At 38.2% G+C, this 72,089-nt stretch overlaps 1 protein-coding gene across 2 annotated transcripts; it reads left to right on the top strand.

The window, feature by feature from the left end:
* Positions 1 to 21,730: 21,730 nt before the first annotated feature.
* On the top strand, positions 21,731 to 70,990 carry LOC106822184 (lipase member K). Of its 2 annotated transcripts, XM_044754758.2 has the most exons (10): positions 21,731 to 21,945; positions 39,075 to 39,190; positions 41,259 to 41,376; positions 44,340 to 44,538; positions 45,792 to 45,901; positions 47,551 to 47,687; positions 60,971 to 61,117; positions 63,217 to 63,288; positions 65,924 to 65,995; positions 70,173 to 70,990. In XM_044754758.2, the coding sequence occupies exons 2-10, from the start codon at positions 39,086 to 39,088 to the stop codon at positions 70,410 to 70,412; spliced, it is 1,200 nt and encodes a 399-aa protein (XP_044610693.1). In that variant the 5' UTR covers positions 21,731 to 21,945; positions 39,075 to 39,085; the 3' UTR covers positions 70,413 to 70,990. The 2 variants fall into 2 exon arrangements, with proteins under 2 accessions (XP_044610693.1, XP_070343558.1); XM_070487457.1 differs by lacking the exon at positions 60,971 to 61,117 and having other exon boundaries at positions 21,810 to 21,945; positions 70,173 to 70,983.
* The last annotated feature ends 1,099 nt before the right edge of the window (positions 70,991 to 72,089 follow it).

The raw sequence follows: 72,089 nt of genomic DNA, 5'->3' as shown, positions 1-72,089 counted from the left end.
TTATATTAAACAGGGTGATCAGAAAAGGCCCCCTTTAGAAGTGATACTTGTGCAGAGAAGTGACTAAAGTGAGAGAGATCCAATTTATTTGAGTGTTCTGGTGCAGTAGCTCTAAACTTTCATAGGTGTGCGTAGTCTTTCAAGCCAGCAAGCTAGCCTGCCACAATTTCCCGGATGCCGGAAACACAGGAAACTCCCAGGTCAGAGACAAAGGACTCTATTAGTCACAGCGCAGCACACTTCATGGCCTTCACATCCCCCTTGTTCCCCAACTTCCACAGGGAGGATGTGAAAGTGGACCCAGGTGGACGTCACACATACAGTGAGTCTATGTCACAGTGAGGAGCCCCAAGCTTAGGAAACCCTCAATTTATAAACAGAGCTGCTAGCAAATCTGTCCACTCTCTGCTCCAGAGAGAGACATTTTCTTTATTCTACCAATCAGGGACAAACCTGCCCTCTATCCAGGAAAGAGACACTATCTCTGTCTTCCAAAGCTGTTTGCCATGCAAACATCCTTGAAAAGATAATATGGAACAAAAACTGATCTGAGAAGTACAGAAATATCCTATAGAATAGTCTCCCAACATCAACCTGTGGCATGCATCAGAGTCACCTAAAAGACTTGTTCAAACACAAATTGCCAGGACTAATCCTCAATGTTCTTGATTCAGTAGAATGAGGTGAGTCTAAGAATTTGCATTTCAAATAAGTTCCCACGTGTCCTGATACTCTTGGTTAGGAATCGCTACTTTGGAAATCACTGTTTTAAGTCTACTAAAAAGGCAATATTTCTTTGAGCTGTTGTCGATTTACTTTCGTTGGGCTATGCTTTATAATCAGAAACTCACAATTCTTTTTGTTTGTTTTGGTTTTGTTTTAGTTTTTATTGTCGTAACATTGGTTTATAACATTATATACATTTCAGGTATATATCACAATATATTTTGAACTCTGTGTAGATTACATCATGTTCGCCACCCAAGGACTAATTACCATCCATCACCACACACGTGTGTCTAATCACCCCTTCTGCCCTCCTCACTCCCCCCTTCCCCTCTAACAACCACCAATCCAACCTCTGTTGCTATGTATTTGAGAAACTCACAATTCTAAATTACTTATACCTATTGTGGTCTTTTATTTCATTAAATCTCGTAAATAAGGTATCTCTTAGAGACAATTATCATATCTTATAATGTGATTCAGTTTAGTGACATTTATACGTCCATTCCAGACAAACCTTAGCTACCAACTTCAGTCTATACAGATATGAAACAAAGGAGACAGCTGAAATAGTAAAGAAAAAAATTCTACTTCTATCTTCTCTTGATAATCTTAATGATAACCTTGTGCCTAATGTTGATATTAATGAGATAACAGTCTATAGCCGCAAGGTGCCCTGGTTGAAGCATAGATTTGTGCACTGTTTAATGAGTGCTGATAATTTTCTATCTACTATAACATACTCTTGGTTACTTCCACTATTAAAAGATTGTGAAGTCAAAATTGAGCTTTGAATGACCTAATAGTATTAGATATTTCAGATGACACACAGGCTTAGAAATCTATGCCTTCAATATGGAAATAAGCTTTGTGGCTGTATCCAAATTGTGGCAAACCTAGCAGTGTTTTGTTTTCGTAGACCTAAAATTTAACTGGTCTGTGAAACTAATTCCATGAGTGGCCAAACAGGGAGATGCAGCTTATCCTTACGAGAAAAATACTTACTGTTATTTTAAATAATATTTTCATATTCACAATCTATTTTAACAAAGAAATTGTATGGGAACTATGCAGTTACCCAAATTTGCCACTAGAGGGTAGATTTGGTGATTTGCTTGTGTTTTTCCTCTTAATCCAGGCAGGGCATTTACTCTATTTAATCAACAGGTGGTGCTTGTGCTCATTTTACTTAGAATGTTAAGACTCTGTGTTGAAAACTTTGGAAAATTTATCTAAAAAATAAAAAAGAACTTAAGTCTTAGAGAAGTTCACAAACAAAAGGTATGGAAAATCAGCATTCTGTTAAGTACTTTATATATGTCTTCATAATTCCCACAAAAATACTACAAGATTGGTAATATGCCAATTTTGCAAAGTAAGGGTGCTGAGGATATATAATGTGTGCAAAATCTCATGGCAAATAGTGGAACCAGGATTTGAACTCAGGTCTTCCTAACTCCATAACAAAAGTTTGTCCAATATTCCACACCAACAAATCGAGTCCTCAGAGAAATAAATCTTTCACATGATCTCATGCTACCTCGTACACTTTTAGCTTTGTTACCACTCTTACCTCTTTGTTTCATACAGAAGGTATATATGATGTGTTTTTATCACTGCTTCTAGACTTGTAAACTTGGTAAATTCGGGGAACCTATGTTGCTTCTCATTATGTCTTCTCTACTGCATGGCACAGGCAGACACATAGGAGCTCTTGTTCAATCACAGTCGTGAAACTCTTAACGATGGGGATACACTCTGAGAAATATGCCCCCAGGCAATTTTGTCGTTGTGTGATCACAAAGCTTACTTATACAAACCTGGAGGGTACAGCCCACTACACATCTGGGCTGTATGGTACTAATCTTATAGGATCACGATCATAAAAGTGGTCTGTCATCCACGAAAATGTCGTTATACCGTGCATGACTATATTGAAGCTGATAACTATGTGCCTCTTTAATTAATGGCCTTACTAATTTTTTAACAAATAATTTAATAATTATTTTTCTCCATGTGGCTAATCTGATGACTTCTTTAATGTGCCAGATTCTCTTAAAATCACATATAAATAGCAAACACACTTGGGATTCGCTTAATCATTCCAAAACATATTAAAAAACTTAATATACAATTTATAATTCCCTGAGTTTGATTTACTTCATCTTATTAATTTCTTTTTAAAACTTTTATTTTTGAAATTATTAGACACAAAAATTGAGAAAATAGTATAGCCCTAAAATACCTGTCTTCCAGGTGAATAGTTATTAGTATATGGCCAATTTTGTTTCATCTATACCCTACCACAACCATCAATACCAGTTATTCCTTCTTCTTTTCTTATTTCCTTTCTGCTTATTTATTGATGATGTAGAAGAAAAAACTTTTTTCTCCACGCTTCTAGGTTTTTCTGGCTTGTCTGAATATCATATTGACATGAAGCTGATTAACAGGAGAAAAACCAATTTTATTAGACATGTACAAGGGCCTCACAAAGACAATGAGAACCAAGGACAAGTTGGGCAGTGGAGGCTTATATGCAATTCTGAGTTAAGGAATGGGATAGGGGCCTGGGGTTTCAAAACTGAAGGAAGGTAATTCACAGGAAAAGAAAAAGAGCAGAAGTTTGGTGATTAGACATTTGTCCTGCCATCCAGGTAGGTCATTCAAATAAAAAGTTATCTCTTGGTAATAGCTCTCTTTCTGGGCCAGGCTCCCTATTTAAATTCTTCAGATACTTAAGGAAGAGATAATAGTTTGCTGGGGTTTTTTTCTTGAGTCAGCTAGGTCTTGATTGCTTTCAGCTCAAAATAGGCTGCATGCTGAAGTGGCATTTTGGGGGTGGCAAATTTTGTTGCCCTGCAATGATATTCCCCAATCCCAATAATGTAGTCCAAACTCGAGAATACTTTATATTGATGCTTTTTTTGCCAAGTGCAATTCATTTCCTCTAAGACCATATCATCTATGCAATTTATATCCCCATTTTAGTTTTTAATGTTTATCTTTTTTCCCAAAATGGCCACATTAACCTCAATCTATGCAAGTACTATATTCCTAATAAAATTCCACTCCCCAGTCCCTTCCCCCCATCATTTCCTCCCATATAACATCGATAAGTTAGGGCTCCCATTCTCAACCTCCCATTAGAGCCGGAATATCTAAGACTTAATTTTATGATTCCATCTCTCCTAATCGAGTTCAACATAAGGAGCCTCTCACAATTTCTAGCTTTTGATTTAACTAACAGAGAGCTTAATTCCTAAATCAGAATCAAGTTTATTTCTGTTTCTCTTGAAAAAATCTTTCTCCAACATGATATGACAGACTTGTAGCATTAGTAACATCCTCACGTATTTAAGAAGATGTTGCCATTCCCTGAATTTACACCCTGCTATCGAAATACCATGGTATGCCTTCAAGATTAATTAGTATCTGATGGGGCAGTTTTTCTTCCTGAACTTGTTTGGTTACTCTTTTGTCTGTGTCAGGATTTGATTTCATTTACACCACCTCCAAATGAGCTAAATATCTTCATTAACAATTAAAAAATCTTTCTGGAATCTCTATTATAACCTATGAATAAACAGCTTGGTGGAATCAGAAAGACAAATCCATCCAGAGGAGTTCGGATCATCAAGGAAGTAGTAAGGTGGTTGCTTAGAAGTGTGATACCTGCCACTTCTTTTGCAGAAAAACACCAGCACAAAGTTACTTGTATGTGTTCCCAAATTATTATGATAAATGTCCTCATTCAAAAGTGTTTCCTGGACCCTATCTGCAAATGGTGCAAGATATAGCTCCTCCTATATTTGAAAGCTGACCTCAATACACAGCACACTTAGGGAATTCATTTAGGCTGATCATTGAGCACTTACTTTAGACAACAGCACTCTCAGCCTGAAGGGATTGAGACAGTTAAAAATAAGAAACCCCAACTCCACAGCCAAAAATTTGAGCTCTTAATAAAACGTTCTTGACCATTAAAATAGTTTAAAATACTTATTGATCTTAGTGTCCAGTTTAGTTTATATAGAAGACATACAGATGAGCTGACGAGAAGATTTTTTTCCCCACTGTTTATTCCTTATCCTTTTTTTCTTTATTGCAAGGCAGAATAGTAGAACATAAGCTTTCCAGCTGGGTCTGAATCCAGATTCCAATTCATGACTAATAGTATTGAAGGGGAGCAGAGTTTGTCACCCCAAAATATGCCTAAAATTGGAATAAAAATTGTTTTCGTCTGATTATTGTGAGGGAACAGCAGATACAGAAAAAACTCTGAAAACTGAGTGGAAGTTCCCTTTTTGTGGGAGACATTTACGTTTATAAGTAAACTCTCTGTTTGTAAGAGTATCATCCTCTCCGTACCAGGAAGGGAAGGATGGCTCTAAATCTCGAGAAACACTTATCAATGGAGAAGACAACTGAAATCTGCATGAAAACCTTACCCCGTTTACTATACTTTTCCTGGTCACCTCCCATAACTGCCCACCCTCCAACAGTTCTTTTGTCTTTAGCTGGAGACAGAATTTAAGATGGTGGCTTGAGCCATTTCAGGGAGTTACTCTGTTTTCCTGGGCTTCTCCCATGTACACAGGAAGTATACATGTTATTAAACTTCTGTTTGTTTTTCTCCTGTTAATCTGCCTGTTATTACAGAGGTGTCTCAGCCAAGAACCTAGAAGGTAGAGGGAAAATTATTTGTCCTCCCCTCAGTGTCAATTTTGGATAGGATTTCTATCATCTCAAAACCTGATTCGTTCTTGCTGTGGCATCACAAGACCCACAGCAAGCTATTTGTTTTCTAAAATAAAAATCAAACATTTCCTTGAAGAGGAAAGGAAAATTGCCTCTATTAATCAAACAGCAGTGAACCTAATATACGAAGAAAACCATGCTAAATGCTTTAGAAACACAAAGACCTGAAAACCTGAACTCGGTCTTTGGTCAGTCAAGTTTGGGTAGGAAGTAGCACTTGATAGTCAGGTTAACTGAGCTAAGCTGTAAACAGCGAAACAAAAGAAATAAGAATGTGTATTTTCATTAACCTGATTAACAGCCTGTCCTTCTGAATATAGGCATCATGTAAGTGAAAGTGTGATTGCTGAGGTAGAGTGTTGAGGCAGGAATAAACCTAAGTTCTGAAAAAAGCAGTCAAACTCGAGCATTTCTGCACATCTGTAGCTTTTTCTGTCCTCACAAATCAAGTGAACATGGAAACTTTATAATGACCAGGGACATACAGATAAATCAGTCTTGAGGTTGGGAGAGGCAGAGAGAGAGGCTTTATTATCTGATCTGCTCCTTGGAGACGACGTCAATAGTCGTCTACCTAAAATAAAGGGGGTTGTCTCTTCTCATTTTCATAAAGCCAGTAGTGCCTACACTTAATAATGGGTTGTCCCTGAATGCTAATTTCTAAATTGTTCATTTGGAACTTGCAACATATTTTCCTATGAAAATGATGCTTTACAGCGCAGCTTCTCAGCCTTCAGTCTATATCACAGTCTCCAGGAGAACTTGGTAAAACACAGAGACCCAATTCTAGAGATGCTGATTCAGTGCGTCTGGAGTGGGACCCAAGGAAATTGCATTTTTAACAAGATTCCAAGGATGCTGGTGCTCCTTGGACCATAGGAGCATTGTCAGTTATGATAACACCCAACAAATACAAACACACATGCTCAGACTCTGCCCTATGGAGCCTCATCTCTCCTCTCCTCCACACAGCTGCAGATAATCATCAAGGGAGGTGGCAGAAACCCTGACGGTGGTGGTGCTGCTAATCAGACAAAAAAAAGGGTTTTGACAATGGGAGAGAATTAAAAAATGCAGATTGGACTCAGCCATAAAAAAAGACAACATGGATGGAACTTGAGGGTATGATGTTAAGCAAAATAAGCCAGACAGAGAAAGACAAACACCATATGATTTCACTCATATGTGAAAGATAAACAAACACATGGATAAAGAGAACATTTTAGTGGTTACCAGAAAGGAGGGGGATGAGGGTATGCAAAAGGGGTAAAAGGGCACCCTATGTATGGTGACAGATAAAATTTAGACGATTGATGGTGAGCACGATGCAGTCTATACAAAAACTGATATGCAATAATGCACACCTGAAACTACACAATGTTATAAATGAATATGATCTCAATAAAATAATTGAAGAAAAAGAAAAGAAATGCAGATTGGGTGGAGGAGGTATCAGCAGTTGCCTTACTGGAGGACTAGGTAGGAGAGGGGGAGCCTGTGGGATTGGGCTCCTTTTGATGACTATTCTCATCAGGTCCCATGGGAACAGGATCGTGAGGAAATATGTCCACCAATCACAATAACTTCTGGGCAAATGGAGTGGATCTAGTGGGAATGAAAAATATGGGATTTAAGAACATTGGCTTCCCACAATGCCCTTTCTCTCAATTCTTGTCAACTCATGATGATGTCATCTTTTCCGACCATAGGTAAACATGTAATCCACGCCCTTCCTAAAGAGGAAAAGAGACTGACATTTATTTAACACCTACTAAACGTCAAGCACAATCCTAGGCACATTGCATGCATCATCTCATTTGCACGTACTTTTTGTTCTCATTTTACAAATGAGAGCCAGCTGAGCAAAGAGCAGGAGCACAGGTCCCACCCTGCCTGAGTGAGTGTCTTTAAATAAAGTACTTAACCTCTCTAAGCACAGTTTTTTTCATCTGTAAATCAGAGCAATCATTCATACTTTGCAGAATTATGCTGATGATCAAAATATACAAGTCAGGGGCTGGCCGCATCTCCCTGTAGCTAAGTTCTAGTGTTCCGCTTTGGTGGCCTGGGGTTCACCAGTTCAGATCCTGGGCACAGACATACACACCACTCATCAAGTCAGGCTGTGGCAGCATCCCACATAGAAGAACTATAATGACCTATGATAGGATATACAACTATGTGCTGGGGCTTTGGGGAGAGGAAAAAAGAGGAAGATAGGCAACAGATGTTAGCTCAGGGCCAATTTTCCTCACCAAAAAAAGTAAAAACAAAAAATATATACATATACAAATCAGAAACTTAGCTTAGTGCCTGGCTGACAGTTGATGCTTAATAAATGGTAGCTATATCATCATAATTGTCTTCATTATTAAAATCAAACAAACAAACAAATGCCAGAGGGGCTTGCTAATGCCACAGAGTCAAAATTCAAATCTAGGCATTTTTCCAAACCTCATTGCTTCCACCCTAGCCTTGCTACTCAAAGTCTCAACCAAGTTCTAGTAGCATTTTGGTATCATTTAGGTCTACAGTACTTGTGCTTTTATTTACTTGTCTGGTAAAGCCTTATGCTGAGTTAAATTGATGTTGAAAATTAGCCATGTGCCCACTGCCTATGTCTAGAATGTCAGTTCAACAGGGGTAAGGATTTTTATCTGTTCATGATTGGACACTCCACCACCTGGGAAAGCACCAAATATGTAGGGGGAGTTCAGGAAATATCTATTCAGTGAATAAGCCTAAGGCAAAATTTGGGGTGAGGGTATCTTTTAGAAATGTTTTAAATACTGGAGCAGAAGGAAGCACTGTTTCATGGGCATAATTCTTTGCCAACCAACATCTGGATAAAACAGCATTCCCCATTCTATTTGCCACAAATACTGGAGGAGGAGAGAAGGAAAGAACTGGTTATTCTTGCTGCCCTTGCATGTCACCTTTGTGCAGACTAATCTGCACATAACCTCAGAACCCCAGAGCTGTGAGCACACTGCTGTGTTCAGAACATTCTTTTCAGAGCACTTGGTTTCCATGATTGACATCCAGCATGTCTATTGAGAGAGAAGTTCTTGAAGCTCCAACTCTGTAATTGCTTTTCAAATGAAAACCTTAGTCATGAAGATGCCTAAATTTAAATAATACAATTAATGGATCTCCAGTATTCACTAGATGACTCTCTGCCTCAAAGGGTGGTTTTTCATTATCAAATGGACCCAGTGTTTTTAATGGATTCCTTTCCATTGAGCAACCATAGCACTTACCTGAACCAAAAAAACAGTGACTTTTTGCACTGTTAAACTTATTTCTTTGCATTTTGAACTTCTGCCACTAAAATATGTCTCTAAATGAGTAAATCCCTTTTTAAAATATTGTTTTCATGTAATATTTGATATATTCAAAATACATGCAACATATGCGAGTTATAAAACATAACAAATTGTGACACTCTAAATCCAGATCCAACATGAGAAGAAGAGAGAATCAATTCTATTTCATCTACCTGTGCTTGTTGTTGGCTGGGCAAAGAAATAGTCCCTCAAAGATATATTCTCTCATAATCTTTAGAATCTGTGAATATTCTATGAATAATGTATGTGTATTTGTGTGCACACAGGCAATTATATGTACATGTACATGTAGCTGCCCATGATGCAGGAAGGGTTAATAATCACTGGGAAAGGCTTGCCAACAAACTGTGACCCAGAGGTGAGAAGGCCGGTCAGCCAATGACGGGTAAGACCTCCAGGGGGAGGCAACCTAAGCCAGGCACAGTCGCCTGGGGGCACAGAGGGAGACACGATATGGATATCAGGAGCAGGAGGGGCCGTTGCCTAGGAGGCCTTGCCTGCTCTGAGATAAATATATACAAGCACAGCAAAAACATGATAATATCAAAACAGAGGCCGAGGGAGGGCTCCCTGAGAAATCACTAGGAATTCTTGCGATTCATTAATTACTTCATCCAGAACACCTGTGTAACAGATGTAAGCTATGTATGTATTGAAACGCTGGTTATAATAAACTCAGTGGCCATCAGCCCTCTCCGCATCTATCCTGATGTGTACATTGGATTGTGACATCGGCAGTATACATATACATGTAATGTTCCTTGTGATTTTCATTTAAGGAAGATAGTAATTTAGTAAAATTAATACTGGACAGGAAACCAGTTCTAGCCTTAGCTCTGCCACAAACCTTCAGTTCATCCTAAATTCTTAAAAGTGAAAGCTTCCTTTGAATGAAGAAATAGAAATGCATAACCTGTAAGGATTCCATGTGACCTAAAATATCATGATTTTATGAAGGAATTTAGGAGGCATCTGAAGAAAGACAGAGGAAAATAAGTGAAAGTTTAGTATAACTATCAATTGAATTTGGAAACAATCCTCTTTTCTCTTTTTTTTTTCTTTTGAGGAAGATTAGCCCTGAGCTAACTACTGCCAATCCTCCTCTTTTTGCTGAGGAAAACTGGCCCTGAGCTAACATCCATGCCCTTCTTCCTCTACTTTATATATGGGATGCCTACCACAGCATGGCTTGCCAAGTGGTGACATGTCCGCCCCTGGGATCCTAACCAGTGAACCTGGGGCCACCAAGAAGAGAAACTGCGCACTTAACCGTTGCGCCACAGAGCCGGCCCCCTCTTTTCTCTTTTGAAGTAAAATTTACATGCAAACAATTCATGAAAGAGAAGTGATAAACACAAATTTATTACTGGTATTTCAAAAAATTGAAATGATTGTTAATGCATCAGACACATATTTAACCTCTTTAATAATCTCAAATTGGACAAGCTTTATTTAATATCTTATACATTCTTGCTTATACTTTATCAGTCTTGAATTAAAAACTATCCCTACCATTAAGGAGCTCAGAATCTCATGGGAGAAACATACAGGCAAGTGGATAACATGTTAGTTTCCCATGCTGGACACTACAAACTTAGTGACAACACAACAAAAATTTATCATCTTACAGTTCTGAAGGTGAGAAGTCCAAAATGGATTTTGCTGAGCTAAAGTTTCCTGAGCTAAATAAGTTCTCAGATTTGTAATAGTTCTTGGGGCAGTTAAAAAGGCAATTTCTGTTGAGACCCAATGCAATAGAATCAATACTCCAAACGAAGAGGTAGACTCTGGTGCAAAACTTAGAACAAAAGCAGGAGGAAATGTTTAACCTCTTAGATTCCCATACTTTGTTGGTTCCTAAACTGCCCTCCATAATGGAGGTCAGGGAGAGACCGAAGAAACAGGCAGACCACTCCAGGTTGGTAGGTGGCAGGTCTAATGAGCAACAGAACTTACTTACAAGGCTTGTCTTAGGTAGTGGCAAGAAAAGTAGATCTCCGCACCTGCCCGCCAGAACCTTAAAAGTTTATACAGAATCCTTACCTCAGTTTAGTCATGTATGCTGATGTATACTGTCCAGATGGTCTCAACAGAAGTTTGCTCTCTCAAGGTTGTGTCCTTGTGGCAGCTTCTAGTGTGGAGAAGACAAGCAGAATGCACATTCCAAGGACAAGGGAGGGGGTGAGGAGCTTCTGATTACCTGGGTCCAGTTCATGGGTCAACTGGCAGACCCATCCTCTCACTCACCTCCTCCAATGTACATATCCAGGATCTAAAAAGGTCAGGAATTGTGGATTTCAGGGGTGAATGTTTGGAGGAATCTATTACTGTGCTGTGAATCTCAACTCTTCCTCTCCCATGCATTGTCCCTCCTCCAGGGAGCAAAGATATAAGTGCCTGCCCCTCAGTTCACACCTAAGGAAAGAACTTCAACAGGGTGACTTGGGAAGGGTGAAGTACATACCCTGCACTTTGGGAAACAGCAGCCTAGTATTTGACTCTACCTGGAAAGCTAAAGATCTATAGATACCCTGACTGGCTGCTTTTTAAGCTAAGAAAGAAGAGGTGGGCTAAATATGGGCCAAGGAGAGACAGACACCATATGCTTGTCTTTGATCTTGTCCAGGAGGACTGCCTGGAAGACCAAACAAACATGGGCAGAAAGAAGCTGGAGGTGTCAACAGATAACTTAGAGCTGCAGGAGTAAGTGAGCCTCTGGAATAGAGATGCATGTGCCTTGTCTGTGGAGCTGCATATGGGATTCTCCAAAGAACCCCACAAGAGAGTCAGTTTTATTTTTCAGGTATGAGGGTCTTCCTGAGCATTTCTTGAAGAGGAGGTCTTGTGGCAATGAACTCCCTTAACTTTTGTTTATCTGGGAAAGTTCTTATTTCTCCATCATATTTGAAGGATATTTTCGCTGGGTAGAGTATTCTTGGATGCAGGTTTTTGTCCTTCAGAGTTTTGAATATATCATTCTACTCTCTTCTAGCCTGTGAGGTATCTACTGAGAAATCTGCTGATAGCCCTATGGGGGTTCCCTTGTAGGTTATTTTCTTCTGCCTGGTTGCCCTTAGTATTTTCTCTTTGTCGTTGACTTTTGCTAGCTTCACTACTATATGCCTTGGGGTTGGTCTTCTTACATTGATAAAGTTTGGAGATCTATTGGCTTCTGTCACATGGACTTCCATCTCTCTCCCCAGGTTTGAAAAATTCTCAGCCATTATTTCTTTGAACAGGCTTTCTGCCCCTTTCTCCTTCTCTTCTCCCTCTGGTATACCTATAATCCTTATGTTGCATCTCCTAATTGAGTTGGATAATTCTCAGAGAGTTTCTGAATTTCTTTTTGTCTTGGTTCTCTCTCCTACTCTGTCTGCAGCATTTCCATATTCCTATCCTCCAAATTGCTAATTCTGTCCTCCATATTATCAACCCTACTGTTCAGAGAGTCCAGATTTTTCTTAATCTCCTCCATTGTGTTCTTCATCTCCAGTATTTCTGATCGGTTCTTCTTTACAGTATCCAGCTCTTTTGTGACATAGCTCCTGAACTCGTTGAGTTGTTTATCTGTATTCTCTTTTAACTCGCTGAGTTTTAAAATAATCGCTGTGTTGAATTCATCATCATTTAGGTTATAGATTTCATTGCCTTTGGGATTGTTTTCTGGGTACTTATCATTTTCCTTCTGTTCTGGAGATTTAATATATTTTTTCATACTGCTTGATGGCGTGTATTTGTCCCTCCACATAGAGATAGAGTTTAGTTACTGCTTCCACTTGCTTCTACTGGAGTGTGGGGGGAGCAGCTGTTTAGACTGCACTGACCAGGAACACTGTCAGCTGTTGCTGACTGGACCTGGGCCCCTCCTCATAGTCACAGTGGTCCTGCGGGGTCCGTTGTCAACTGTGGGAGCAATCACAAGGGGGCTTCAGGCTGCTGGTGCCTACTGTTGCAGACCACCTAGATGTGCTCCCTCCTTGGGGTCTGCAGTGGTGTTATGGGCTTTCCCAACGGCCGGGAGCAGGATCACCTATATTCGCAGCCCAGTCAATGTCAGAGCCCACAAAATCTCACTTGTCCACTATAGGTGACAGCAGAGCTATGGGTATCTTCTGCAGTCTGTGGTTAGCTCACCTAGCTGTGCTACTTTTGCCCCAGGGCCTTCCACCCTTGTGATTGCCGGTCGGGGCCTGTCCACTAGTGCTGTGCAGAGGCTTTCACTGAGGCTGCTGTGGGACTATAGCGTTTCCCCCTGGGCCACAGAGCTGGACTGCTGGAGCTCCACCCAGCCTCCAACCACTCCCATGGGATCTCTGGGTGCCCCTTGCACCCTCTGGGACACAACAAGAGTCCGTGAGTCTGGCAGCAGCTGACAGGCTGCTGCCATGCCCGGGATCCTCCTCTTCAGGAGCCTCCCAGTGTTCTGAATGCTGGGTGGGGCCTCTCTGCTAATGGCAAGTAGTGGCTTTTCCTGCCACGAGTATGGGACCGTGGGGTTTCCCCTTGGGCCATGGAGCCGGGCCACTGGAACTCCACCCAGCACCAGACCACTCCCACGGGATCTCTGGGAGGCCCTTTTCCCATCTGGGAGACAGCCGGAGTCCATGAGTCTGGCAGCAGCTGGTGGGCTGCTGCCCTGCCGGGGATCCTCCTCTTCGGGAGCCTCCCGGAGTTCTGAATGCTGGGTGGGGCCTCTCCGATAATGGCAAGCAGAGGCTTTCCCTGCCACCGGTGTGGGACCCTGGAGTTTCCCCATGGGCTTAGGTGTAATTGCAGGGAGCTTAGGTAGGGCTGTAGTCACCCGTTTCCACCATCGCTCCACCAGTGTGCCCATACTCCTGCCCTTGGTGCGTGGAGATGCTATGGGGGAGTCCACTGGAAGAAAGCTGCTTGCACGTACTAGGCTGTCCGGGGGTTGGGGGTTGGAGAGTTTTCACCTATTTCCACCTCCTCCAGGAGGGAAGTCCGTCCACCTTCCGATGTATAGCAGCATGGGTCTCTCAGGCATCCTGAGATGCTATATGGATATCCTTTGTTAACCGATGAATGTCCAATTAGTTGTAGATTTGAAGGGGGAGAGACAAAGAAGACTACTCACTCTGCCATCTTGTTGACGTCATCTCTTGAGAGTCAGTTTTAGATACAGTCAAGTCTGGAGAGCACTGGTATGAATAGAAGCCATGGTTAGAAACCTAGGAGAGGAAGGGTAGAAGCACTAGGTGGAGAGAGTGTGAGCCAACGTATTCCTTTTTCTAATGCAGGCTTCTGATCTGAGGCTGGTTTGACACAGGCCCAAGTGTGGAAGGTGGAGAAATTTTAATTTTAAATCAACATTGAAGTGTGATTACTCCTTGGAGAAGTCATGGGGTTTTTCTGAGTTTTCATGCAGACAGAAGAATAATTAGTTCCACATGGCAGATTTATAAAAGCAGTAACAAGCATAAATGAAGCTGCTCTAGTTACACCTTGCTTGTTCAGTGTAATAGCTTCAAATGGCCTTAGAAGTCAGGGCTGGAAGGAGCTGAGATGAGTGATCATCCAGTCCCCTCCCTAGCCCGTAGTGCACATGTAACCTTTAGATATGGCGTATGTGCCTCCTTAGGCTCTCCCATCCTCACTTGCCTCCTAGACCTCAGCCACTTGCTATGCCAAGACCACTGATACCCATTGGGCATTAACATTATGCTTTATACTGGCTAATTTTATAGGAAAAAAAGTGATTTCTTAATGTTTTGTTTTGCCCTTATACGATAACTAATGAATTCGAACATTCGTTCATACGTATGGTTTCTATTTGTGTTTAACCTCTGTGATTTTTCATACCTGGACTTTTCTCATTTTTCAAATGGAGCGCTGTCTTTTATTGTTGATTCCTAAGTACTTCTTATGTATAAAGTTTATTAACTCTTTGACTGTATATAGGTTGCAAATATTTTTCTAATTCATTGTTTTCGAAGGTTTTTTATGGTGCTTTTAAGAGTGTAGAACTATTGAAATCCTATGTAGTTTAGTCTACTAATGATTTATTGTCATGATTTCTGCCTTTGGTATCATATTTAGGAATCCCTTCCCACTCAAATATTATAAAAATATTTACCTACATTTCCTTATGGTTTTATATTGTTGTGTTTTACATCCAAATTCTTAATTCACATGGAAATTCTTTTGGTGTTTGGAATGATGCAAATATCTAGCTTTATTTTGTTCCAAATATTTAGTCAATTGTTCTAATGCCATTTAGGAAATAATCTTTGGTTCATAGACTTAAACAAGCCTTTATTGTTTCCTAAAGTCTTGACAATAAAACACATTTTTGTATTGAAAGATTTCACTGTATTATTCTACCTTTGCATAGCTGGAAAGAACCCTACCTGGTGGATTATATTTGCTCATGTTTTATTTTGCACTGATGTATCACAAATTGTAAGTAAGTATGGTCTGTAGTTGCCTTTAACTTTTTTGACATTTTTTATAACAAAGGTTATTCTAACCCATCAGATACATTAGAAAAACTCTCCTTCTTGATGCTCTGTAATGGTTTGGGTAGCATAATAATCGTCTGTTCTTTAATGATTTGACAGACTATCATCTATAACTCCTTTAAGGGTGAAGCCTTTTTTCACAAAGAGATCTTTTACTGCCTTTTAAATTTCTTCTAAGATCTATTTGGGCTTTCTATTGCCTCTAAAGTTAATGTTGATCATTTATTTTTCACAATAAAATTTTCCATTTCATCCAGAAGCATCTATAAAGCTAATGTGCATCATGAATCTCTGAGTACAACATTAAGGGTTTCTAAATTTTTTGACCTGGGACACTTTGTTGTTTAACTCATCCTTTTGTAGGACTATTGTTCTAAGATATACACTTTAAGAAATGCTGACACAATATCTTAGATCATTCCCTTAAATTTGTTTTTAAATTCTCTCTGTACAAAGAATCGTATTTCTTTTCATATTCTAAATCTTAAATATTGCTTTTTCTCTATTTTATATAATTACTTTTATCAAAGAATTTGCTTTTGAATATGTATGTTAATTCTTCTGCTTTTTCATGATCTTTCTTTCTTTAAAAACATGAATTTCCTGGGGCTGGCCCAGGGGCTTAGTGGTTAAGTTCACATGCTCTACTTCGGCAGCCCAGAGTACGTAGGTTCAGATCCCAGGCTTGGACCTAGCACTGCTTGTCAAGCCACAGTGTGGCAGGATCCCATATAAAATAGAGGAAGATTGGCACAGATGTTAGCTCAGAGATAATCTTCCTGAAGCAAAAAGAGAAAGATTGGCAGCAGATGTTAGCTCAGGGCCAATCTTCCTCACACACACACACACAAAATATATATGTGTGAATTTCCAAGGTGTCTATAAAGACAGGAACCATGGACAACCAGTCTGTAGAGAAAATATTTTGAGTGGAGGAGGAATTTTTTTTTTTTGCCTCCTTCCATTTTATAGAACTGACAGATTTGTATCCTGTCTGTTTATATAGCTTATTGGATAATAACGTAAACATAGGTAAACACTGACTTAAAAACCTCATTTGGACTGAATTATTAACTGCATTTCTATATTTCAAAAGGTACAGAGTTTGTCTACAGATGGTCATTTGGACTATGAGATCTATAGAAAAATATCAAATATCTATAAAATAGGACAATTCGGTCATTTGGTGCTCTATGAATTAAACGTCTTGATGAGTGGTTAAATGTCATGTTATTTATCCTCCATCTGCTAGTTCTCTAAGCATATTATAACCTCTCTGAATTTTAGTTTCCTCATCTACAAAATGGACGTTATAATATCTACTGAACAGGAGTTAGGTGATAACTAATTAGGTGACATTAGAGTTAACAGGTTACCAGCCTCAGGACCTTTTCCCAATAGGTGTGGCCTCTTAAAGCCCCTACATGATTTAAAAACCAGATCTTTGAGACTTGAAGAATCCTAGATGATTTCGCTTCATGATTTGCCAAAGCACGCAAGTATTTTAACCCATAGATAGATCTGAATCATAAAGCAAATATTTACAAAGATTTTATTGTTCCTGCATTATAATAAATTATATTTCATTGATTTCAAAATGCATCTTTGGGGCCAGCCTGGTGGTGTAGTGGTAAAGTTTGCATGCTCCATTTCAGCACCCTGGAGTTTGCAGGTGTAGGGCAGGAGGACATTTCCTCTCCCCAAATGGGGGTTCGTCTGGCCGGAGAACGAATTAAATTCACATGAGACAGAATAGCAAGAGAAAATTAAACAAAGCTTTATGAGGAACCATGGCCTGGGGCCTTTCTTCCCAAAGGAAGAAAGGGCACCGAAGAAGTGGGGTGCACATAGTGGTTATATACCCCCAAACGGGGTGTTTCACATGTGATTGAAATGTCCCTTTTACAACAGTCATGAGGCTGCTCTGTCAGCACAGTGCTTGATGGAAACGGCAGATAGGTCTGCTGTTTCAGTGAGCGCTGCAGGGTGGCAGGTGTGTTGCCTCGGGCTGGGGGGGGGTCACAGATGAGCACCGCAATCGGTTCCCAGCCTAAAGAAAGATGCTTAATCTTTAAGGAGATGCCAACGTTGGGAGGGGGAGGGAAGTCAGTTACAGGAGGTTACCAGAGAAGCACAATAAAATTCAGATTTAAGTCCTTGCCTTTGGTATTGATTAAGAGTTTTTAGAGAGAAGGTCATCTCCTTTCTTCTTCCTGGTACAGAGAGGGAGGCACCTTTTACAGATGGAGATTTACCTTACAAATGTAAAGGTGTCCTAACAAAGGGCAAGTTCCATTCCTCAGAGCCTCCTTCCCTGTCCCAGTTTATCAAAAGCAATCAGCCTCAAATAATCCTGATGCCAAAGAGACATATCTTGGGGTGGCCAATTTCAGGTCCCCACACAGGTTTGTATCCCGGGCAGGCACTTATGCACCACTTATCAAGCCATGCTGTGGCAGGCGTCCCACATATAAGATAGAGGAAGATGGGCACAGATGTTAGCTCAGGGCCAATCTTCCTTAGCAAAAGGAGGAGGATTGGCTGTGGATCTTAGCTCAGAGCTAATCTTCCTCAAAAAAGAAAAAATGCATCTTTGTACATTTTCAAAGCTCTTTACAATTGATGATACCTTACAAATATAGTTGACATTGTTTTCTTTCTTAGGAGTACGTAATATAATGAGTGGTACATTTTACAAATGAGGACATCTTAGATTCAACAAAACATTCAGATCATCTTCAGTCTTTTCAAATGTAACACCCTCTACCTAGGAATATCCACACTTCAATGAATTACTACAGTCATTATCAGAGGGAGAAAGTTTTGGTGTTTGTCTTGTCCATGGGCCTTGTTTCCCCATGACTCACAATCTCCAGTATATTCCAGTCATTCAAGATATCAGGTGCACATACACACAGGCACATACAAAAGATCTTCAATGCACACCGTTGGAGGATTACATCCCCTAAAATCGAGATCTTAAACCTCACAGACAGCCTAGATCCCTACCAACAGGTCCATAAAAATGCAAACCTCAGGGGATGGTACACCAAAGCAATAAACCAAAACAACAGAAGTCATTATGCAGACATCAGGGAATTTAACCTCCTTGAAGAAACAGAGCCAAATTCCTGGTTCAGACTTAAAGGAATAGATTTTTTTTTAAGTCTTAAGCAAAATTGAGCAGAAGATACAGAAATTTCTCATATACCACCTGCTCCCACATATGCAGAGCCTCCCCAGTTATCAGCATCCTGCACCAATGTGGAACATTTGTTATAATTGATGAGCCTACACTGATACAGCATAATCACCCAAAATCTGTAGTTTATATTAGAGTTTATTCGTGGTGTTGTATACTCTATGGGTTTTGACAAATGTATAATGACCTGTTTCATACAGAGTACCATTTAGTATCATACAGAGTATTTTCATTGTCCTAAAAATCCTCCAAAGGCATAGATGTTTAAATCTGTTCTGACTGAGGACCAGCTCCACTCCACTGTAAATGTTGCATTCCCTTTAAGACTTTCCTAACACTAGGACAAAAGCAGCTGGGTAAATACATTGGCTGCAAGTATCACTATCTGCCTACAGCATGAGTCAAGCTGGGGTTACTCTGTTATTTCCCCTTGCTCTGCCCTAATACCCTGGAGGACTTAGAAATCTGGATGAAAGAAGGAGACATGTGTTCCTGGAAGACCACCAACCCCTCCAGTGTGATAAGGCAGGAGAAGGAAAAGAGAGGGATGGGTCCTGACCCCTCTGAGGGCCCTAAAGCCAACACAGTAGAAAGACAGGGGAAAGGAAAGAAGCTTTGTCTTGCTATTTTCTAATCTAGGGGTTGTGATACAAGTTAAAGAAGATCCCAAAAGCACAAATATTAATGTAAAAGTAAATATGTAAACAGAGATGGATTTCCGTCCAATGAGTTAAATCATAGATGAGATGAATAGAGAAATGACAGACTGACAGAGATATTTGCAACATCACAACTAGCAAACTAAATGTAGAGAAATGGGTACCCTTGGCACTATTGATGGGAGCACACAGCCTAGTCTAGAACAATCTGGCAGCATATCATAATATTGAACAACTGTGTGAACTTTGACCAAAAGATCTCATTCCTAGAATATGTCTCAGAGAAATTCTCACACCCATAACCGGGACTGTAAATGTTGTTGTTTATAACAGCAGAGAATTTGAGAAAATGAAATTATATATCACTGGGGGACAGAATATTTAAAAGGTGGGTAATGTGGAATTCTAAGTGACAGTAAGACTAAACAAACCACATGTATATGCTGGAACATGCAGTGTTCTCACAAGTGGGGCTGACTTGATAGTTGTGTGACATGTGCAACAGCACAGGCCCTCTGCTTAGAAGGGCCTCACACTTTTTTTTTTTTTTTTTTTTTTTAAGAATTTTTTTTTTTTTAAAGATTTTATTTTTTCCTTTTTCTCCCCAAAGCCCCCCCCCCCCCACCCCGGTACATAGTTGTATATTCTTCGTTGTGGGTCCCTCTAGTTGTGGCATGTGGGACGCCGCCTCAGCGTGGTTTGATGAGCAGTGTCATGTCCGCGCCCAGGATTCGAACCAACGAAACACTGGGCCGCCTGGAGCGGAGCGCGCGAACTTAACCACTCGGCCACGGGGCCAGCCCCCAGAAGGGCCTCACACTTTGTTTACTACTCTACTATTAGCATCTTGAAATTCTTCATAACTTTTTAACAAGGTACCTATATTTTCGTTTTGCACTGGCCCTTGCATGGTCCATAGCCCATCCTGCTCACAAACAAAGTGAAAAGTAAGAAAAGTAGGAAACAGAATGGAATTTACTGTAAAATACCATAAAAATATCTTATAGACTATATACATATACCTTATGGTGATATGTTATAATGATATTTTAGAATAAAATGGAGGTTGAATGTGTGGGAGTGGGGATCAGGGACAAGGGTTAAAGTTAAATAAGATAAGAATAAACAAAAGAGTAGAGGGCCACTATATGGATGAATAAGTCATTCACTATAAGAGTTTCCAAACTACAATGATTTGGATTTCCTTTGGGTGAAGGATGCACTGCAGAAAATTTTTTGGTAAAATTGTTCAGTATCAACTATGCTATACTTGAAAACTCTACTTTTCCATTTCTTTTGCCCAAGAATACCTGATTTTCTACCATAGATTAGATTCCAGTTGTTTATATCTTTGCAGTACATGAACTATCTTCCAGTTGGTTTTTATTTTCTTTCAGAGACACAAAATGGCATGCTAGTAGAATGTATGACTTCGTAGGTGGAATTGCCTGTTAAAAACATAGGGATATAAAACTTTTCTAATAAAGAAAATAAATCTCTATGAAATTTTAATTACACTACTTAAACTATTATAACAACTGAAGCAAACCCAATTCCAACTACAATTTTGAATCAAATTGACCCCAATCTAATTACAAATTGACAAGACCCAAAGAAACTTGAAGTTATTTAAAACAGCCTCATGCCACAAAGTTCTGGCTGCCTGACTGAATTGCAAGTTCTAACACAAGTGTGTTTGCGGTCATCTTCTATCCTCTGAGTGGATGTAGGCAGGCCTGAAACAATGATGAAAAATCAGGAACTAATTCAGGAATTCTCCTCCTCCTCTTCAGATGACTTTTAAGCACACAAAATGTTAGTTGTGGAAACACTTTAGAAGTTCGGCTGGTTTAGTTTAGCCGAATTAGATCTGCACCCTCATAATTATGAAAATAGAAAATAGAAGTCGATGCAGTTCTAAAATTCCTTACAGGTTATCTCACAGCAAAGGACCCAGTGCAGACACAAGAGCTGCTTAGGGAGTAGGAAAGAGACTGGTTAGAGAGAAGGGAAAAGCCTGCGGTTTTTTACCTTTACCTACCTGGAGATGTTGAATGAGACACTTTCTCATTCTGATATTCTTATCTCTTACAAAAGAATAGTGACTCACAAGGTTACACAACTGTCAGTAGCAAAGTTAATCAGAATCAAGATATAAATTGGTTCTCTGTTTTCTGAATTCCTCCACCCACGGAGTGAAAGACTCCAGTGAATCTGGACGAGCAAGGAGACTATTAACAAGTGAATGGAAGGAAACTGTTGTTGCTAGTGTCTTTGTCAAGTCAATCTCTTGACTTGACAGTCAAAAGCAGTAATTGGGAATAAATGGCATTATAGATGTTGTAGTTGGATGACCAGGAGGATTAGGTATTTTATAGAGATGCTTGTATGACTCGGTCATTGCATACGTCCTTGAGTGAAAATTATTTTCTGAATAGAGAGTATGTGTTCTGCTGAGAAGCTTCCAATTAATCTAACACTTGAGGCACAAAACTCGGGGACTGGCTTGCCAGGAGCAGGGGATTTTAGTCCATTAACATTCTTTTTTTCGTCACTGGCTAAGAACTCACTCAACAAGTTTGCATGAGCAGCATCTGTCATACTTGAAATCAAGATTAATCTGCCTCCAGTTGAGAAATTTCTGGTTGCAACATCCTGGGCTGTTTCAAACAGAGCGAGTTCCACTGACAGCTGCCTCTGGAAGGAACTGGAATCAATCTGAAGCTCCCGGGACTGAAAGACAGACCTCTAGAGACTACAGAGACTGGGTAATGACTACTGATCTATTTTCAGAGCCCAGGTCTTGGTATTTCAGTGAGACGTGGGAAATATTTGGAGGTACAGGACTTTAATGTTGGTGAGGAGCATTATGTTTTGATTCTATTAGGTTAAGCAAGAAATAACGAGTTTAATTTGACCACTTCAGATGGAGAAGATATAATGCAGAGTTTTCTAGGCATGTTGTGATGAGGTTTCCCTTTAGAGAGCTGCAGCATTTAGACAGCAGACATCGCTATCCTATATTTGTATCTCATGGAGAGAAGGTATCATAAATCTACGCCTGGGAAAGGCAAGTGACAGATACTTTTATGGATTTAAGAGAACTTTCTTTTGGGTTGTGCACTTAGAAGTTTGGATAATGTTTTCAAAATGGCTTAGCATTTCCAAAAAGCCCTTTATTGTCTCATTTCAATGGGCTTGAGCATGAATATTCTTTCCTGAAAGCATGGTCATCTTCAGGAAAATGCGGGCAAAGTGGCTGGCAGGAGTTACTATCCCAAGTGACATTCTTGCTTACAGAAATTATGAACACCCTTCTAATACTTTGTGAAGAACATGCCATTCTCCTTTTCTGCTGCGTTGTAATGAATATCCTTCCTGGGTGAGGAGTGAAAAGGTGGTTCATTTTAATGTGATTTTATTTAAGAGTAACAGGCTCCTCCAACCTCATAATTGCAGACCTGCATTATTTCTCTCACAGCTTCTCTTTTGTTATCTATCTTATTTTATTTTTAAAATTTTGAAGCAACAATCTTTCAGAGTTCAAGAGCTTTTTTCTTAATATTGTAGAAGAGGTGTGAAAATCTAGTGCCTTTTAGATGTTTACTATATATTTTTCTTTTCTCTTGAGCATTTTATTCCCCATTCATCCTAAAACTCTTTTCTCTTCTGCTGCCTCCTGGCTTGGAGCACAGAGCTATTGGCCTCTCAATCCTATTTGAAGATCTTATCAAAGCTAACTAGTCCTTCCTCCTTTTGCACAAGGGTGCTTAATCCTCAAATCTGAAATTTGTAGGCCTGCATATCCTATTGTGTAATGATTTCTTTGCAAGCATGGTGGTGATCCAGTCATTAAGATACAAGATACGGGGCTCTCACCACCTGTCTGTCAATTGTCACACTGTGGCAGCTGCATTTTCTGTGATGCTGAAAGCTATTCCATCAGTATTTCAAATGCAAGCAGGATCACCCATGGTGGACAGGTTTCAGAGGAGCTTCCAGACTAAAACAGACTAGGACAACCCTTCTGAAAAAAATTGACCACGAACACCCTATGAATACCAGATCAGCATTGCCTGATGTAGCCCCAGAAGGAGAGAGGATGGCACAAAAACACTGGACAGAGTTCTGCTCTGCTGTACACAAGGTCACTAGGAGTAGAGAATGACTTGACAAAGACCCTGACAGCAACAAATAACTTCCTTCCATTCACTTGTTAACAGCCTCCTTGCTCTTCCTGTCTCTTTAAATTCTTTCCCGGCTGGAGGAATTCAGATAAAGAACCAGGTTAGGTCTTGATTCTGATTAACTTTGCTTCCAACAGTGGTGTAACCTTGTGAGTCACTATTCTTTGGTAATAGATAAGAATATCAGAGTTTGTGAAGGATGCTGAGGTAAGGACAAGACAAAATCTAAATTTCTGTAAACATCCCAGTAGGTTTTAGATTGAACATGTCAGGTAAAACGGGAAATTGTGACAGATACCAAAATGTTTTAATTGACAGACAACGGTCTTCTAGCAAACCCTGTCATTTGTATCACTGCCAAAAATCTCATAATAAATAAAAGTACGGGAACTGCTGGGGCTGGCCCCGTGGTCGAGTGGTTAAGTTCGCGCACTCCGCTGCAGGCGGCCCAGTGTTTCGTTGGTTCGAATCCTGGGCGCGGACATGGCACTGCTCATCAGACCACGCTGAGGCAGTGTCCCACATGCCACAACTAGAAGAACCCACAGCGAAGAATATACAACTATGTACCGGGGGGCTTTGGGGAGAAAAAGGAAATAATAAAATCTTTAAAAAAAAAAAAAGTACGGGAACTGCTGAAATGGTTATTACAAGGTGGAAATACTAAAACCTGTGGACTTTGTCCCATAAGAAAACTCCCAGGGCCTTTATTCAGAGATCTTTGAATTTAAATTTATACCTAATTAGTTCTAAATGTCTCAAGTTTATTTTTATTATAAGAGGAATTCAAACTAATAAAATCTTTGACAAAATATATAAGCAATAAGTAAATTAGCAGAAGAGGGAAAATTTTTACTCCTAGTATTGAAATATAATCATTACCATTTTGGGGTAATCCTTCCAGTCTTTTTGAAGATCATACTTTTTTTGTTTATTTGTCTGAGATATTTTTAAAATAAAATTGTAATTATATCTGTAAGTTGATTAAATACCGTTTTTGCTTCTATAGTCCCAAACAAATTTTGCAAAACTCCATAAATACTTACAAATTTTTAGGCTGATATATAAAAATTTTATCATAATTTTAAATAGTTGCAAGGGATGTGTTTTAAGGCACGTTGTAAATATTGATAGTTTAAAATGAAATTGTTACACAATTTTTTAAATATACCCAATAGAATAGCAATTTGATACCTAACAGCGTTCATTGAGAAAAAAAAAATCTCATTTAATGGACTGAAATTTTATATCTTTTGTTTTTTCCTTGGATTCATATTTCTATTTCACTTTTTATACAGGTGTTTTATATATTTCCATAAAAATATATCCAAACATAATGTATTTGCATGCCTAAAAAGTCTTTTGTTGATCAATTCATTCTTCTCTGCAACTAAAAAGTGGAGATACTATATTGAAATTTAAATTGTTTTCATTTCTTGTGCCCATAAGGTTGCATTTCCTTCAATTTAATTAATGACTTGTATTGTACTTTTCATTATTATACAGTTGGTCAAAGGATCATAAATATATTAAAAGTTTAATGAACAATTATTAAGAATTAAAATCAAATTTTATTGGCAATGAATCTCTTAATGACATGAATAGAATTTTGCCTTTTAATTCATACACCTAGGGATGATTATTATTTTTGACATACGAGACAAAATTCAACATCAGTTTTTTTCCATTTGTTCAACAGATACAAGTGCTGAAAAACCATGTTTACATAATGCCATTTAATTTTGAACTCTTTCTGAAGCTCTGGGTCACAAGTCACATAATGATGCATCCACAAAAATTATTCTTAATGGTCTACCTCCTAACTACTCATGTAGATCTTTGTTCAATTTTTTGAAAGCAAAGAATTAGAAACTAACCAATTTGCACAGGTTGATTGCCCCTAGAAAAGGATTGTTACTTTATTAATAATACCTTTCCTAGTACCAATACCAATACTATCAAGTGTTTCTTTGTTGGGAGCCTCAGACATTTTTACAGCCTAGGACAATCCACCATAGTAAGATTCAGGAGAAGAGAGAGACCTTTCCCTTGTAAAATAGAGTTAGAAAAGGAAAACCTTCTTGAAGCTAGAAATTCTCAGGTCATATTAGTCTTAGGAAAGAGTATATGTGGTAGTCAAAGATCTAGCATACGATTTTTTACAAACTATATGCCTGTATATTTCTTGGAAAGTCATTGCATACCCTAATATGAAGACTACTGGGATATACAATTCTTCCTTGAAACAGTTATTCCCAATTTGACATAACAAGTGTATCTTCATGTTATTGTGTAATCTTCCTTAATGTTTTAGTAGGTTTATCTAAAATATTTCATTAATTATCTAATATATTTAATTATCATATTATAGTTTATTTAAGCATCCTTTTATAATTGAAAGTCTGTTTTTAATTGTTATTTATTGCAAATAACAAGCATGAAAGCGATTTTGTACAAAAACATCCTCCCTACCTTGAAATTGAGAGTGTATCCTTTTAGTATAAATTTACTGGGTGGCACTTCTAGGACATAAGATACAAATGGTCTTAAAAAACTTCTGGTAAATATAGCAATACTGTTTACCAAATAGTTTGCACTAATTTATGCTAGACCTAGCAATCACTGAGAACACCTGCTTTGCAACATAGTCTCCAGTTTCTTTTTAATTGAGTTATAATCATTCAGTAAATCCGCACAGATCTTAAGTGTATAATTTGATGAGTCTTGACAATCATCCCAGTCAAGATACACAGTCCACCATCACCCTAGAAGCTTCCTCTTTACTTTTCCGGTCAACCCTATTACCAGGCAAACGCTATTGTGATTTCTATGCCAACAGATTCATTTTACCTCTTCTTGATCTTCATAGAAACGGAATTATAGGTTAAGCATTCTTTTGTGTCTGGTTTCGTTGACTCAGCACAATGTTTGTGAGATTTGTCTATTTTGTTGCATGTGTCAGTGAGTTCCTTTGCACATCTATAACATGATTGTGTACCCATTCTACTCTTGATGGACATTTGGGTTATTTCCAATAATTTGCTATTGTAAGTAAATCTTCAATAAACAGTCTTGCAAGCAAGTCTTTATGTAGATCTATATTTTCTTTTATTTTGAGAAACTATCTAAAAGTGGAATTGGAGTCTCACAGGGTTGTAAGAAACTGCCGGTTTTGACAGTCATAATATTATAAACTCCCACCAGCAATGTATGGGAGATTCACCTGCTCCTCATCCTCTCCAACATTTGGTGGTTTTGGTCTTTTTAATGTTGGCCAGTTTAGTGGGTATGCGGTAGTAGCTCATGAGGGTTTTAATTTGCATTTTTCTGATGACTAACAATATTGAGCATCTTTTCATGTGTTTATTGGCCCTTCATGTATCCTCTTTTGTGATATGTCTAAGTATTTTGACCATTTTTAATTTAACTGTATGTCTTATTATTATTTGTTTCTTGATATATCCTAGATATGAGTACTTTATCAGATATCTATTGAAATATTTTCATTTTGTCTGTGAATTGCCTTTTTTCTTTCTTGTGTTTTTGATGACTAGAAGTTTTTTATTTTAATAAAGTCTTGTTTATGATAGTTTTTCATTTAAAATTAGTTGTCTATACCAAATTTTTAAAGATATTATCTTCTGTTTTCTTCTAAGAGCTTTATAATTTAGTTTTCACTTTTAGGTTTGTAATATATCTCAATATATTTTTGTCTCTGGTTTGGGAAACATTATCAAGATTATTTCTTTTCAAAATTGATATCCAATTTTTCCAGCAGAAATGGTTGTTGGAAAGATTTTCCTTTTCTCATTGAACTGCATTTGAGCCTATGTCAAAAATTACTAGATTACATAAAATTTGGTCTATTTCTGTACTTCGCTCTTCTCGTGGGTCTTTTTCAATCCTTTTGCTAGTACCACACTGTCTTAATTACAGTAGCTTTATAATAAACCTTAAAATCATGTAATGTAAGCTCTCAAACTTTATTATTGTTTTTCAAGATAGTTTAGGCTATTATAGTCTTTATATTTCTATATAAATTTTAAAATCCACTTGTCAGTTTTTATTTAAAAGCCTGCTGAGATTTTCACTGGAATGTAATCAATCCATGCTTCAATTTGAGAAGTGATAGCTGGACAATATTGAGTCTTTTATGTCTAAATAAGGTACATCTCTCCGTTTATTTTGATTTCTTTATGTTTTGTCGTTTTCAGTGTAACAATCTTTCTGGTCTTTTGTGCAATTTATTTCTTATTGTTTTTCTTTTTTATACTATTTAACTCATATTTTTAAAATATTATTGTCTAAGCATTTTCATCAGCGTAATGTAAACAATTGTTTTTTTTAAATACTAGCTTCGTATCCTGATACTTTTCTGAGTTCACTTATTAGACCTAGTATTTTATGTGCAAATTACTTAGGATTTTCTAAATGCACCATCATACTATCTGCAAATAAATTCAGTTTCACTCTTATTTTCCCACCTTTATGCATTTTTGTTTTGTGTTGGTTTGTTTTTTCTTTCTTCTTTATTTTACTTAATAGCACCTGCACTACCATGTTGACTAGAAGTGATAAGAGCAGATATCCTTGCTCTAGTCTCTCTCTTAAGGTGAAAGTAATATTTTACCATTGATTATAACTGGGGAATTTTTCATACAAGTCCTGCAACTGATTGAGGATTTCTATTTCCATTTCTATTTTGCCGAGAATTTTTTGTGAGGAAGAGGTGTTGAGTTTCATCAAATATATCTCCCATTTCAAAACTGATCATCTCTTGTTTGCTCATTTGATTAATTTCCATATTTTTATAATAATCTTGGAGACCAAATTATCCACCCATAAGATTAAGAACAATTTACTCCAATAGCACTCTGCAAGAACAACTGAGGCATTACTGCTCAGTAAAATTGTTGGTGAATGTAATGATTACCTTGAACTCTTTCAGGTAAAATCATACTTTTTGCCACTTTTTAAATAAATAAGAAATGTACAGTAAATTTTAGTAATATTTTTAGCTAAAAAGAGTTAAAACCAGCAAGGACAACAACAATAAATGTTGGTAATGTAGGAGAGGAAGACATTTCCTCTACCCACTCTGGGTCCTTCTGGCTGGACAACAAATTAAATTCACATGAGACAGAATAATAGGATAAAATTAAACGAAGATTTATAACGTGTATACATGAGAGAGGCTCAGGCAAACTGGGCAACTCACCAAATGGCTAAAGCTCTCACCTTAAATATCACCCTAAGCTAAAGGCAAAGGAGGATGTTGGGGGTGGGGAGAGTCAGTTATGGGAGATTACCAGAAAAGCACAGTAAACAAGAGTAATATTATTATGCAGATTTAAGTCCTTGCCTTCTGCATTGACAAGAGTTTCTAGAGATAAGGTCATCCCCTCTTCTTCCTGGTACAGAGAGGGAGACACCTTTACAGGTGGAGATTTCCTTTACAAATGTAAATATCTCTTAACAAAGCATAAGTAAATTTTACTTTTCAGTTTCTCTCATGTCTGAAGTTTTTAAAAGTAACATGTCCAAAATAATTCTCATGCCAAAGATACATATCTTGGGGTGGCCAATTCTAGTCCCTCACAGTAACAAAGCAAGTAAGTTTCATTTACCTACCTACCATCTCACATTTATTCAGCAAATCCATATTGTGGCCGTACCATATACCTTATGTTAATGGCCTACATTCTCATAAATGATGAACAGATATTTATTATAAAACAGTACCACTTCCTCAGATATTCTTTATAGCAGTCATATCCTGATTATTCTAGTCAGTGTGTTTTTATTCTTCCAGGCTTCACACTGTGAATCATTTGAGCCAGAGTTTGTTTTCCTCTTCTCAATAACACACAGCACCTGTTCAGCCTAATTACAGCCTTTGTGGTTATCTAATGCTGATTTTTCTGTGCTGTTTCCACTTACTATTCTGTGTATTTGCCTCAGAGAAAATAGTCCTATTTAGAAGCCCTTTAAAACCAAAATGCTCATGTGATTCTTCCTGCTACAGAGGGAAGGAAGGAGGAAGGGAGAGAGGAAGAAAAGGAAAAAAAAGGAAGAGGAAGGGAGTGAAGAGAGAGCAGGAGGAAGAAAGAGAGAGAGAGAGAGAGAGAAAACCTTCCAGATGGTGCACTACAATGGTCGGTAATGCCTCTTTCTCCTGAATAAAATTTATCCCAATTTTTCCCAGAGGTCCAGGAATGAGGAAGTTGAAAAGATAACCAACTTCTTTTGAATAAGATTTTCAGCTTGTAACTTTTTATATTAAATTATTGAAAATTCCATGAAATGTAGTCATGCTGATAGTCACTAAACGAAATGAAATGATGCAAGGAATGATCCACCACTCATGTCAAGTACTATCTGGGGTACTGTTTAAAAATGCAGGTCTTGAGTCTGTTAGGGAGGAAGACATTTCCTCTACCAACTTTAGGTCTTTCAGGTTGGTCTATGAATTAAATTCACATGAGAGAAAATTAAACAAGGCTTTATAACATGTATACATTGGAGAGACCCAGAAAAACTAAGTAACTCTCCAAAATGGCAGAAGCTCTCACCTTAAATACCATCCCTGGCTAAAGACAAAGGAGGATGTTGGGGGTGGGGAGAGTCAGTTATGGTAGTTTGCCAGAAAAGCAGAGTAAACAAGGATAAGATTATTATGCAGATTTAAGTCCTTGCCTTCTGCATTGATAAGAGTTTCTAGAGATAAGGTCATCCCCCCTTCTTCCTGGACAGAGAGGGAGACACCTTTACAGATAGAGATTTCCTTTATAAATGTAAATGTATCTTAACAAAGAATAACTTCTACTCTTCAGAGTTTCTCTCGTGTCTGCAGTTATTAAAAGTAATCAGCTCAAAATAATCTTCATGCCAAAGAGACATAACTTGGGGTGGCCAATTCCATTCCCTGACGAGTATTATACTTTACTTTATAATCAAAATCTCTGAAAGATAAAGCTGAAAATTCTATTATGTTTAACAATTCTCCAGGGCTTCTGAAGTCCGAGAAAGGGAATAGATGGAAATAACATGGTAAGGATATTGGGCCACTGTAGTTGCCTCTTCTTTTGTTTTCAATAACTTTTTTGAAATATAACTTGTGTATTGTAATGTAAATACCCATTTTAAGTATGCAAGTCAAGAGTTTTGAGAAATAAGTAAACCCATGTAACAACCATAAGATCAACCTTGATGTTAAACATTTTCATCATCCTAGAACGTTCCTTTATGTCACTTTGTCACTGCCCTATTCCTAGCCCCAACTCACCCTTAATCTGATTTCTATCACTATATATTGGTATATTTTGTCTAAGATTTCAGATAAATATAATCATACTACACATACTCTCTTGTGTATGACTTCTTTCTTTGGCTCAGAATAACGTTTTTGAGGTTTATCCATGTGGTTATGTGTATCAGTAATTTGTTCCTTTTTTGTTGCTGAATAGTATTTCATTGGATGGATATGCCACTATCTGTTTATCCAGTCTATAATTGATGGGCATTTGGGTTATATCCAATTGAAGCTTATTATGAATAAAGATGCTATGAATATTTGTTTACAAATCTTTTAGTAGGCATATGTTTTCATCATGTGGTCATTGTATGTTGTATGTTTAACTCTATAAGACTCTATGAGATGAAGCCTAATTGTTTTATTTGGTGTTTACCATTTTACACTTCCACCAGCAATGCATGAGCATTTCAATTGTTCAACTTTCTTGCCAACAATTGGTCTTTTTAATTCTAGCTTTTATGGTGAGTGTGAAGAGGTATTTCATTCTAGCTTTAATTTGCATTTCCCTGATGACTAAAGATATGGAGCACCTTTTCATGTGCTTATTAGTCATTTGTTTATCTTCTTTTGTAAAGTGTTTGTTCAAAGCTTTTGTCCATTTTATTACTGGCTATTTGACTTCTTATTGAACTGTAAGAGATCCTTGTATATTCTGGATAACATTTCTTTGTGAGATACTTGTTTTACAAATATTTTCTCTAAGTCTCTGGCTTGACTTTTAAATTTTTTCATGATATCTTTTCAGCAGTACAAGATTTTAATTTTGATAAAATCCAATTTGTCATTCTTTTCCTTTATGTTTTTGGTGTTGAAGATATCTTTGTGTACCCCAAGGTCACAAAAATTTTCTGTTTTCTTCTAAACTTTCATGATTTTAACTTTTATATTTAGACCAATGATTTATCTTTTGTGAATTAGAGGTTGAAATTGTTTTTGTTTCTATGCATGATTCTAGCACTGTTTTTGAAAATATGACTCTTTGTCATTGAATTACTTTGGATGCCTTGTCTAAAATCAATAGGCTATTTGTGTGTCTATTTGTTGACTAATTATTCTATTCCATTGAACTATATATTTATCCTTATGATGCTGCATTCGCCTATGCCATGCCACAGAGGTGTGTGGTACCTATTGGTTACAATCAATAAATAACATTGATTCGTTATAAATTTGGATCTTCTATGCTTTTATTCAAATAATTGTCTAAGATATGATTGCTCTCTTCCTCCCACTCACTCTTTTCCTACATTTCTTTTTTCATCCTTCTGAGCTCCTTAGTCAATAAAAGATGAAACAAAAGAGTATGCCATCACTGATGACAGGGAAGAAATGATTTCATGTCTCTTACTAATATTGTACTTGGCATATATGTACATATATATATGTGACTTTCATCCCAATTGTCACATCTCTCTTGGGATGTGAGAATTTCACACATTTTATTTACATTTTATTGTGCATGTTCACACCAGCTTTGTCTTGTGCATTTTATTTGGTTGCCAAGCAACCTGCATACACAGGATGGTTTCTTATTTCCAGGCCATATCTCATTTTCGATTTTGTACTGATAAGAATTTTATAGTTAAATCTGTTAAGACAAAATTTCTCTTCTGCTCTGATCTTCTACTGAGTTACACTGTGCCCAAACTTCCTAACATCTATTAATACTTTGAGAAAATTTCAGTGTAGAATAGTTTTATAAGAGAAAATAAGTTTTAGTGAAAAGAATATGGAGTAAAATAGATGTTATTCAAATCCTAAACTGCCATTTTCTATCTGTGAAAAAATAATAATTATGATGATTAAGCATATAGATGCTAAATTCATAGCATAAAATTTATAGGTAAGATACTTTATATAGTAAAAATGAGAATTCTTGGTACGTGTTGTAGGCAAACAGAAATTCTTAACTGCTCTTATCAGTTTCTATCTGAGAAGTGATATTGGTGCAAAACAACCTGTCATTTATTCACCACTCTGTTCAAAGAATTGTACCATATCTGGCATAAACAAGGTTAGAGACATGAAACATATGCAAGCTGTAAATACAGGCAGAGTATAAAAAGTTGTTCTTGCCTTTAAGAAGCTTATGGATTAGTATGACAGCCAAGACCTATACATCTGAGACAATCACTGAATTATAGAAGATATCTTATAACAAGAGCTACCATTAATGGAGTACTAAGCATTGTTAGATGTTTTATAGACATTATTTATCATCTTATTTATAATTTATCATTATTTATCACCTTAAGCTAACCCCACAAGGTAAGTGTTATTATCCCCATGGTACAGATTGTGAAACTAAGTTTCAGGGAGCTTAAGTTGGCTAACAAAAGTCACACAGCTAATAATAATAACAATGATAGATAACACTTATGGAGTGCCTACAATGTATTGCTTCAGTGGGGACACAGTGGCAGATTTCAGAGCACAGGAGCTGTGGCTGATGCCCAGTTCTGCTCCCTGTAATTGGAGATCTGAGAGATGCATTCTCATGGTCACCATATCCTCTAAAGGACGGAGCCAGAATTTCAATTCAAAATTTTTTGCAAATCGCTCAGGAACTCTTCATTACCTTTATCTCACCATTGAGAAGACTGAGATTCATCAGAGAGCCATAACTAGAAATTGGCCTTTATATGTTTTCAGAACCAAAACTTTCTGAGAACTACCTGTGGGGTCTTTGTATCTGCATATTCTGGCCAATTCTCACTTCCATTTCTACATTAGAGTTAAGAATTTGGGTGTGGATTCGTTGAGAATCCTGTCCAAGTATCGACATAAGCCCTGGTTAAATGTCTGCTTAATAAGCCGGATAGTAACCATGATGGGGCAATAAGAAAGTGAAAGGAAGGTCTCTACTATTTCTGATATTCTTTTGTCAAGAAATTGGTATTGACAAATAGAAATGGCAATCAATAGGATATATTGGAGTATATGAGGAAGCCATTTGGTGTAAACCTACTTCAGCCTGCCTTTGTTTTTCCAAAAGGGCCTGACGTGGCCGTTGAGCAAGCATTGTATATCTGCTTTAAACATTTACTAAGGCAAGAACAAATGCCCTTAAGATAAAGGTGCAACTTCCCCCCTACATTGGCATTTCCTTAAGGATAAGCATCTTTCCTTAAACTGACTGCTGTGCTCACCTATGACCACACAGCTCGAGACAACAGACCTGCCGCCCTGCTGTGTCCACCAAGACAGCAGACCTACCTTCTGTGTCCATCAATTGCTGTGCCGACAAAGCAGTTTCTTGACTTTTGTAAAAGGGATATTTCAATCATATGTGAAACATCTTCTTTCTTCTTTAGGGGTATATAACCACTCTGTACACTCCACTTCTTTGGTGCCCTTTCTTCCTTTGGGAAAAAAGGCCCTGGGCCATGGTCCTCACATTTTAGCTCAGAATAAATTCACCGAAATTTTCATTTATAGATTGGTTATGGATTATTTTCATTGACAGTATCCTTGATTTCATCATCAGTGTACCCGTCGGTGTAAAATGCATTACTTATGAGAGTTGTCTATACAATTCACATGGATTTGAATTAAAATATTTAAGCCCAATAAGAAACAGAAAAATGCAGCAATATTATTTTGACAATCTCATATTTCTCCCTGGCTGGAGTATCTAGGGGCAAAGACAGAAAGTAATCCTGAGAGAAAGGAGATTTTTGAACAATGGAAGAGATTCTTACAAATGGTCACATTCCTGGTATTATTATTATTGTTTTCTTTAGATTGGCACCTGAGCTAACAACTGTTGTCAATCTTCTTTTTTTTTTCTGCTTTTTCTCCCCAAATCCCCACAGTACATAGTTGCATATTCTATTTGTCAGTCCTCCTAGTTGTGGCATGTGGGACACTGCCTCAGCACAGCCTGACAAGCAGTGCCATGTCCGCGCCCAGGATTCAAACTGGCCTAACCTCTTGCCACCGAAGCAGAGCGCGTGGACTTAACCATTCAGCCACAGGGATGGCTCCCTAGTATTATCTTTTTACAACTAAATTTGGTTAAGTCTGTAGCGGCTCTCACCACAGTCATGGAAGGCATCTGTCTGCAGAAAACTCTTCTAAGATTAGGTTCTCATTTTTTGGCTACTTCTGTCATTTTAGCCTTCCCTTCATTACACAGATTTTTTTTTTGGTACAGTGAATAGAAAAATAAATAAAAATATAAAAAGCATCATTTCCCAAGTGTGTTCCTTAAAAAATTTAATTCATGGTATGTTTAATTGGTATTATTCAAACACTAAAGTTCTAAGAGCAAATAAGACTCAGAAAAGTAGATTAAACAAAAGTTAAACAGAGTCTTGATTACAGTAGTATACTGAGCTTAATTATGATATTGTAAGTTAAGACTTTGCAAGCAAGTCATGTCTTTAGCATTTATATGTACTTATTATATTTGTATATATGTATATAATATGGTCTACGACTCTTGAAGCAAATCATTTATAAACCCTTTTATATATATGGTCTAAAAAATATATATACTTTTATATTGTAACATATTTTCCCATGAGCTCTTTTTACAAATAGCACCTTATGGGAGCCATGTTTTGTAATAAAGCAGGGTGAAATGCTGATTATATATACAAAAATCTATAATAAATAAAATCTATATTGATTTAGTCTTGGTATTTGAAACTAAAGGTCTCACTTTCAAAGACTGAGAATCCCCTGGAATTTATAATGTCTTCTCTCTTCTTAGTCTAACATCTTTATGTGCATTAGTGTGAACCAGCAGGAGGTCAATGTGGGACACATTCACCACGGAGCTAGCATAGAAACAGGTCAAAGAAACAAGAGGACAGTTGGAGCATCATTAAGGAGAGGTGCTTGAATCAGGCAGACTTCAACAATTATAGTTAATATTGTGAGCCCCAGATAGGGCAGAGCAAGTAAACACAGCACTGGAAAGCATAAGTAGGCACAGCCCTGGTGAGAGGTGCCTGAAGAAAGGCTGTTTGGTTAGGACCTGCCACTCCTTATAAAATGGAACACAGAGACTCCTCTTGTCTGGGTGTGTCACCCTCCACACCCAGACCCATTACACAGAGGAATGAAACAGAGGCTGCTGAATGGGCTCTATGTCATGGCTACAAAACACAACTCGTCAGGGCTAGTACACTCTTGTGCCATCCTTGGGACTAGACTCCAGCTTTTCCTATGAACAGCACACAGTGCTAGCCATCTAGCCCTCCTCCCTGCACCATTACAAGCCCCACAGGCTCTCCAGCTTGCCCATTTCAGGAGATAACTGGATCTGCTCTAACACAGGGTCCCAAGGTTCACTTCCCAGTGATCGCAACTCAGAGGAGTCAGATACCAATCACTTAGCAGAAACCAGAACATATACATTGTAAATGCCTCAGAGAAAAGACTAATTTTTAAAAATTGCCCTACTACCTTCCCAGTGCTGAGTTAAGGACATAATCAACTTTCCAAGCTTACTGCCAGAGAGGACCAATGAAGCAGGATGAAATGAAACCAGGCAAGAAAGATATGATACTGTAGGGAAGGAAGACATTTCCTCTACCTGCTCTGGGTCCTTCTGGCCAGAAAACAAATTAAATTCACATGAGACAGAATAACAGAAAAAAATTAAACAAAGCTTTATAACATGTATACATGGGAGAGGCTCAGGCAAACTGAGCTACTCCACCAACTCTCAAGGCTCCCTGTTTCGGTATCTTCAGCTACAGACAAGGAGGACGTTTGGGGTAGTGATTTGGGTCTTCAAAGGGGAGGAAGGCAACCTACATGGAAATGGAAATGCAAATGTTTGGTAAATAGAACTTTGATAGGAGTGGGCTTAGCAAGGATCCTCCCAGTCTACCAGAACCCAAATTTATCTGTGGTGATGGCCCGTCCTGGGGACAGGCCTTTATTTTAAATTTCTTTTAGGCAGTTAGAGGAGAAAGGTTGAACGTTCTTGCTGAGTCTGAGCCTTTATTGTCTTCAATATTGTCTTTATTGTCTTCAGCTCAAAATAGTCCACATACAAGAGTGGCGCATCTTGGGGCAGCCTGCCCTGAACCCCATCAATACAAAATAGCGAGTGACAGTGGCAGTCTTTAAGATTAAATGATGTACTCATTCTCTCTTTCACGCATCTATTTATTTGACAAACATTTATAGGAACTTCCATGCTAGGTCTCAGACAGAAATGAGAATGAAATGGTTTCTCAAGGAATCCGGTGAGTCCAGCTGTTTTTCACAATCTGGAATGCATATCAGCTACCGGGAATGATGGTTTAAAATGCAGATCCCTGATCACACTCCTTCTTCAGTTTTGCTGGGTTGGGTTCTAAAAGTCTTCATGGCTTTCTATGGTGATTATGATGCCTGCCATCTATGGGATATGTGTAACACTAATCAGGCACCCAGAAGCCAGAGGGCCTTGGTAAGTCTGTTCTGAATGGACTGAGTGGTTAAGAGCATAGTGCTTAGGAGCATTTCCTTGAAAGTCAGGCAACCTGAATTCAGATTCTGGCTCCATCACTGTCTGTTTGATCTCAAGCAAATGATTTGACCTCTTTAAGACCCAGTTTCATCTGAAATAAAATGAGGATAATATTTCTTATCTCAGGGGATTGTTTTGAGAATAAAATGTGATAATGTGTGTCTGCCACATTATTTGGCACATAAGTGCTCAATGCGTGGTTGTCACTGTAACAATAATTATTGCTGTCAGTGGTGTTATTATTATCACTACCATAGTTATTCACCAGAATTAAGCTTTATACTAATCAATAGTAGTTATGTATAAATTTAATATAAAATTACATATTTACTACATAATTCAGATATTATTAATCATATTAATTATAGTATATTAATACATATAATCAGCAGAGACTATGACTTTGACAAATCCAAAAGAGGAATTCAAGGAATTTTCTATAACTGAATAGTGAAGTCTTCTTCTGAAAAATCCTTCCATTTCCTGCAGGGTGACACATCTCTTCTATATATTAATTTGATATAATATTAATCTAGAATATTTACCATGTAGAAATGCAACAATTTGACTAAGAAAGAGAAAAGAAAAAGAAGGAAGTGGGAGAAGCGGTGTTGAAAACACAGAGAGGAGAGAAGTGATGTCTCTGCTTTACACAGCCCATAATAGACACACACGTCTGCAGGCCTGGCGAGCAAATGCGTGACTCTGTGGGACGGGCATATGCTTTGCAGCTCCACTTATTTTGGCTTAAATTTTGTCTTTATCTCACCCTAAAGAAAACAGAACAGATTAGCAGGTACAGCGTGTTTTTAAACATAATTTGCAGATCTTCATTACGTAAAAGTGGTAGAAAGGGGAGGTCTCCTGCAAAACGTCTCCCTCTGTCATTTTGGTAGTTGTCATTCATATGTTTGTTGTTTGTTTTTAAACTTACATGATTTCAAATCCAAATGAGGCATATGCATCATTTTTTTACCAATAATTTTCACAATTTTCTGTTCAAAAAGTAGCTTCTTTCTTATGATCAAGTAATACTAAATATAGAAAATTTTAAAAATATGGAAAATCCTTTAAAAATGAGATAATAGTCACCCAAATATTCACCAAGTAGATATAACCATAATTAAAATTTGGTGCTTAGTCTTTTTTTCTCTTTATAATGTTTACCACTGAGCTCAAAATATATGCACAATTTATATTGTTTTCCCTTAATATTATATTATAGGAATTTCACATATCACATAAACATAACACTTGGTGGCTGAATAATTCCATTCTTCCTCACCTATAATTTACTCCACCTATAATTAAACAATCTCTTATTTTGGGAAATTTCACTATATTATGATGTACAATAAAGAATAATTTCATGCATGATACATATATATTATTTTTCTTTTCTTTGTTTTTAAAGGTTGGCCCTGAGCCAACATATGTTTCCAGTCTTCCTATTTTTTTTTCTTCTTTTCAAAGCCCCCCAGTGCATACTTGTATATTCTAGTTGTAGGTCCTTTAGTTCTGCTGTGTGGGACGCCGCCTCAGCATGGCTTGATGAGTGGTCCTAGGTCTGCGCCCAGGATCCAAACTGGCGAAATCTTGGGCTGCTGAAGTGGAGCCCACAAACTTAACCACTCTGCCACGGGCCCATAGATTATCTATTGGAGATTTAATTGATATTGCTTTCTTCCTTTCTTTCCTCTTCCCTTCCTTCCTTCTTTTTTTCTTCCTTTCTTTCTTTTCTTACTAACAAGTCACCATTTCAGATTTTTCATGGGATGTCTTGAATAATTAAGTATATTACTTATTCAAGCACAACCTAGAGGCATGTTTCTACTCCCTCCCGTGGTAGTGTTATAAGATTACGCAAAATTTCACTTTTAGAGTTTTCTTTGATGACAAATATATTAATATTTCCTTTTCCAGGCAGACCCCAAATGTGGCAGCTTTTAGCAGCAGCAAGCTGGATGCTTCTCCTTGGATCTATATTTAGTTGTCACAGGAAAGGAAGCATCACAAATCCTGAAGCTAATATGAATATTGTAAGTCATTCATTAAGGAAAAAAATTAAGATAAGGGATTGTTAATTTAACACCATTTTCATTATAATTGGTGTGCCTGTGTAATTTTCAAAAATTCTAAATTGACTAGGTCTGTGCTACTTCCTCTGTTCCTTGACATGGCTAGCTACTCTAAGAGTTGAAAGCCCTGACCCAAGTTGGGGCAGTAATATTCGCTCTCCTGATAGTCTGAGCTGCCATCTGATGGTGGTTTCCTGAAGAGAAGTTTCGTGAGTTCATACTGATGATCTCTATGGAGTATCCCTGAGTTCTTCCTGAGGCTTTTTCTAGAGCAGTTTCTTTGACCTTATATCAGTGTACCTTTTTAGTTTAGTAAGTCAGAACTGGTTTCAGTTGCTTATAACCAAAAGTGTTTTGACATGCAGGAATTCATACCAGAAGAGGAATGGAATAGAATGGAATGGAATAGAGTGGAACGGAATAGTGCTAAGCAAAGAAAAAAACAAAACAAAACCAAAAACAAACAACAAATGTCCACCATGGGCTTCATTCCAATGGGATACTCGATATTCCCATATATGTTGTGTACCATTGATGTCTTCACCCATACCCAAGTTTGTATTAGAACATTAAGAGTGTGACTGTCAAAGTTTTTTGCTTAGTGTCTCTTCTTGTTCCTCTCTCCAAAGTGTCCTGTAAGTACCCCTAACCATCTACCACACTGTTGAACTCACAGTCCATGAATGTATGGCCTCAAATCCACATTTTCCTCCTCCTCCCATATTCACACACATTTTCTTCCTTCCCGGTCTTGGTGCTTTCTGGCTTTTAATTATTCTATAATGATAATAAGAACAATAAACATTTATAGAGTACTTCCTTTGAGCCAGGCACTGTTCTAGATACTTTAAGTATAATTCTCACAGTAAATCTGTGAAGAGATACTATTATCATCTTTATTTTACAGTGGAGGGGAATGAGGCAGAGAAGGATTAAGTAACTTATCCAAAGTTACGTAGTTAATGAGAGGAAGAGTTGGAATTGAAGACCTACAGTTGTCTCTAGGGTGTGGACTCACAACCACTGTTTTATATAGCCCCATAGTATGCAGACACATCTTGTGTGCCTGGCATGGACAGATGCATAATCCCGAGGCAAGGGCATATGCTTTGGAGCTAAACATGCTTTGGCTTAAATTTTGTCTCTATCTCTTCCTAGTGTACAATCTGGGACAGATTGTTAATCTTCCTGTAATTTAGTTTTGTCAACTGTAAAATGGGTACAATTGTTTCTCAAAGGCCTATTTTAAGGATTAATAAAACAGAGGATATAAACCGTGCTCCATGCAGAAGATGATCAATAAACACTAGTTCCTCTCTTCCTTGTGTATCTGTGGATGGGGTATCTTCTGTTTACCCCTCTAGATCCACTCTCTAGTCTTTACACCTTTCTCTCTGCCCAACAGGCTGACCTGTGAGAACTGTATCAACAGGCCCCCTTGACCTTCCATTTTCAGTTCAGTTCAGTTAATGGAAATCTTGAGCAGGAGACCTGAGGGAGGCAGGAGAGTGAGATCAGATGATTTACTGCCCTAGCTCCCTCCATGAGGTCACCTTATGCAGGCAGGCTGTCTCCTTCTGCTAAAGGTCACAGTTCCTCTCAAGGTGGCTCTGTCTACTTGTTTTTCTCATTCTGGGTCTGGTAACCACTTCCTTTCCTCTCTAGTCAGGTCTAAAGTTGGTAACAGCTCACTTATTACTAGCCACAGGGTACTGCAAAATCCCCTGGGATTTCCCTTATTAGATGACCATATAATGTTTTGTCAAACATTCTGAGAGTGAACTAGAGTGCATTAATAATACCAAGCCAAGCAAACCACAATGTATGGTCACCCCACTTTGCCTTAGCCATGCCTCTGCTTGCATCCTCCTTCTAAAACCCACCTCAAATTATCCCAATTTTCCTGCTGTATTCTTTCACAGCACATAGATGAACAGGAAATTGTAACATCAAGTACTGTATTGCAATGTATGTATAAAAATCAAGAGATAACATCATGAAGGCATATATTTTCTTTTCCTACTTTCAGAGCCAGATTATTTCCTACTGGGGTTATCCTTGTGAGGAATATGATGTTGTGACAAAAGATGATTATGTCCTCGGAATTTATAGGATTCCTCATGGAAGAGGATATCCAAGGAGAACAGGTAGGATTTATTTTGTAATGAAAGGAAAAAGACTAACGCAGACCTCCCCACATGTGCTGATGATCACCGTAGGGCAGCTTTTTTTCCGAAATAGATCCTAATCTCTTCCCTGAGAGGAGGAAACTCATCACCTCCACCTCTACTACTCCATTGCATGTGTATAACACTTGGAGTTTTTAAAGCATTTTTCATATATACTATTTAGTCTTTTCTTCTCTTAATCACTTTGTCCTCCTTCCAAACAAACAAGGAAACAAAAGAAAACTTGGCCTTACTCTAGAGATACCACTTTCCAGGCTTAAAAACCAGAAACATAGGAGTCGTTTTTGATACTTTCTTCTCCCTCACTTCCTATATCCAGCCAATTACCGAAATCTATCAATTTTGCCTTCTAAATTTCTCTCTCATCTGAAAAGTTCTCAGCTTCACTATTGCTCAAGTCCAGGCTTGGACATCATCATCATCTTTTGTTTCAGCTACTACAATAATTTTCAGTTATTTCACCTATAATTAATTCTCCACTCAAGTCAGTGGTATTTTATTTTTTTAAGTAAATCTGACCTTATTAATTCTATACTTAAACTTAAGTAAAGATCCATTTCTAGCTCCCTACAATACAGCTTGATATCTTTAGAGGGATCTGTTACCCTGCAAGGGAACTCTCCCCTCATGTACACCGAAGCCGATACCGTGGTACAGCAGTCTTTGAGGAAAGAAAGTTTATCACACAATCAACTGGTAAGGAGACAGAAGGACAGGCTCTCAACTCTGTCTCCCTGAACCGGGTTATGGGGTAAGGTTTAAGGGATCAGGCTTCGGAAGCACCTACAGGATGAGTTTTGATTGGCAGATCAAAATGTTCTCTTCTGGGCAGACTCCTGGCTGGTTCACTACCCTTGAAAAGTAGCTTTAACATTCTGTTGTTAAGATGAGGTCAGCACAGTAAACAGGGTAAAGTTGTTATGTAGATTTAAGTCATTGCCTTCTCTTTTGATAAGTTTCCAGAAATTTAGTCATCCTCTCCTTCCTGGCACAGAGATGAAGGCACCCTTACGAATGGAGGCTTTTCTTATAAATGGACATTTCCCTTAGAAATGGGTAACTTCTACTAGGTTTTCAGAGCTTTCCCCTGTGTCTTCTGTTTCCTAAAAATAATTGGCTTAAAATAATTCTTATACCAAAGAGGTATATTTTGGGATAACAAATTCTGTTCCTGGTCCTATGATTACACATCCACTTGGCAAGAATTGTTTGCTTTTTTGTCTCATTTCTTAGCTCTTTTTATTCTTCGGAATGTTGTATAACAAAACTTCTCAATACCAGAAATGTTAACCGCTTAAAGAGGAAATCTAGAATTTTAAAAAGAGAGGGAGATGAAACAGTGATTTTGCTTTTATAGCACTAATGCAGGCTCATGGAGCCGAGGAAAGGAAAGATTTCAAAGGAAAGATCTTTCAAAGGAAAGATTTCTTGGACTCTCAAGGTCTGGCAGTAGTGCTCTTTTATTCAGAGAATAGCATGGAGTAGAATGGGGACAGGACCCATGGGCAGTAAGAGCTGGAGGCATGGGGACAGGACGTATGGGTAGGAAGAGCTGCGAACATAGGCTGAGGCATAGGTATGTGAGTTATCTCTTTACAAGACAAAGGAGAGATTATGTTTAAAAAGTCACTAAAATGGTATCAGTGTAGGTCGGGTCTGGTTATTGGGCGGTCCTAACACTTTAGATAAGAATCAGATCGGATATGCTTCACAGAGGGGGATGATATAGGTCAGTATGTAGGGTAGGACGCCTTGGGCTTTTCTCCTTGGGGCAGCCTTGATCTTCATCAGAATCAACTTTCTCCAAAAGAACTCTCTTCCTTTTAAATACTCTTGAGAACTTTGTTTCCTCAAACTTTTATCTTATCATTTCTGCCAGGTAGTTGCCAAAATACGTGAGATGAAAGCTGTCTCCACAATGATAAGCTGCCTGAGGGCTCAGATAAGAGAGGGGCTTTGGCAGTAATTCAGCCAAAATTTTCTCAAAAGGTACATAAATGGACATAGACTTTTAGTTGCTTGATTCCAGGTGGCTGAAGGCTCTCTAAGAGTGAGGTCCAGCCCACCCAATCTCAGGAAGCTGATCTAGCCACAAAAGTGACCTGAGGGACAGCCCTCAGGTGCCCACACAGCATCACAAACCACTTATAAAAGACAGGAAAGCCCTGGTCATTTCTCTCTCTCCTCTGTGTTTTCAACACCATTTTCCTACTTTCTTCTTTTTTTTCTCTTTCTTAGTCAAATTGTTCCAAGTCTACATTACAAATAGGATTTTTATATCAAATTAACAATTTTACACTGTAGAACATTTCCCTTAAAACCTCCCATTTTGCTTTCTGACCATGCAAATTAAATGAAGTAGTGTGTGTAAAATGTAGCATAGTGCCTGGCATTCAGTAAACATTCAACAAATGACGTTTTTATTGTTTTCATTATTATTTTGAGAAAAGCGTAGTTTTATAATGAGATGATTCTTGAGAAATAAAATGTTATTAATATGAACAGTAATAATAGAGCAATATTTATTATGGACAGTCTTTTATGTATTTTAATTCTAATTTAATTCTTACCACTAGACTATAAGATAGCATTTGTTAATATTCCCTATTGTACACATAAGTTAAATTAGGCACAAAGGGGTTAGTACATAGCAGAATAGATTTTGAACCAGCAAATCTGACTGCAGCACCTACAGAACAACACATTATATATAATCCAAATTTTACAAAGAGATGAACAGGACATATGGAAGATAAACAACTTGCCCAAGTAAGTAGTTCAGAAGGGACTAGAATCCAGGTTTGCCTGGTTCCAAATTTCATCTCTTAAGCTCTCTTCTATACCACAGGAAGTCAGGAAAGAGAATTTTCTTGTATACACTAAGGAAAGCCAGACACAAAATTCTTGCCTGTGTTTTGCAGCTCCAAAGCCTGTTGTGTATTTGCAACACGGCTTAATTGCATCTGCTAGTAACTGGATTTCCAACCTGCCGAACAACAGCTTAGCTTTCCTCCTGGCAGATAACGGTTATGATGTGTGGATGGGGAACAGCCGGGGAAATACTTGGTCCAGAAAACACTTGAAATTTTCACCCAAATCACCAGAATTCTGGGCCTTCAGGTAAGGAGATACCTACTAATGAATAAAGTGTGTGCTTGGCTTATTTATGTGGATGAACACCCTTTAATTTTTCCCTTTCTGTCCAAATGCATCCAATGGAATCCACAAGACAGAAATAAACATTTTTCTTCTATCCGGGCTTTCTTCATAAGCTCAAAAGATGCCCTTATTGTCGCATTGTTATTTCTTTTAAAAATTCCACTTGCTGGTATCTGTGTATATATGCAAAATATATATGCAAAAATAAAATCAAAATACAAAAGTCAACTTTAGAAAGGTTAATTCCAGGACTGTCACTTTGTCAATATGGATTCTAAAGGAAATTTATATGGTACCCTTACTACAGAGGAAAAATGAAACTGATCAAGAAATGGAACCAGAAACAAGGTTCTGGTTGAAAACCTGAGAACAAGACATTCGTAATAAACCAACATTGAGCCTAGTCCTGGTGCATAGATGACACTCAGATGTTTATTCACTGAGTAATGAAGGAACTCTGCCCTCCATAGGCTGGAGGTGCTGAACACTTTCCTGGAGTGAGGTCCTGGGGAAGTAAGGAGAAAGTCTGAATACAAAGGATGACTAATGAGTAGAGTTGCCAGCAGCAGCCCTTGGGGACACTGTCTGCTCTAGAAGTCAGGCCAGATTGGTCACAGGGACAGATCCCTGCACTTGTACCAGAGCTAAGAACTGTGCCTTGAAGGTCAGTAATACCATTTGTTCCTTGGCCTCATTCCTGGAAGCCATTTGGCATTTCTTAATTCCACATCCCAGTGCAGTTGTGTCATTGCACTATTGCAATAACATGATGATTCCCTAGGTGAGTATCTTCCCAACTACACACAGGAAAGAAGCACCTGAGGTGACTGCTAAAGATGCACATTACCAGGCCCCTTCCCTGGAAATTCTGATTCAGTCTGTCTGGGCGGAGGTCTGCAAATCTGTTTGTTTTATTTGTATTTTAAATAAGTGGTCCAAGTGATTTTTCTTTTCAAGGGAATTTGGTACAGAATTAGGTGAAAAACCTCTACAGGCTTTTGCAAGTCAGATTTTTCTGATTCCAGTTTGTTAACAATGTTACTCTTGCAACCAAGGTGACATCCTCGAATGTTGCACAGATGCATAATATCACATATTTATTCTAGTCTTATATTTAACAAAATCTAAGTATTTATATCTGCAATGAATATGTTTAAATATTGCAAGTCTAACAATGAGATGTTTTCTCCAATTTTGTTGTTTTTCTTTGGCAGTTTGGATGAGATGGCTAAATATGACCTTCCAGCCACAATCAATTTTATTGTAGAGAAAACTGGACAGGAGCAACTCTACTATGTGGGCCACTCTCAAGGCACCACCATTGGTGTGTTTGGGGCAAGTGTGATCTGAGAGAGTCAGCAGATTTTCTTGCATATTCATGAAAAGGGTCAGGATTTCTTCCCTCTGTGAAGTCTCTATCTTAGGAACTTGAGTTGGGAAATTAAGTGAGGATGACAAGAGGGACTTTTTCCCCAGGTCTGAATTTGGAGACTGATGGATAAGCCTGAAGGAGAGATAATTATTTATTTAGTCATTTGTGTCAGACACCTGGTTAGATGCTAAAGAATCAGAGATAAATATAGTATGCATCTTTCCCTTAAAAGGCTCACAGTCTAGTTAAGGACACCAAAAAGAAAGCAGAGAATTACAAACCTCAGTGATTATATGCCACCGTCAGTGTGACGTTTAGTTCCCAGTAGGTGCTGGAGTAGGCTAGATGTGGATGGGGCCATGTTGGCAGTGCCATGGAGCACTTCACTCCCTGCACTGCTCTCCATTCAGCTAGACACTTCCACAATATCAATAGCATTTCCACCAGTCTCTTTTCTGTGTCTTAATTCTAATCAGATTTCCGGTGTAAGTCTCTATATGCCTGTACTATAGTATGCATCATACATGCATTCTCTCAGTGGAAAATACAAACATTTGAGAGCGTTATCATCCATATTTTACAAATGTCTGAATTTAAAAATCCTTTCCAATTGTGATAACACCAAATAACACCTTAAGAACTATATACACAGACAGTCTTTGACTTACAATGGTTCAACTTACAATTTTTCAACTTTACCACGGTGTGAAAGCGATATACATTCAGCAGAACCCATACTTTGAATTTTGAATTTTGATCTTTTCCTCAGCTGGTGATATGCAGTATGATACTCTCTCATGATGCTTGGCAGTGGCAGTGAGCTACAGCTCCCAGTCAGCCACATGATCATGAGGGTGAACAATTGATACACCTACAATGATTCTGCACGCATACAACTATTCCGTTTTTCACTTTCAATACAGTATTCAGTAAATGACATGAGATATCCGACACTTTATTATAAAATAGGCTTTGTGTTGGATGATTTTGCCCAACTGTAGGCTAATGCTCTGAGCATGTGTAAGATAGGCTAGGCTAAGCTATGATGTTCAGTAGGTTAGGTGTATTAAATGCATTTTTGACTTAGAATATTTTCAACTTACGGTGGGTGTATTGGGTTGTAACCTTGTTGTAACTCAAGGAAGATCTGTATATAACTTAACCTTCAAAAGAATCATCCTACATAGATTCTATTTTCCAAATTTACAGATTGAGAAAACTGAACTCATGTAGGGGTGGTAACATTCCCAAGTTTTTGCACAGCCAGTGAATGGAAAGCCAAGATTATAGCCCAGTTTTGTCTGATACCAAAGACTATGGTCAAGTCAGAATGGCCCTTGGAGTTTACCCAGATATGTCCCACAATGGGTTTTGAACCTTTTCTGTAACATTCTCTATAGGTAGACTTGTACTCTTCGGTGACAGGAAACTTACTTTATTCTGAATTAGCTGATTCCATCCTTGAAAAATTTAGAAAATCTTTCCCTGAGAATGGTACTCATGCTGAGTTATTTTGTTTTTAATATAACTACTTTTATTATAATTTAAAATGAATTAAGGGTTGTTTTAAATCTATGAACTAGTACCTTCTTCCCTTTCAGCTTTCATAGCATTCTCTACAAATCCAGAGCTGGCTAAGAAAATTAAGATATTTTTTGCATTGGCTCCAGTCATCACAGTGAAATATACCCAAAGTCCTATGAAAAAATTAGCAACTCTTTCCAGAAAGGCAGTCAAGGTATGTGACTTCTTCAATTTTAAATCTGCAATAACTAAAACTAGTTCTATTTCCACTCATTTCAAGAGAAGAGAATCTGAGGCAAATGACATTTTACAAACTTATAAAAATGTAACAGATGCTCAAGGGAGCCATGTGCGTTTACTGATAATGTACAATTTTACCAACAGGGTTCAGAGAGCTCACTCTGATGTCATTCTACTCTATTGTCTTCACCCATATCTAGAGGCTTCTCTACTATGTCATTCTTCAATCAAAGATAAAGCAAGAGCTAATTTGATTGATTGATTTGTTTAATCTAGTAAGTTAAATTTTTCTCTGAGGCCCCCTAGCTTTTCAGGGGCACTATAATGTAATAGTTGAGATCACAGCATGGTGCCCATGGCATGGGTTTGAATCCTAGCTAGATGAGTGAATTAAGTCAAGACCTTAAGTATTCTAGGAATCATTTTCTTCATCTATAAAGTGGGGATTAAATAGTCCCTATTCATAAGGCTGCTGTGAGGATTAAGTGAGTTCATACATGTAAATCCCCTAGAGGCAGGTCTTGCACAGTGTACACCTTTAATAAGTGTCAGTTACCGTTATTGTTGTCCTGATTTTCATAGAACACACTTTCCCCCATTACTAAAAGTCCAACTTTGCTCAATTGCTCCTGGTCTATCAAGTCCTCAAAACCTAGGCATATCCTAGACCTCAGATTCTTTCTTCTAGCTGACAGCTAACTAAGCTGATCATTAACTCAGTCAAGGAGAATTGGTCTATGTGGGTTGGTGTGTTTTCTTGGTGCATATTAATATGGGCTTCTCCCACGGCTGACTAAGGTGATCATACTGTTCAGTGATTTCAGAGAAAGCATATGAAAGTGAAACAATTTTTATAAAAGCCAGGGATTCTGGCTGGTGAGAGATAAGGAAATTAGCACATGGCAATTCAATTTCATACCGACAGAACCCAGAAAGACAGTAGCAGGAAAGCTATCAGAACAACATGAAAAATCCTCACATTTCCCTCTTAGTACTTGGGCCTCTTGTACCACAGAAATTTCAGTCCAGCCTCATCCCGCAATATTGGATAAACACGAGACTTCTTGCTAAATTATTTCAGCATTCCCACACAGTTAAGAGATATTTTGAGATGGTGGGATCTTTCCATTTTCCTCAATTTGCACAGCTCTGCTTCAACCTTCCGTATGTTTTGACATGCCTGTGGTATAGTACAGTTCAATTCAATTCTGTAAAGAGATATCTAAGAGCTACTATTTCAAGAGCATAACATCAGGAAATAGCTATGTCTATAAAGATACTTTTCAGCTTGTTGGTATGACTGAAAATCAGAGTGCATAAGAGAGTGGTAGGACTCTCAATGAAGGAAAGAGTAGGGGACAGTTAATGGAAAGAAGGTAAGTCATGTTAAGAAATTTAGATTTTGTTCTGTTGGTGACGGGAAGCCATTGAAGAATGTGAAGCAGAGTAAAGGAATGATCACCTTTGCATTTTTGGAGCTATTGCCCTAAATGGGCTTTAACTCCGATCAAGGAGCTTACCACATATGACCCTCTAAATCTTGATAGAAATTCCAGCAGCATCATGATGATAGAGCAAAGAAATTGCTAGACAAATTTAGAGAAAAGTGAAAATGTTTCTAATTGTTGTAATCACAGAAGACCTCTTGGATGAAATGGCATTTGAGTTTGGGCTTAAGGACAAGATTTCAATATATATAGGATGTTGCAGAAAGTCTTTCTAAACCAAGAGGGAAATACGAGCTACGTTTCAGTTGCAAAGTTCAAGCCATGGGAAACCTCATGTAAATGACTTTATTAGGGCTTTAAATTTGTGAAGTTGAATATGAGAAATACATATTGGAAACGCAGGAGTAGATTTGGACAACATTGAATGCCAAGTTAATATATTTGGAATTTATTCTATAGGTAATGGGTAACCTTGGCAAGTATTTGCACAAAGGAATGACACACATTATGCTCTTTTTTGGAAAGGTTCTCCTGGGACCAAATGGAAGTAGATCGGAGTAAAAGACATCAAGAGGGGCTAAAGATGAGGTGAATGGTTAGGGGGTTATTGTTACACTTCAGCTGATAGATGTTGGGAAACTGAGCCAGAGTTGTGCAAAAGAAGATATATCTACAGAGTTTGACAATGAAATGATAGACAGCTTTATAGCCATGGTATAAACTTTGAGAGGGTGGGACTTTCTTTTCTCCTCTCCTGTTAGCCAAATGTTCTCAGGCAAGTCGAGGAATGACTTCCTTTCACTAAAGAGCTCCTGGGCTGGGATGATCCTTTTACTATCTCTGATTAGAGAATTCTTTTTATTGATATTATCCGTTCTTTTCTATTGTTCTTTCAATTTACGTAAGGCACTGACATAAGAACATGAGTCAGACAGAATCAAGTTCACATTCTGTCTCTGCTTCATGCCCTTTGCGACCTTGGGCAAGTTATTTAACCGTTCTCAGACTGTTTTCACATTTATAAAATCAATAGAATTTGAAGTTCTGATGTCAGCAAGATGGCAGGTTAGGAGGTCCCAACACTTGTCTCCTTGATAAAAACAACAAAAACAATAAATAAACAACTAAGAACTGACAGAAATAGCTCTGAAAAACCTTTGGACTATAACAAAGAAGCAGCAAAAACCCTGCAGAGCTCAAAAACCAAGGATGGCTGCATAGACAAGCATTTTACTTGTATCACCGCATCCCCCAGTCTAGAGGAGCTCAGCACCAAGAGGGATACTCTCAGAGGGATGTTATCACATGTGCAAAAGGAGAGCAGAATACCTGCAAGGCTCATTACTACCATGGACACTTTTGGCTTTTGCTACCAAGGTTCCCCACTGTCTTCACCAATGCTGAACCCAGCTGACAGAGCTGCTTGAGCCCACGCTGCTAATCTCCTCCCGAGGGCTGGAGCTGTTACTGAGGTGAGACCTGTTCCCAGTGGCCCCAGTTGTTGCTGTGCCCTACAATCTGGGATCAGAGTATCACAATGTCTTGCCATCTATGGAACCAAAGCTGCCACTACTCAGCTCCCCACCCCTTGGGTCCCACGTCATGGCTTTGACCCCCTATTACCAGCCACAGAGTTGCTATCTGTGCTCTGGTCCCTGGGTCCTGAGTTTAGGGCTTTGATCCAGCATCACTAGGGCCAAGCTGCTGCTACTCTGCTTCTGCCCCCTGGGGCAAGAGTTGGGACTGTGACCTGCCATTCCCAGGGCATGCTGCTGCACCCCTTGGGCCCAAGCCACAACTGCACCTGTCAAGCCTGGGTCTGTGCTGCTGCTGAGTCCTCCTGTCTCTCCCCCTAGCTCGAGTCACTGAAGCAAGCACCAAAGACCCAAACTCCAGTTCCATAGAAGATCTGCTTATGTCTGAATCACTGGAACCATTGCCACAGCAAGTACACCTATGCCCCAACCCAGATGCTATGGTAGTTCTGAACTCAAGACCTGGCTCTGCTACTGCTGAGTGTCAGTGCACCAGACCTGGCACCAAGAAGGATACACTCAGCTGGAGCTTCTCTTCAGGGGCAAAAAAGAACAGGAGGATATCAACAGCCTTTGCCACTAAGGAATATAATAATTTTAGACACCACTACCACCTGCAGGACCTCCACAGTCTTGGCCAGTGAAGACCCCTGTAGTCCTCATCACTGTTGACCTCAGCTGTTGGAGCTATGATGCTCCATCACAGAGGCTATGATGCTGAGCCCTCCCTGGAATCAAGACACTTCACTCTACAAGCTGGTGCCATTACAGCCACCTTCAGGTGAAAGTATTTCCCCACTAAAGCCAGTCTGAAAAGGCTGGAAGAGGTGACTGCTCCCTTAAATGTGCAGACATCAACACAAAGCCATTAGAAACACAAAAAAGCAAGGAAACATGACACCACCAAAGGAACACAATAATTTTCTAGGAACTGAACACAAAGGAATGGAGATTTGTGAGTTACCTGAAAAAGAATTCAAAATAATTATTTTAGGAAAGCTAAGCAGATAAAACACAGACAACTCAGCAAACTCAGGAGAATGATGCATAAAAAAATTGAGAAGCTCAACAAAGAGATAACGATCATAAAAAAAGAACCAAGCAAATTCTACTGCTAAAGAATGAAATGAATGAAATAAAAAATAGAATAAGAGAGCTTCAACATCAGCCTCAATGAAGAAGAAATAATCTGAGAACATGAAAACAGATCTCTTGATATTATACTATCAAAGGAGAAAAAAGAAATAAGCATGAAAAAGAGTGAAGAAAGCCTACATGAATTGTAGGACACCACAAACAAAGCAATTTTTCCATTATAGGAGTCCCAGAAAGAAGAGAGAGAAAGGAGAAGAAAGCTTTTTTAAAGAAATAATGACTGACAATTTCCCAAATCTAGGTAGATATGATCATCCATGTATGTGAAGCTCAGAAAACCCCAAAAGATTCAGTTCAAAGAGATCTTCTCCAAGACACATTAAAATCAAACTCTCAAAATCCAAAGAAATATGAGGCCAGCCCAGTGCTGTAGAGGTTAAGTTCACGCACTCTGCTTTGGCAACCGAGAGTTCACAGGTTCGGATCCTGGGCACAGACCTAGCACTGCTCATCAAGCCATGCTGTGGCAGCATCCCACACAAAATAGAGGAAGATTGACACAGGTGTTAGCTCAGGACCAATCTTCCACACACACACACACACACACACACAAAACTAAGGTAAACAGAATATTGAAAGTAGCAAGAAGAAAAAGACTCATTATATATAAGGGAACTCCAATAAGGCTATCAGCAGATTTCTCAGCAGAGACCTTGCAGGCCAGGAGAGAAGACCATGATATATTTAAAGCGCTCAAAGAAAAATACTGCCAACTAAGAATACTTTACTCAGCAAAGTTGTCCTTCAGAAATAAAGGAAAGATAATACTTTCCCAGACAAACAAAAGCTGAGGAAAGTTTTTATCACTAGACCTGCTTTACAAGACATGCTACAGGGAGTTCTTCAAGCAGAAACAAAAGTATTCTAATTAGTAACATGAAAATTTATGAAAATAAAAAATTCACTGGTAAGGGCAAATATATAGTCAAATTCAAAATACTCTAATACTCCAATGGCAGTGTGTAAACCACTTTTGAACTCTAGTGTGTACGTCAAAAAATAAAACTGTTAAAAATAAGTATAGCTACAATATTCTGTTAATGGATACATAACATAAAAAGATGTAAATTGTGACATCAACAACATAAAACATAAGGAGGGACAAGTAAATGTACAGAACACTTTTATGCAATTGTAGTTAAGTTGTTTTCAGTTTACAGTAGACTGTTACAACTATAAGATGTATTATAAAAGCCTCATGGTAATCACGAAGCAAAAACCTATAGTAGTTACAAAAATGATAAAGAGAGGGGCTGGCCCCGTGGCTGAGTGGTTAAGTTCGCGCGCTCCGCTGCAGGTGACCCAGTGTTTCGTTGGTTCGAATCCTGGGCGCGGACATGGCACTGCTCATCAAACCACGCTGAGGCAGCATCCCACACGCCACAACTAGAAGGACCCACAACGAAGAATATACAACCATGTACTGGGGGGCTTTGGGGGAAAAAAGAAAAAAATAAAATCTTTAAAAAAAAAAAAATGATAAAGAGAAAAGTACCAAAGCATAGCACTACAAAAAAATCATTAATTCACAAAGATAGACAGCAAAAGAGGAAGAAAGTAACAAAGGAATGACAAAACAATCAGAAAACAACGAAGCAGCAATAGTAAGTCCTTGCTTATCAATAATTACTCTAAATGTAAATGGTTTAAATTCTCCAATTAAATGATATAGTGATTGAATGAATTAAAAAACAAGACAACCATATGCTGCCTAGACAAGGCTCAATCAACTTCAAGGATACACATAGACTCAAAGTGAAGGGATGGAAAAGTGTATTCCAAACAAATACAAACCAAGAGAGCATGGGTAGCTATACTTACATCAGACAACATAAACTTTAAGTCAAAAATGGTAACAAGAGACAAACAAGATTATTGTATAGTGATAAAGGGATCAATTCATCAAAAGGATACAACAATTGTAAATATATGTTCACCCACTATTAGAGCACCTAAATATATTAAACAACAGTTCTGAAGAGAGAAACAGACAGCCCTGCAATAATTGTAGGAGACTTCAATACCCAACTTTCAACAATGGCTAGATCATCCAGAGAGAAAATCAATAAGGAAATAATAGATTTGAACTAAACTTTAGACTAATGGACCTAACAGACACATGCAAATATCACATCCAGTTGCAACAGTATACACATTCTTCTGAAGCACACATGGAATATTTTTCAGGAGACATCATATGTTAGGTCACAAGAAAAGTCTTAAAAAGTTTAAGAAGAGTAAATCATACCCAGTATCTTTTCTGAACACAATGGTATGAAACAAGAAATCAATAACAAAAGAAAAGATGGAATATTTACAAATATGTGTAAATTAAACACTATACTTCTGAATATCTAATGGATCAAAGAAGAAATCAAAAAATATCTTCAGACAAACAAAAATGGAAACACAACATACTAAAATTGTGGGAAGCGTTATAAGAGGGAAATTTATGGAAATAGATGCCTGCGTCAAGAAAAAGAAGGGGCCAACCCAGTGGTGCAGCAGTTAAGTTCACACGTTCTTCTTCAGTGGCCTGGGATTTGCCGGCTCAGATCCTGGGTGCGGACCTACACACCACTTGTCAAACCATGCTGTGGCAGACGTCCCACATATAAAGTAGAAGAATATGGGCATGTTTATTTTAGTGGCACATAATGAAGGATGCATATTTATCTTTGTTTGCAGGGTTAGCAAAGAGAGGAGGATTGGTGGCAACTGTTATCTCAGGGCTAATCTTCCTCAAAAAAAAAAAAAGGAAAAGGAAAGATATCAAATAAACAACCTAATCTTACACCTCAAAGAACTACAAAAAGAACAAACTAAGCCCAACGTTAGCAGAAGGAGGGAGATAATAATGATAAGAGCAGAAATGAATTAAATAGACTAGAAGGACAATGGAAACAATCAGTGAAACTGAGAGTTGTATTTTTTTTAAAGATAAACAAAACTGACAAACCTTTAGCTAAAGTAACTAATAAAAAAAGAGAGATGGCTCAAATAAATAAAATTATAAAAATAAGAGGAGACATTAAAATTGATACTGTAGAAATATAAGCATCATGGGACTCCCGTGAACAATTATATATGAATGCATTAGATGATTTATGAGAAATGGGTAAATTCCTAGAAACATACAATTTACCAATACTGAATTATGAAGTGAGGGAAAATCTGAATAGACTAACAATGAGCAAAGAGATTAAATCAGTAATCAAAAATCTCTCAACAAATGAAAGCCCAGGACCAGATGGCTTCACTAGTGAATTCTAAAAAAGATTTGAAAAAGAATTAATACAAATCCTCCTCAAACTCTTCCAACAAACTGAAGAAAAAGGAACACTTCCAAACGCATTTTACAAAGCCAGCATTATCCTGATACTAAAATCAGAAAAAGACACCACAAGAAAAGAAAATCACAGGCCAATATCCCTGATGAACATAGATGCAAATGTCCTCAAGAAAATACTAGTAAACTGAATTCAACAGTCCATTAAAGGATCATACACCATGATCAAGTGGGATCTATCTCTGGGATGCAAAGATGGTTCAACATACACAAATCAATAAGGGTGATATACTACCTTAATAGAATGAAGGATAAAAATTACATGATCATCTCAACACATGCAGAAAAGCCATTTGACAAAGCTAAACTTCTTTTCATGATAAAAACTCTCAAAAAATTAGATATAGCAGGAATGTACCTCTATACAATAAAGGCTATATATGACAAACCCATAGCTAAAATTATCCAAAGTTAAAAGCCTTTCCTCTAAGATCAGAAACAAGACAAAGATGCCCACTCTCACCACTTGTATTCAACATAGTACTAGAAGTCCTAGCCAGAGTAGTTAGGCAAGGAAAAGAAAGAAAAGGCATCCAAGTCAGAAAGGAAGATGTAAAATTATGTCTGTTTGTAGATGAGATGATCTTATCTAAAAAACACCCTAAAGAGTCCAATGAAACACAATTTACTGAAATTAGTAACCAGGGTGAAAGACCTGTACACTGAGAACTATAAGACATTAATGAAAGAAATTGAAAAAGACACAAAAAGATATCCCATGTTCATAGATTGGAAGAATTAATATTATACTAAAATGTCCATACTGCCCAAATGATCTGCAGATTCAAAGCAATCCCTATCAAAATTCCAATGTAATTTTTCATAGAAATAGCAAAATCTATTCTAAAATTTGTATAGAACCAAAAAGGCCCTGAATAGGCAAACCAATCCTGAGAAACAAGAATAAAGTTTGAAGCATCATACTTCCTGATCTCAAACTATATTACAAAGCTATAGTAATCAAAACAGTATGGTACCAGCATGAAAACAGTCACATAGACCTGTGGAACAGAATTGAGACCCCAGAAATAAATGCATGCTTATGGTCAACTAATCTTTGACAGGGGCACTATGAACAAACAGTGGGGAAAGGACAGTCTCTTCAATAAATTGTGTTGGGATAACTGAATAGCCGCATGCAAAAGAATGAAACTGGACTCCTATGCTACACCACTCACAAAAATTAAGCTGAAGTGGATTAAAGACTTAAATGTAAGACTTGAAACTTTAAAATTCCTAGAAGAAAACAAAGGAGAAAAGCTCCTAGACGTTGGCCTTGCCAATAATTTTTTGTATAAGACACCAAAAGCACAGGCAATAAAACCAAAAATAAACAAGTGGGACTAACTAAAAAGCTTCTACACAGCAATGGAAACAATCAACATATTGAAAAGGCAACCTGCAGAATGGGAGAAAATATTTACAAACCATATATTTGATAAGGGGTTAATATCCAAAATATATGAAGAACTCACAGCTCAAGCAAAAATGCAAGTAATCTGACTAAAAAATGGGTAAAGGACCAGAATACACATTTTTCCAAAGAAGACATATAGATGGCCAACATGTACATGCAAGGTACTCAACATCACTAATCATCAGGGAAATACAAATCAAAACCACAATAAGATATCACCTCACACCTGTCAAAATGGCTATTATCAAAAAGACAAGAAATAACAAATGTTGGCCAGGATGTGGAGAAAGGAAAGCCTTATACACTTTGGGTAGAAATGTAAATCAGTACAGTCCTTATGGGAAAACACTAGAGAGGTTCCTATATAAATTATAACAGAAAAATGAAAAAGAATATAAAAAAGCCAAAAAAAGAAAAAGAAGGAAATACTGCCATTTGCGACAAATTGGGTGAAATTGGAAGGCATAAAGCCAAATGAAATAAGCCAGACAGCGAAAGATATAGTACTGAATCACTTACATATGGAATCTAATTTTAAAAAATGAACTTCATAGAAGTTCATAGAAAAATAAAAATGTTCACCAATTAAAATCAAGTCCTATCTTCTAGTTTAATTATTTGTTAATGTGGCAATCTATTTAGGTTATCACACTCGAGAACATAGAATAGATGACAACATTCTTTTAAAAGATAAGTTCACTCTATATGTATCCTGCTGCTATTGTTCAATTATCATATAGACAGTTACACAGGAAGAGTTACAATTTGATACATGTCTTATGGTGTCAATTATTCCTCAGTAAAGTCGTAAATAAATAAACAACCCACGTAGAATTTGTCAAGTTCTTTGGGAAATTCACTGAAATAATGCATGTTTAAGCATCGTACCTAGCTTATAGCAGGTGCTCAATAAATATTATCTAGTATTATTAATTGAGTTTATTTTAGATTCAAAGCCACAGCACTTGTTATTTCAGATCTCCTGTCTATTCATCCTTTCCTCCCTTCCCATTCCTTGTTTGCCCCTGGGTATTTATGCCTTTGTGTTCTTGTCTCACTTTTTTCTGACCTACCACTTGCCTTGACCCTTTGCTTTTTACATGCTATCTACAATAATAAGAATTCTTATTATTGTCTCCTTTTCTTAAAAGAAGGACCTTAGGCTCGGAGAGGCTAAACAGCCTGTCCCAAATCACCCAACTAATGGGTAGCAGAGCCAGAATTTGAACCCAGATCTCACCAGGCCATCCATAGTCAGTCCTTTCTTATGTTGTCATTTCCCCACCTTTTCAATGCCAACCTAAAGAAGTCAGTCCTGAATCCTCATGCGGCCATGCACAATGGTGCCCAGCACACCAGGCTTTTGAGAGCTGAATCCAGCAAGCCATGAGCCCTGGCATGGAGCCATGTGCTCAGAAGAGCGGGTACCTTTTCTGATTCTCACAAAGGTACCAAAAGAGCTAACAGAGGCAGCCTATCTCCACACTGTTATGTGACAAACATGCTCCTTCCAGAACCAACTTGGAATTATCTACAAGTCAACATGTTTGCAACTCTGCAAGCGGGTGCTGGATGACTGGCTGGCCTGCATTACTATCCTGTCTTTTAAGTTACGGTAAAAGAGCAACTATTTATCCTTGGGTAAATGTGTGGTAGTTTTGCTGAGTCACTCATGCATGGATATAGAGGTGAAGTGAAATCAGAGACTGTCGTGCTAATTCACCCTGTATTTCTGAAAGCAATTATCAGAACAAAGAACAAGGACCTCTTATGGTAGATATAACCTCTTCTTCATATCATATTTTCATGGTTGATTATCCTATGAACTTCCTTTCACATGGATTTTCTGTCAAGTGTGGATGACGAAGATACTGGTAAATGAAAATAGAAATGTTCACTGATTAAAATCAGGTCCTACCTTCTGCTTTGACTATTTTTTTAACTATTTTTAATGTGGCCATCTATTTAGGTTATCACATTCAAGAACATAGAATAGATGTCAACATTCTTTTAAAAGATAAGCTCATTCTATATGTCTCCTGCTGCTATTACTAAATTATCATATAGACAGTGATGCAGGAAGAGTTACAATTTGATAAATGGATAAAATAAGTTATCTAATATATCGTCCAAGTGTCCTAGTGATTCTGATAAAATGAATAAGAGGCCAGAATGAATTAGATAATGTTTGCAAGGGTTAATTATTGTTTTCCAGATCTAAAGAAGTATGATTTGAACTAGTTTAACATATTTTAGCCTCTCTCTCCCTCCTTCCTTCCATCCCTTCTTCTGTCCCTCTGTCTGGCATGAAGGAGTACCTGAAGTCATGGTATATCTTATATTCCATTAATATTCCATGAAATATCAAATATTTCATGGAATATTAAATATTCCATTAAATGAAGATTACCTTTGACCATATCAGATAACCACTTTTCAAACTCAGAGTTCAATAGGTTATACCTAGTAGGAATTTACCGGATCTAGTTTACCAAAGATGGTATAAGATCTTGTAGTACATCCATGCAATAAGAATAAACTCTACTTGTTATTGTTCTTTTGTTGTAATTGCCAGTTAATAAAGGATTCCAGAGGAAAGATATGCCAGTTTTTTACTGTAAATGGGTGTTTCCAAAAGTTTTAAGAATTAACAAATATCTTTTCGCCTTTATATCTAGTTTATTATCCTAAGACTATAAAACTAGTTATTGTGAAATGAAGGCAAGAAGGGATTTATATGTACAGGGATTACATATGAATTTATGTTATAATTGAAGGGTTCCTAAAGTTCAAAAGATAAGTTCCACTCACTAGCAACATTGCCTGAAATTTCACTAGTAGAAATGTACTTCTTTGAGTTAGGCTTTTGCCTCCAGAAAAAGTTCATTGAAAGATTCTGGAAGGGGGCTGGCCCCATGGCCAAGTGGTTAAGTTCTCATGCTCCACTTCAGGAGCCAGGGTTTACCAGTTCAGATCCTGGGCATGGACCTACCCACCACTAATCAAGCCATGCTATGGCAGCATCCCACATAGAAGAACTAGAATGACCTACGACTAAGATATATAGCTTGCACTGGGGCTTTGGGGAGAAGAAACAAAAAGAGGAAGGTTGGTGACAGATGTTGGCTAAGAGCCAATCTTCAAAAACAACCAGTAATAATACTAATAAGCTCTTTAAAAAAAAAGATTCTGGAAGAAATGGCTCATCAAGTCTGTATCAGTCACTAATTATAATAATAATATAATTAATAATTATAATTATATATAGTATATATAATTATAATTAATAATTATAATAATATACTATAAATAATAATTATAATAATAGTTATTGTTTTGTGAAAGTTTACTAGGTTCTAGAAACTACATTACATGGCTTTTATTTTTTAATTTTATTTACCTATTTTTGAGGAAGATTATTCCTGAGCTAACATCCGCCTCTAACCCTCCTCTTTTTGCCGAGGAAGATTGGCCTGAGGTAACATCCATGCCCATCCTCCTCTACTGTATATGTGGGATACCTGCCACAGCGTGGCTTGATAAACGGTGTGTAGGTCTGCACCTGGGATCCAAACCACCAATCCCCAGGCCGCCAAAGCTGAGCATGCAAATTTAACTGCTATGCCACTAAGCTGGCCCTCTTTTTTTTTTAATTTTTTTGCAGAGGAAGATTAGCCCTGAGCTAACATCTGTTGCCAATTTTCCTCTTTTTTTTGCTTGAGGAAGATTAGCCCTGGGCTAACATCTGTGCCAAACTTCCTCCACTTTATATGTGGGTCACTGCCACAACATGGTTGACAAATGGTATAGGTTTGCGCCTGGGATCTGAACTTGTGAACACAGGCCACCAAAGCAGAGCACTCTGAACTTAACTGCTATGCTGTAGGGCTGGCCCCAGAAACTACGCTAGGCATCTTTTAAACATGACCCGTTATCGTCACAACAATCCTACTTAGTAGATGTTAATTTTCCATTTTGTAGTCGAGAAAATTCAGGATAATAGAAATTAAATACACTCTTAAAGTATATGAGACGGAGTCCAGAATCAAACCAAGGTATGCCTGACTCCAAAGCCTCACCAATTTCCTGTGGGCGCTGGTTTCTCAGGGGACATTCTGAAAAACACCCCTAGTAAAGGATCTTGGGAAAAGGCATCAAAAGGTGAGTTGGGAAGACCACAAATGTGGGTTGGGAGAACCACAAAAACAAAATTTAACATGTGTCTTGCTTCACTTAGGGCTAGCACTGATCAGATGTCACATTCTGTCCAGTCCTTGTCTAAATTACCACTCAGTCTCCACTCTTGGCATTGACATCCATGAAATTTGATGGTGTCTTAAATTGATCTTGCAGGTGTTATTTGGTGACAAGATGTTCTATTCTCAGACATTTTTTGACCACTTCATTGCCACCAAGGTGTGCAACCGGAAGCTATTTCATCATATTTGCAGCAACTTCCTATTTACTTTGAGTGGATTTGATCGGAAAAACTTAAACATGGTATGTGTAAGAAGACAGATCCAGAAAAGCAATTGGTTTTTACACAGAGATGAGGAGAGTTTGTTCTGAATTGCATGGAAACCACCTGCCAAGGTCTCCTTTTTGTCTCCTGGAACATAATCATCTATTCATGGCTTCCAACCAAGGCTGAGAGTCCACTTGCTTTAGCAGGAAGATTTGAGAAGAAGGTTTGGCCACTGAAAATTCTCACCAACACTTGCTGTTGGCCAAAGTGCCACCATTGAAAAGTTCTTCACTTCGATTAAGGCTATGGTTTTGAAATTTATCTTGCTGTGCCTGAGCCCTATCTCAAACTTACTGAGTAGAATTTCAGAGAGTGAGCCCAGATTGCATTTTTTGAATCAATTTTCCACTTCCATAGGTAATTTGACAATAGACATTTTGTGAACTACCTACTTTTGTAATCCAAAGGGGTAAAGGGATGGCTCTTCAATGATAGCCACATATTTACCGTTCAAGCGATAAGTGTTGGAGTTCTTGTCAAGTCCTTTCCAACTTGACTGAGATCCTTTTCTTTCTTAGTTACCATTAGCTGACCAGAAAAGTGGGATGGGAAAAGAGAGGAAGCTACTGTTTACTCCTCAGCAAGAGAGAAGATATGTTTGAAAACAGAGGTGGGACAGAGCTGAAAATGATCTTTGACTATCTCACAGCCTGCTGCCCAGAGCCCTGTCTCCCTCTGTCAGTGGAAAGCATTGATTAACACTTTCCTTGCTTTTAAACAAGATTTATAAAAACGTGTTTATACAAAGCAAACCTTAGTCGCTGCCTTTTCACATTCATTTCTCACTTTCTCAATTTACTGGGGAAACTATGCCTGCCTACCACTTAGATGGAAGCATATCACATAGGCAGAGGCAGAGCTAAGTAAAAAGACCTTTAAGCAAACTCAATAATTTCAAAAGCACCCTCTTGACATGGCCAAAGAATTTTCTAAAGAAAGCGTCCACCAAATGACACTCTTGAACTTTCATTGGGGACCTTCACTGTACATTTGTGTGGTCAGATTGCCTTTTTCCTTTCTGTTGGAGACTGGACTGTGGAATGTTACAGTGCCTGCAAGGACGTTTATTTTAGTGGAGCATAACAAAGGATGCATAGTAGCATTTATGGAACTTCAAAAACACATGTCTAGAACTCAACTCTAGAGATTTTGGTATTGATTCATAGGTTTTGGTAGCTTGTAAGTAGTTGTATTTTTTTTAAAAGCTCCAAGATATTTCTGATGCCCACTTTGGTAGAAAAAATAACTCTTTGTATACTAAAAGAAAATGCAATTGAAAATAGGAAAACATCAAGGGTTTTTTTTTTTTTTTGAGGAAGATTAGCCCTGAGCTAACTACTGCCAATCCTCCTCTTTTTGCTGAGGAAGACTGGCCCTGAGCTAACATCCATGCCCATCTTCCTCTGCTTTATATGTGGGACACCTACCACAGCATGGCTTGACAAACGGTGCGATGTCCTCTCCCAGGATCCGAACTGGCAAATCCCCGGCCGCCAAAGCAAACGTGCGCACTTAACCACTGCACCACTGGGCCGGCCCCAGGGATTTTTTTATCCAGAAGAAATCTAAGTGTTAATGGCTGTTAAAGTACTGGACTGATTATGCCCCCAAAATTTTCAAAGAGCCCAGTAGAACATTTACCGCATTTTTAAAATCAGAAAGCAAAAGGAAAAATTCAGATCTGTTCCCAGTGTCTTATGATGAACAACTTTCTCAGAATGTCCTCTGGGACTTAACACAGAGTGAAGGAGACGGTCACTGGGGCTTTTAGCCCTTGACCTCCTACACTCTTGGACCTGTCTGAGGTGAGGCTGGGAAGAAAAGGTGTATTACCTCTATCTGTGACCAGCAGGATGCCTTCTGTGGGCTTTATGATGGCACTGCCCAGGACAGAAGAATAGAGCTAAGGAAGAAGAAAGCTCTTAAGATGGGCTTGTTTGGTTAATGTGTCTTCATGGTATGGTACATGTTTATTCCTAAAAACAAAAAAGGAAAGAAAGAAAATATTCATATTTACTTGTGGTGTGATTATATGATTAGCCTGCAGGTGAGAAATAATCTCTTTACTTTTCAGAGTCGCTTGGATGTTTATTTGGCACAGAGCCCTGCGGGAACGTCTGTTCAGAATATGCTGCACTGGGCCCAGGTATGGCTTCCTATTCCTGAGATGATGCACAGGTATCTCTGCAGGATCCCGGAGGAGCGCCCCCAGAGAGCTCACTGCAGGGTTTTGCAGGCACTTGCCACTGTCAGTTGATGTTTCTGCAATCAGCATCAACATATTTTGATTTCCTTTACTTCCTTTTATTTTCCATATCCTCAGTATCTGATGTTTGGTCTTGGTTCCCAGATATGATGACTGAACTCTGATCCTGAGATTCCTCCAAACTGCTTTTTCTAGGGAAAGCTTGTATGTCCTCTTTTGGGAAATTGTCGCTCTAATGGAAGTTTATATAACATGATACAGGCTACTCCAGATCTGTTCATCCTTCAGTTGGCATATGGGCCATTTCAGAGTGCTGTATTCAGCAAATTAAACATTAGGGAGGGATTAAAATGGGTTAATGGTTTCTGTTTTTACCTTCTGTATAAGTTTGTGGGGTTTTTTTGCTACTATATTACTCAACGTTTGGCAAGCTCAGAGATAAGTCAGATTCAACTGGTATAGCTTTCCGAGTTAAGGATGAGTGTGTGTGTGTGTGTGTGTGTGTGTGAAGAGAAAGAGACAGAGAAAGACAGAGAGAGAAAAGATCTTCCCAAAGTTTTAACGTATCTGAGAGCTCTAGGAATTTGCATTTTAACCTACGACCGAATAAATTTGTTCAATGCTTTAAAGTTGAGAATCACTGCTATAGATAGCCTGAAATTTTAGTTGAGGATTTCTCAAATTATCTGAAGAGTTCTACCGACAGGAGATAAGCCTGCAAGTTCCCATAGGAAGAAAGATGTTCAGGACACGGGGCCTCCTACTGCTGAGGAGATAGCCTCAGGTGGGGATGGCCTTCCAGGTAATACAACTTCAATTTCACGTTTATTGAGCACTCACACTGTGTCCTTCTTGCTGTTCCCATACGTGATTTCATTCAGTCTCACCTAATTCTCATAACAATCTTTCAACAAAGGCATTGATACCTCATTCTACAAATGTTATAGCCAATCCCTTACACATCTCACAGCTGACTCCTCTCAAAGAGAACTCTTCTCTTTTGACAGAAAGTCCTCTTCAGGATAGACATAAGTAAGGAGAGGGAGATAAAACGTTTATTCATAAATTATGTAGACAGCTAAGGCAAGGATGATGATGATGATGATGATGATGGTAGTAATATTAGCAAAAAGGGCAATTTGTTGAGCGTTCTTAGGTGCTACATGATTTTTATGCCTTACCTTACTTAATCTTCACAACTCTGTGAGAAGAATGTTACTGTCATTCCTATTTCACAGATGAAAAAGATTTAGAGAAGATAAATATCTTGCCCTGGATCACAGATGCAATAATCCAGTAGGCCTGGATTCAAACAGCTCTGTTTGATTCTAGAACTCAAGTTCCTAACTGGTACACTCTGTTGCTTCCCATTGCTGAAAACCTGCAGAAACTCAATAGCAGCAAGTGACTAGTCCCTCTGTAAATACAAACCATGATCAGAATAATTTTAAACTAAAACTCTATTAAATTAACACGAAAAAAAATATCTGAGATTCAAGTTAAGAAAAAGCCCATGGAGTAGTCTGAGAAAAATTTAATGAAGTGCTTAAGGTAAATGTGAAAATTATCTGTCTCCTTTATCCAACATGGCTGGCAAATAACAGAAAAAGGAACCCAAAGGTATATGACATGACTGCCTCTATTCTAGTATCTGAAATCTAAAAACTAAAATGCAAAAACGGGTCTGCGTGGTGTCTCAGCCTGCGGCCACATTACTGACAACAAGGCAGGCTGCTTGGCCCTGCAGACGGGAGACAGACAGCAGCGCTGCACCTCACACAGAAAGCACTGAGGGCGTTCTGTGAGTGAACATTCCTTCTTCTTTTTTTTTTTTTTTTTTGAGGAAGATCAGCCCTGAGCTAACCAGCGCCAATCCTCCTCTTTTTGCTGAGAAAGACTGGTCCTGAGCTAACGTCCATGTCTATCTTCCTCTACTTTATACATGGGACACCTACCACAGTATGGCTTGCCAAATGGTGCAGTGTCCCCACCTGGGATTCCAACCGGTGAACCCCGGGCCGCTGAGAAGCGGAACATGCGCACTTAACCTCTGTGCCACCAGGCCACCCAGAATATTCCTTCTAATAGTAACAAAAGTGTTTCAGAATAGCGAATGTAGTCATAACATCCTACACCATCTGACAAGGATAATAATATGTAAAGTTGTTTAATAATAATAGCTGTCTTTTTTAATGTAGGAGATTTATAGGTAGTGCTTTATTTAAATAATTATAAAAATTCCTGAAGCTAAGCTATTCAAGAATCATTCAGTTCAGCATCTTTTAAAAATTTCTTTGTATGACATTGTCACATATAAAGGCATCATTATCTAAGGATTGTCATTGGAAAAGTATAAAAGGATGTAAAAGATAGTCAGTTCCGTGGATTAGTATCAATTTTTATCATTTTTATCATTTGGCTTACTAATCTTTATTGAATTTTAGTTCATGTGCCTAAAAAGTAGAATGTAATGTCTATTCTTTTTTTGGTAAATTTTGGTTTACTGTCTTTAAATGTACGTTGTTTTCTTATATCATCTTAATTCTTAGTGTTTATTGTTTTTATTTTATTATAGGCTGTTAATTCTGGTCAGTTCCAAGCGTTTGATTGGGGAAACCATGATCAGAACATAATGCATTTCCACCAGGTACAACAATAGTGGTATCATCAGTTGCATACTGGAAATGAACTAATAAAAGTAGTGTCCACTCATTAAGCACGTACTAGGCCCCATTCCCTCTGCCAGATATATTATGTAGATTAGATGCTACATATTGGGTTCTTACCATGTGTCATATCATTATTTTTGATCTTCACAATGACCTTGCATGGTAAATATTATTATCTCCATTTTTCCAGAGGTGCAGAGAGTGTAGGTAAATTGTCAAAATTATCTAACTAGTGAAGAACCAGAATATGACCCAGGAGTTCTTGGATCTTAAGTCCATTCTTCTACTACACTTATTCTTTCTCAAAAAATAGAAACTCTTGGCGCTTACAGCACTATTTTAAAGAGAGAATTAAAGATACATAATCTTTGTTTATAGAGCATATTCTCTGACTTCTTATCCATAAAATCAACTAACAATGTCCTAATAGTTATTTGGGATGTCATTTGTTACACATCTTAAAAAAAATGATACGTGGATCATTAAAGATATACAGACAGAAATATCACCTTTAAGCAAAAGCAGTGCTATCTGCCAAAGAATGTTGTGTCGACAGGATTCTTGACATTATCTGCGAAAACTTTTGAAGCAAAAATCTATATTAAAGGGAAGTACATGTTGTTGTTGTTATTATTTTTATCTGGTATATAAGGAAATCCAATTATGATTTTGGCTTCTTACTTGTAGACTGAGCTCTAATTAAATGAGTGGTCATCAGAGATACAGGGGTTTTTCAAATAAGGATGTGAAAATTTGGAAATTTTTTAAAAAGCAAATTTTAATGCGACCCTGATAACTACAATAGTGAAAATACATAACATCAACTGGCATGAAAAATCTGATTTCTCTCCTAAATTGCTATAGCTATATGTGTGTGTGTGTATGTGTGGCTGCCCACATGCACAGACTCACACACTATGTCAAAGTACTAGTTATTCTCGTAATTAACCAATTCCTTGTCCCAGCAATGGTATACAGTTGCTTTATAAAAAAGTTTTTAGATGATGACCTTACCCTGTAAGACTCAGATACCTGCTTGGATGACAGTTGAGTCACAAGCATTAGCTTTATCATTGTGCTTGCAGATTCTGTCAAAATACATGGTGATTCAGGTTCAATTATGAACCTTTTGCTTGGGGCTTTGGAGAAAAAAAGGAAAACCCAAAGCAAACTGAGAGTGAACTATATACACAGCAATAACCTTAGTCACAGCTATATGTAATAACACCATAAATTAGACAGGTGTAATTACCAATCCTTTATTACTAAGAAAGTGAGAAAAAATCGTGCCAAAAAGCTGTCATATGTCATTTGGATCCTGATCTTGATATTGCTGTGGTGTCTTGTAGGCTCCCCTTTCCTGCTGAGCAGGGTATTAAATCATTGCAGTAGAGGTATTCTGATTTGGGGGACTCCTCAGACCCACTTCGTGCCTTAAAGCTTGCTAATATTTATTGCTGCTTCTGTGTTGCATTGTTTTTTTATTCTTTATCTCTCTCTGTCTTTGCATTTAAATATTTATGCTTTGTATTATTCTACTGAGAAAACTAGAGAGTCAGGAAAGCTTACTTCTTCTTTCATCAGTTGCACCCTGCTCCACGCTGTCCTGAGCCCATCTTCCTCTGGCATGCACTACTGGTCAGTGCTGATCTGCCTTCATTTCCTTCTCTGTGCTTCGTCTTACCTTCTCATAGCCACACATTCTCATTTACCACTGGCTCTTAAGCCCAGATTCAAGGTGTAGGGGAGGAAGACATTTCCTCTCCCCAAATGGGGGTTCGTCTGGCCGGAGAAGGAATTAAATTCACATGAGAGAATAGCAAGAGAAAATCAAACAAACCTTTATGAGGAACCATGGCCCGGGGCCTTTCTTCCCGAAGGAAGAAAGGGCACCAAAGAAGTAGGGTGCACATAGTGGTTATATACCCCCAAACAGGGTGTTTCACATATGATTGAAATGCCCCTCCCACAATAGTCACAAGATTGCCCTGTCACACAGCGCTTGATGGACAGAGCAGATAATGGTCTGCTATCTCGGTGGGTGTAGCAGGAGGCAAGTCAATTGTCTGGAGCTGGGCGGTCACAGGTGAGCACAGCAATCAGTTCCTAGCCTAAGGAAAGATGCTTAATCCTTAAGAAATGCCAACATTGGGAGGGGGATGGAAGTCAGTTACAGGAGGTTACCAGACAAGCACAATAAAATGCAGATTTAAGTCCTTGCCTTTGGTATTGATTAAGAGTTTTTGGAGAGAAGGTCATCTCCTTTCTTCTTCCTGGTACAGAGAGGGAGGCACCTTTTACAGATAGAGATTTACCTTACAAATGTAAAGGTGTCCTAACAAAGGGTAAGTTCCATTCCTCAGAGCCTCCTTCCCTGTCCCAGTTTATCAAAAGCAATCAGCCTCAAATAATCCTGATGCCAAAGAGACATATCTTGGGGTGGCCAATTCCAGGTCCCCACAAAGGCTTCTCAGTATTATAGGGTAGGGGTGACATGCTTAAGATATTTAGCAATGCAAAGACCTAGGCACCAATCTATCAACTGACAGTAACATCTGGAATGACTATACCTGTGTGCTCTGCCTGAATGTCACCCTGCTAAGAGAACTGAATGTGGACAGTCATCAAGTCAGGGGTCTCCCCCAGGCCATTTCTAGTCCTCTAAGAAATCTCTCCCTGGCCAAGGTTACTGTTTCCTAATGATCTACATCTCTGTCCCTGTTAACCTTTCCTTCCTAATCTTGCTGCCCAAATTACCTAAGGTGTATTAATCTGCTTGGGCTGCCATAAAAAAATACCATAGACTGAGTGGTTTAAACAACAAAAATTTATTTCTCATGGTTCTGGAAGCTAGAAGTCCGAGATCAGGATCCCAGCGTGGTTGGGTTCTGGTGAGGGCTCTCTTCCTGGCTTGCAGATAGCTGCCTTCTCTCTTTGTACTCACATAGCCTTTCCTCTGTGTGTGTGCACTTGGAGAGAGAGATTTCTCTCTCCCCCTCCCCCTTCTTATAAAGCCACCAATCCTACTGGATTAGGACCCAACCCTTACCACCTCATTTAACCTTAATTACCTCATAAAAGCCTTATCTCCAAATGCAACCACATTGGGGGATATGGTTTCTGCATATGAATTTAGGGGAATCACAATTCAGTCCATGGAATATGGTAACAATCAAGACTCTTTTAGTTGCAAGTAACAGAAACCAATTCTATTTTAGGTTAAAAATATGTACTGCTTTACTGAGCTGAAAAGTGCAGTGGTAGACTCACAAGAGCCAGGAACTTGTCATGAGGGTCTCTCCCGCACACTCTCACTCAATTCTGCTCGCATATGCTGTTCCCATCCTTAGGCTATTTCCAAGACAGTAGTAAGATGGTGAACTGAATACACTTAGCTCATATAGCTCTTTTAACTGAAAATCCAAAGAAAAAGCCAATGTTTCCTCAATAACTCTGGCAAAAATTTCCAGAGAGAACTCTGGCCCAGTTTTCGCCATGTACCCATCTCTCACACAATCACTGAGGCCATAAGAGTGAAGGACAAATCGTCCAGGCCTGGTCACCCTGCACCACTCTGGAACTGGGGAATTGGGATTTGCTGAATCAGCACAAGAAAGGTTATGTTACCAAAATGAAGGGGGAAGGGAAAATTTGCCAGGAGATTAGTACCACTCTACTTCTTTACAACAGGCTGGTTCCTTTTAAACACCCTTTTTCAAATGCCTGTTTTCATGCATTGGTCTCAATGCTCCCTGCAGAGTCTACTCAAGTGTCCACAATTCCCCTGAGCCCAGATTTCTGCATATGAGAAGGGTATTTATGTTTATCCTATTCAATACTCCCAGGCCGAGTGATACCAGAAAGATGGTCCCCTGAGAGATAAGAGCCTTCTTCCTCGAGGATCCTTTCCTATTTTCCCAAAAGTACAAGTCAGAAATATAATAGTTTTCTCTTTTTTGTTCACAATTCATATTATTGCACAAAAGTACCTTCAAGTATTTTTAACATTTTAATGTTTATATATCATTAAATGTATCCTAATTATACATTTCTAGCATTTGAAGAACTTGCTTAAGATCTGATTGTTAATGTTACTTCTATAACGTGACTTTCTATGAAATCTCTTTTTTTCTCTATCTCTTTAATTATATTTAGCTTACACCTCCCTTATACAATGTTACTAAGATGGAAGTTCCAACAGCGGTGTGGAGTGGTGGACAGGACCTTGTGGCTGATCCCAAGGATGTTGAGAATTTACTCCCTAAAATTACCAAGCTTATTTATTACAAGTTGATTCCTCACTACAACCATTTGGATTTCTACCTTGGACAGGATGCGCCCCAGGAAATTTACCAAGACCTAATTAGATTGATGGAGGAATGTCTGCAAAATTAAATGTACTTTCCTTTCTCTAAGCAAGCAGATTTTCATGATAATAACGTGGGGTATAGAACCGAAGGTGACCCTCTAATCATTTTCACCTCCTAGTGTCCAAACATTTGTGCAATCCTCTCACCTTGAATATCGGAGGGACCTGAGATGTGCTTCTAGCTAACAGAATTGGCAAAGGTGATGGGATATCACTTCCTGATTAGATTCTATTATATAAGAATCCATCTTAGCAGTCTGCAGCAAGAGATTCTCCTTGTTGTCTTGATGAAGTAAACAGATATGTTAAGGAAGCCCACCTGGGAAGGAACTGTGTGTGACTTTTAGGATCTGCAGATGGCTTGTAGCTGACAACCTGCAAAAAGCCAGGGCTCCGTCATACAAGGAAATGAATTCTGCCTAAAACCTGAATGAGCTTGGAATCCCATTCTTCCCTGGTACAGCCTCCAGAGGAGAAAGCATCTTGGCCAACACCTGGATTGCAGCCTGGTGAGACCCTGAGCAGAGGACCTAGCTATGGCATGCCCAGACTACTGACCCACAGAAACAATGAGATAATAAAATATATATTGTTTTAAACTGCTAAGTTTGTGGTAATTTATCAGCAGTAGTAAACTACTATTACTGTTAATAGTAATGTTATTATTATTATTATTATCATTATTATTATTTTGTCTCTGGTTAGAAGCTTGAGAGGCCCTGTTTCTCATTTCCTTTTCTCTTATTTCCCTTGGCCTGATGAAATTCCTTGAACATTTCTTGTTTTGCAGATCTGCTAGTGATTAATGCTTTCAGTGTTTGTCTGAAAAAGTCTATTTTACCTTCATTTTTTTTATTGTGGTAAGGACACAACATGAGATCTACCTTCTTAATGCATTTTTGACTGTATAGTACAATATTGTTAACTATACGCACTATGCTGCACAAAAGATCTCTAGAACTTTTTCTTTCTGCATGACTGAAACTTTATATCTGTTGGACAACTCCCCATTTCCTTTTCCCCGGAGTCTGGTAACCACCATTCTACTCTCTCCTTCTATGAGTTTGACCACTTTAGATACTTCATATAAGTAGAATTATGCAGTATTTGTCCTTCCATGACTGGCTTATTTCACTTAGCATAATGTCCTTCAGGTTCATCTGTGTTGTTGCATATGACAAAATGTCTTTCTTTTTTAAGGCTGATTAGTATGCCACCGTATGTATACACCACATTTTCTTTATCCATTTGTCCCTCAATGAACCTTTTAGGTTCCTTCCATATCTTGGCTATTGTAAATAATGTTGGCTGAAACTAGGAGTGCATGTATCTTTTCAAGATCTTGATTTCATTTCTTTTGGATATGTGCCCAGAAGTGGGATTGCTGGATTATATGGTAGTTGTATTTTTAATTTTTTGAGTAAACTCTGTACTGCTTTCCATAGCAGCTGCACAATTTCATATTCCTACCAACAGTGCATAAGTGTTCCGATTACTCCTTCCTCACCAACAGTTGATATGAGTAAGCAGAGTCAGAGTTAAAGTGACTTGCCCAAGGTGTTTGAGTTAGTGAGTAAAATAAGATTAGAACTATATTTCCAGAATGCTGATCCAATGTAGTATTTTTGCTACTCATTTTCTTTCTGCAAAAGCTTTACTGCTTTCTCCTTGATATCTTTTTTGTAAATTTTTTATTGTGGTCT

Source organism: Equus asinus, chromosome 2 (genome assembly GCF_041296235.1).
Source record: "Equus asinus isolate D_3611 breed Donkey chromosome 2, EquAss-T2T_v2, whole genome shotgun sequence".
Taxonomy (NCBI): Eukaryota; Metazoa; Chordata; class Mammalia; order Perissodactyla; family Equidae; genus Equus; species Equus asinus.
This window is presented reverse-complemented; position numbering and strand designations above follow the sequence as displayed.

Coding starts and splice junctions, on each gene's coding strand:
- LOC106822184 (XM_044754758.2), top strand. CDS start 39,086: ATGTGGCAGCTTTTAGCAGCAGCAAGCTGGATGCTTCTCCTTGGATCT. Junction 45,902..47,550: donor CTCTCAAGGCACCACCATTG/GTGTGTTTGGGG, acceptor CTTCCCTTTCAG/CTTTCATAGCATTCTCTACA. Junction 47,688..60,970: donor TTTCCAGAAAGGCAGTCAAG/GTATGTGACTTC, acceptor TTGATCTTGCAG/GTGTTATTTGGTGACAAGAT.